General features: G+C 30.5%; 1 protein-coding gene and 1 long non-coding RNA gene across 3 annotated transcripts; one reads left to right on the forward strand and one right to left on the reverse strand.

Moving 5' to 3' along the window:
* Nucleotides 1–2697: 2697 nt before the first annotated feature.
* Nucleotides 2698–15459, forward strand: LOC133031676 (uncharacterized). Of its 2 annotated transcripts, none has more exons than XR_009684760.1 (3): nucleotides 2698–9628; nucleotides 9737–12686; nucleotides 13414–15459. It is a non-coding gene; the product is annotated as an uncharacterized LOC133031676 (long non-coding RNA). The 2 variants fall into 2 exon arrangements; XR_009684761.1 differs by having other exon boundaries at nucleotides 9737–11809; nucleotides 11899–15459.
* An 811-nt stretch (nucleotides 15460–16270) lies between these two features.
* Nucleotides 16271–20271, reverse strand: LOC115710554 (receptor protein-tyrosine kinase CEPR1). The gene is made up of 2 exons (XM_030638917.2): nucleotides 17431–20271; nucleotides 16271–16879 (listed from the first exon to the last, which is right to left on the reverse strand). Exons 1-2 carry the CDS (start codon nucleotides 19961–19963, stop codon nucleotides 16455–16457), a joined length of 2958 nt encoding a protein of 985 aa, XP_030494777.1. The 5' UTR covers nucleotides 19964–20271; the 3' UTR covers nucleotides 16271–16454.
* Nucleotides 20272–72089: the final 51818 nt, after the last annotated feature.

Raw genomic sequence — 72089 nt, forward strand, 5'->3', positions numbered from 1 at the left:
AGATTTTTGGTTCCCAGCAGTAGAACCGGAATTCCGGTTCTGGAAGGCCAATACCAACCGGTCGACCGGTTGGTGACCCAGAACCGGGATGCCGGTTGGGAACCGGTCTGCCTGTTGGGGGAATTTCCTGAACCCTAGTTTTGGCCAATTTTGAGATATTTAGGGTATTTCCATGAGGTTTATTGATAGGGAAACTTTTAGTTTCAAGTTTAAAGTCCCGGAAAGTGATTTAGCGAGTCACTCATCTGTATTACTATTATTGTGATTAGGGCATCCATCTAGCACGTGAATTCCGTTCGCTCGGCCGGCCAAAGACACTTGAATTCAGAAAACAGGTAAGAACTGTGTATAATGTATGATGTGATTGTCTGAATGTGTGTATATGTGTTTATATATGCATGCTTGAATTATGTTAAGCACTACCAACACTTGTATGAATAAGTTATAGAGTGCATTGTTATAGTGATTATTGTGGCTGTGGGTACGATACAGTGATACCAACACGGGCACGAGGGAATGCTAAGGTGTGTGGTACACACTCAGTATTACTCAGTGTTCGGGGTAAACCCTACCAACACTCGTACAGTGAGGTACGATGTGCATATGGTATAGTGGTTGTACCCTGGTATTGAACGTTCATACTCATCTGTTAAGCTCTGTAAATAGGTGTATGGGCGCCTATTTACAGGTCGGAAATTATATGGTATGTTATATGCATTTCTTACTGAGTCTGTTAACTCACAGTTTCTGCTTCCATGTGTAGGTAAAGGAAAGGCGAAGGCTGAACAAGAGTGAACCTGAGCTCGGGTGAGGTTGTACATGTCAAGCGGCACGACCTGGAGTGTTCGGTCTCGGGACATCTGGGAGTTATATTTTGAAAGTCGTTGTGCGACTTGAAAATTATGTATTTTGAAATGTAAAGTTTAAACAGTGAATTTTACAAAGTTTGGAATCGGGATCCCGGAATTTGTAAATATTATATTATATTATAAAGTTTAATAATTAAAGTAAAAGTTTTAATTTTACACGTTTTTTGAGAAATTTCTTTGATTAGCAAAGATTGCACAATAATTGAAAAAGCACTGTAGCGTGCCTTAGCATTAGGGCGTTACACACTCTCTCTCTCTCTCTCTCTCTCTCTCTCTCTCTCTCTCTCTCTCTCTCTCTCTCTCTCTCTCTCTCTCTCTCTCTCTCTCTCTCTCTCTCTCTCTCTCTCTCTCTCTCTCTCTCTCTCTCTCTCTCTCTCTCTCTCTCTCTCTCTCGAATAAAAGAAAACCCTAATATTGTGTCGTCTCATTCTCGCCTCTCTCTCTCTCTCTCTCTCTCTCTCTCTCTCTCTCTCTCTCTCTCTCTCTCTCTCTCTCTCTCTCTCTCTCTCTCTCTCTCTCTCTCTCTCTCTCTCAATCAAAGCCTCTCTCTCTTTCTCTCAGTCGATGCCTCTTTCTCTTTCTCTCAATCGGAGCTACTGCTCCTCTTCTCCGATAACCAACAACACCCTTTCCCTCTCTCCCTCCTCAGTCCTCGAAGCCCCAATCTCTCCTCTCAGTTCAACGTCTTGCTGCCCCGAACAAAGCCCCAATCATTCCTCTTCTCAGCGCAACACCACATTTCTCTTCCCCCTCTTTATTTTTCCTTCTCGTGGAGCTCTTGCTCAGGCTAGATGGCCATGCTTCGGTGATTTGGGGCAGGTGGACTGAGGCGATTTATGGTTTGATCCATCTACTCCTCTACCACCATCTTGGTTAACTGAAGGAGACCTCTCAGTCTATGCATCCCTGTATGAAAAATCGGGATTTCGTTATGCTTTACAGATTCCATGTAGGCAAGAAAATTCTTCAAAACGACTCGTACATATTATTATATGTATGATTATTTGATCTTTTGTTTGTCTCTCTGTTTCTCTCTCTCTCTCTCTCTCTCTCTCTCTCTCTCTCTCTCTCTCTCTCTCTCTCTCTCTCTCTCTCTCTCTCTCTCTCTCTCTCTCTCTCTCTCTCTCTCTCTCTCTCTCTCTCTCTCTCTCTCTCTCTCTCTCTCTCTCTCTCTCTTTGCTGTGTAGGTGGACTGAGGCAATTCGGGGTTTTTCGCCAAGGATGGTAGTTTGGGTTAATGGCCGACGGTGGTTGTCCGAGATTTATGGCTGATTTGTTTTTAGTTTTTTAGGTTTTTTTTTTGTTCTAAACATGTTCTGATTTGTTTTGGATTTGTATTGCCTCTGATTTATTATTTTTTTTTTGTTAAAATTAATGTCATATACCTAATGTACATTTTTATATAAAGTATAATGTGTGTATTTTATAATTTGTTTAATAATTCAAATATTCTGTTAATTGCTATTTAAAAAATAATATATTATTAATTTTTTTTGAAACGAATATATTATTAATTTATTATATAAAATTAATATATTATTAATTTATATAAAAATTAGAATTATTTTAAAAAATAAAATATTATAAATTTATTAATAATATATATGTATATTAGTTTATTAGTAATTTTATAACTAAAATTAAAATATATTAATTTATAATTGATAAATATATAGTTAAATTAAATTGTGTCATTAATATAATTATTTTTATAAATTCATAATATATATTCTGAATTTTAAAAAAATAATATTAATATTTTTATATATAAAAAGCATATTAATATTAATAAAAAATTAAAAAAAAAAAAAGATATAGTGACACTTCATGTGTGTGGCTGTTACCGTTTTAGTCTGACAAAACCTGACTCTATACGCCTATAGTGACACGCAGAAAGTGAATGTAAAAAGGTTCAGTGACACGTGTGAAGTGTCACTAAAAATTGTCTTTCCAGTCACCCTCATTAGTGATGCGCGTTGAAGTGTCACTAAACAGTTTTAGAGTTACTCAATGTGTGTCACCAAAACCCGTTTTTCTAGGGAATTTTTACAAGATTATACTAAATTATATATTTTATTTACAAAAATACGATTAGACATATATTTAAACTTTTATACAGTTTATGCTTTGTATTTTTTCATTTATACTGTAATGTTTTGAGAAAGGAAGAAGAAGGAGAAGGGAAAAAATAAGAGAGAGAGGGGGTTGGAGGAGAACGTGGCTAGGATTTTCAGAGGTTGGATATTTCGGAGATGGGGTTCGCTTGAGCTCACGGCAGAGAGCGACGAGGGTAGACCGTAAAGCTCTGAGAGAGAAACAAAAAGAGAGCTAGGGCCTCCATCGACAATCTGCCATTGTTACCGGTTGGAGAAATAGAGGTCCATTTGACTTGAATTTTTGCATCTTTACTTATGAAAAAATATAATATATGTTGAATGAGTTATTTATTCTTTCTCTGATAATAGTATGAATGAACAAAGGGATTGACTTATTCATGTGTGTCTACAAACACATATTATTGACTCTTTTACATGTATCTACAAAGACATACATATATAATTTTTTTGAAATTTTAGATCCAAAAGATGAATGGGTCTTTTTGTTTGCCCTTTAAATTATCTTTGTTTTTATAATTTTTTATCTGTTACTTCAATTGGGTGATTAAAATTATGTTTTAGTTATAGCTTAAAATATATTGGAATATGCTTGTATATAATGTGTTTGATAAAATGCTTGTTAGAACCAATTTAAAATTAACATGCCTATTAACAAATATACATATATATATATCATGCTAATTTGTTAAAAATATTTCAGAGTTGCCAAGAAAAAAATAATCATATATGCTTATTATTAGATCCATGTGTTTTGGGGTTGATTTCTAGTTGAGTAATTTTTGTAATACAATTGGTTGATATGTAGGTGATTAATAGTTTTTTTTTTTTTTTTAATTTTATGGTGATTGTATCAATGTTGTTTTTAAGTTGCTTTTGGCTTGGGTACTAATGTATTGATGTTTGGTTGATTTGTATATTAAAATAGAGTTGTATTTTAATTATTTATTCGTTCATATTTAGTTGTACAATTGTTAGAATATCAAATCAAATTATCCTAAATGAGTATATGTTTATTTTTTTTTTTTTGGTACATATATTTTTAAGTTGAATTACAAGTGATATTTAGTTGTTTCTAAGTTTATTTTATTTTTCAACAAAAGAAAAAGTTTGTTTGTTTTTCCTGAGGTTATTATTTAGTTGTTTGTTTGTTATTATTTAGTTGTTTAAAAAAAATAACTTTCTATTTATTTTTTATGGATACATATATTTTTGAGTTGGTGTACAAGCATTTTGTAGTTCCTTTTAATGTTTTTTTTTTTTAAGACTATTGATATTTTTTTTTTGAGTTAATGCAACGTGTCATCCTATTTAAAGTGTGTATTAAAGTGAGGTTATTTTTTAGTTGTTTTTTTACTGTTATTAAGTTGTTTAACTAAGTTAAAAATGATTGTGTATTTAGTACTTTATGGACGTGTATATTTATCAGTTGGTGTTGAAGTGTTTTGTAATGAGTAAATGCTTTTAAATTTAGTTTATAAATTACAAGTGTTTTTTTTTTCTTGGAGTTGATTATGCAATCTCTGAAATTATTTCATGATGCCTATTTATTTTGCATATTACAGTATAATTGTTATATAATTTTTTTTTTGTTATCTAGTCGTGTTCAAAAAAAAAAAATGAATGTCTAAACATATTTAATTTATCATGGACACATATTAAGAATGTTGTTTTATTATTTTTTTTAAGATTATTTGTTTTTTTTTTAATTTAACACAGTGTGTTGGTGCCCAATAACTTTTTATTAAGAATGTTGTTTTATTATTTTTTTTAAGATTATTTGTGTTTTTTTTTCAATTTAACACATTGTGTTGGTGCCTAATAACTTTTTATTAAAATAGAGTTGTTATCTAATTATTTGTGCGTTGTTATTTAATTGTTCAACCAAGTAAAAACTAACTGAGTATATGTTTTATTTTTGATAGATGCATATTTTTTTGAGTTAATGTACTAGTATTTTGTAGTTTTTTTTTTCGAGATGATTTATGTGTTGTTTTTGAGTTTCTTTTGAGTTGATGAAATTTGTTGTTGCCTAATTAATTTACATCTTAATATGAAATTGTTATTTATTTATATTAAAGTGAGGTTGTTATCAAATTATTTATTTTACATATTTTTTTGTTATATAGTCTATGTTTTAGTTTTTATGTTACATATTTTTTGAGTTTATATACAAGTATTTTGTAGTTACTTTTTTTTCAAGTTAATTTTGGGTTTTTGTGTCTTTATTTTTATGTATTATTATTTTTAATTTTAAGTTTATGTGTCGTTATTTTTATGTATAATTATTTTTAAATTGATTTGGGTTTAAGTACATTTATTTTTATATGTAATTATTTTTAAAAAAAAATTCAAAAAATTTTAAAGTTAGTTTTGGTTGTTTTCAAGTTGTTATTTTGTTGCTAATTAGTTGTTGTATTGAGAAAAGAAGTCCAACACGCTCAAGTGCACTTTGTCCAAAGTTGACACGTGGCAGCCACTGGCACGTTCTGACGCTGTAATATTGCGTGCGTCAGCGAACTTTGATGGTTTTGTCCCCTCACTCGCGTGTGAGCCTCACTCGCCTGCATAGTCTACTTGTGTATTTTACTTTCTCCTTTCACAAGTGGGTTTTATCTCCAACCGTATATTTGTAAATAAAAAACTTTGTAAATTGTATTTTTGAAATCAACAAATAGCATAAATATTTATTTTCTCCTTATAATTGTATTAATGTTTATTTTGGGTAGTATTAGCTTAAAATTAAAAACATCCCTTTTTCTAGTAGCAATTTTAAATATAAATTAATCTTAAATTACAAAATTATTCTTTTTTAAAATACAACTCATTGGGCACCACAAGGTCGTGCCTAATAGTATGGTTGATAGTATTAACCATCTCAAATGGGCAATACATGTGTCATGCCATTAGATCAGTCAGTTGGCACGATATTATTTGTTGTGCCCGTTAAAGTTTTTAGACACGAACCTATTGATACAACCAAAAGGGCAGGACAAATCATGCCTTCGTATCTATGGGCACTAAAAATTGAATTTGTTGACACTAATTTTGTCATACGAATACCATTTTTTGCTTGTAATTAAATGGAAAAGATAGCTCTTGTGACAAGGACTACGTTTGTACTTATCTTGGCGGGCGGTAAGCTTTGACAGTAATGAAAAATGGCCATAAATTTTGGTAGAGCCAAGAATTTCCAAACATTATCTCTTGACGGAAAATAGTGTGATCAGGAACGAAGTAACTCCAAGATTGAGCTCCTTTGTTGACAATAATCGGCTGGTAGTGCTTATGAGGGCTTGCCGACATTAATGGTGTAGGGTGGAGGGCTGGCCAAGCATTTTGGGGACTCGTGCAAAATTTTAAAATTGGACTCTTTAAAAAGAAAAACCGTATACATTAAAACTACAATTCTATTACTAACTTTTTTTAAAAAAAAAATACTAAAATTTGGGTTAATTTTTACAAAAATACTGTCACACGGAAAAGTTTTCAAAACTACTGTGTTTTTATAAAATACTAGTAGAACACAGAACAGAATAACTCAAAAACAACAGTAGAACAACTAAAAAATACCAGTAGAACACCAGTGAAAACTCAACACAGTATACTGCAGTATGAAACTAATAAAAAAATACAGTAAAAAAGTAAAAAATACCGCCTGACAGTATTTTTGTAAAAAAATGACAAAAGTTAGTATACCATGTAAATTTCCCAAAAGAAATGTAGAACTTACATGGAGTATGGGTTTTTTTAAACATTTTATGATAAATATGACATATTTAACTATGGACCTTTTATATGACTTTTTTAAACTTCGGGCATAGTCTATGGGATTTTAAAGCCCATACGGCTGGCATGATTTTGTTAAAAGCCCATATTGTGTGTATTGTAGTTTCTTTAGGTCATTTTAGTAATTTTAAGTGTTTAAATTTTTTGGTTCAATTTTTTGAACATAACCGTTTATTTTTAGAGGGGTTTTGCATGTAATCATCACGATTTGATGGTTGCTTCCCTATTTTAACTTACTTTTTCAGTTTTCAATTCATGCCTATAAACTCTAAACCGCCTATACTATTATATCTCTCCCTCTCTTTTTTCATTTCAACATTTATTCATTTTCCTCTTTCCTTTTCCTCTCTCGTTTCGTCTCTGTGTTCTTTCTTTCTTTTTTTTTTTTTTTTTGCTCTCGATTTTTGGAGGGCATTGCAGCCATTGTTCTTCGGGTAAGAGCTTAGGGTTGGAGCATCCATTGTTCGTGTGTTCTTCAAGGTAAGCATGTGTTTTTTACTTTTTTTTCTCTGATTTTAGGTTTTTTAAACTGTTTATTTTTTGTGGGTTTGTTGAAGTTGCATTGGTTCTTAATCCTTATTACATTCTTAGATTTTCGTTTTTATTTTTTTATTTTGAATTTTCTACTTGAGTGATGCTTAATCCGAAGAGAGAGTGAGAAAAATGAGAATATAAGAGAGTAGTTCATTGAGAGAAAAATATGAGGATTAAGATAGAAATTAGGAGATTCGTTGGAAAATTATCTCAACCCATTTTATGTTTTAACATTATTAGTGTGTTGTTGTTCTTGTTTTTTTAAAAAAATTTAATCCGAATTTATTTTTGTGTTGTTGTATTTATTCATATTGGATTAGTTGAGTATTTTGTGTTTTTGGTTTTGTTTTATGGTTTAGAATTTTGTTGTTTAGTTTTATTTTTTTTAATTTTTGTTGATATTCGGTGTTGTTGTTGTGTTTTTTTTTTTTTTTAAATTTGGTTGGTTTTTGTGAAGGAAGTTGCTAGTGTTTTCTTCAGTGGTGCGTTGAAAGATGACGAAGATTATGTGAAGATAACTCTTGTATACTTCTTTGCTGGGTATTTGTATGGTTATCCCCAAGGCAAAAAGATTGACAACTTTATATTTACTATGGTTAATGGGGATGATTACATTGAAGTGTTTAACCGGTTTTGGATGGGGAAAATTATTGTGGGAAAAGACTTTTTATCACTTGAAGATTGCATTGAAAGATGGAAACGATACCTTTGAACAGCTTGCTAAGAAAAAGATGATTGAGAAGGGTTACAAGCTTAAAGGATTTCCTCTTGCGTTTCTTATTTGGCTATACGAGATCATTCCGTCTTTGTCACCTCGATTTTGCAAAAGAATCAACAACAAGATTCCTCGTGTTCTGAATTGGGAGAATAGCCCTACATCAGAATTTAGTGAGTTGATTCAGGGTGTGTTTAACTATCCAAAAGTAATTTTTTTATTCAAATTTCATTTTTTTGGTTATTGTTTGTTTAATTTTTCTTTGGTTTTTTTAAATTGTTTTGTGTTTTTATCTTTCCAGATTGTTATAAAGGATTTTGTTGCTTTGAGTAGTGAAAAGTCTCAAAGTCTTTTTTCTAAATTTAAGTTTGATCCTAAATATGTATTGAAGAGGATTGGTGGTGTTGTGTCCTCTGATGAAGTTAATGATGAGGTCAAGGTATTAAAAACCGATTTCTATGTGTATTTCTTTTGTGTATTTTGGTAATTATATGTTTATCATTACTTACTTTCATGTTTTTTATGTATAATATTCAGGTTTCTCGTGGAAAGTTGGACCAAATTTGTGTTGAACTGAATTCTATAAAAGAGTGTGAACAACAAATTAAGGATGGTATTTCTAGTTTGAGGATTGAGTTTTTGAGTGAGTTTGCTAAATTAGCAGAAATTATCAATGGATTGAAGAAGAAGAAGGAGAATGATGGCAGTTCTAAGAATTCTGAATTTTTTTCATCCCCTATAAGAGAGGTAACTAGTTTCTTTGTTTCGTGTTATTTGATTATAGGTTTGTTATTTTTTGTTTTATTATAGTTTTTTTATCATCTTGTTGAAACTAGTTTCTGTATTGGATGTTTTGTTATATGATTTCCCTAGTTAGTTGAAACAGGTTTCTGTATTGGGTTGGGTTGAGATACGTTTTTTCAATTTCTTGAAACTGGTTTCTGGTCTGTGTTTAGGTCTCTGTTGCTGTGTTTTTTTCTATAGGAAACCAGTTTCTGTATTTATGTTTGAAATCTGGTTTTCAATTAATTTATTGTTCAGGCATACTATCAGGATATATCGGATGATGGTGGTGAGTTACAGTTGTCCGTTCATTCTGTTCAAGTTAAGGTACAAGCTTTTTACATTTATATTTTGCTTGTTTGAATTTTATTGTTTGTTCTAAATATTTTTTCTTCAATTTTGTAGGAGGAAAAGGACACTTTGAATTTTAAAAATGTGTTTATCGATCCTGATTTTCTTAAGGGTGTGGTTGATAGCACTGTTAAGAGTGCTTTGAAGACAGATGATGTTTCATTTCATGATGATAGTGATAAGTTGAGTTTGGTTTTGTACGATAAATCATATTTGTCTCCGGAGATTCAGAAGAGGCAGCCAAAACCAAGCTCTATTGTTCTGTCGCCATATGTTGTGGACTTTGGGTCTTCTTCATCTTCAAAGGAAGACTTAATGAGGATTGTGCAAGATGATAAATTTATTGTGCAAGATGATAAATTTATTGTGCATGGAATCAATCCTTTTAAAGATAAAATTAGTTATAATACTGGTCCTGAGCAGTGCGTTAAGTTTTCCAATTTTATTGATGAGAACATAGTCATGAATAGGGGGTTAGTATTTTTTGTATGTATATTTATATTTTTTACATTTCTTTTTATGTCTTTATTTTATATGTAATTGACTTTTTTTTTGTGTTTGTTGTTTTTTGTGTTGGTCAGTGTGAAGAAGTACTCCGATGCGGACAACATCTTATCTCCACCGATGGATTTTTCTTTCATTGAAATTTTCGAGAAGATGTGGTTCTACCAGCTCCATGCTTGTGGTGAATTTTTGTGTGACAGTGTAAGAAACTAGTTTTTTTTTATTAATTTTTATGTGTTTGATATTTGTGTAGTTTATAATTCTGTTATCGGTTCTTTCAAAAACTGGTTTCTCATACATGTTTTTATTGCTGTTTTGTAGCATTTAGATGTGGTATTCTATCCTTAGGAAGAAGATTAAGCAAGATGATACTTTGAACCAAAGGATTACCACTACTGATTGTTTGTTTGATCAAGTCATATGGAATTCATACAATCAGTTCTTGAAATCGGGTTCTAATCCTTCTAAGATTGACTTTGATAATGTCATTCCTAGATACATTGTTGGTGAGTATTTGTTTTGCAATACTCCTTGGGTGCTTACTGACCATGTTCTTATATATGTCTATATTCAAAAGCAAAAACATTGGATTTTGGTCCATTTTGATATCAAGGAGAGGATGTTGAGCGTATATAACTCCATTTCTGGTGCTCTCAACAAGAAACGCGCCTTGGATCATGTCAAAGCTTATTCTACTATGCTGCCGTTTTATTTGGAGTATCTTGATGTTTATTCTTCTAGGTCGGATCTTAATTTGGTTCAAGGTCCATATTATGTTGGGAAAAGAGAACCTTTGAATTTCAAGTTCATAGATGGGCTTCCAAGTCAGGTCAATAGGTAATTCTTCCTCTTTTCATCATATATTTTTTTAATTGAAACTAGTTTTATGTTTTGTTCTGTTTATATTTTTTGTCAGTTTTTGTTTTGTTTGCACAAAAACCGGTTTTTTTATTTGAATTCATTTTTTTGTTTTATTGCAGTGACTGTGGATTGTTTGTCATCAAGTTTGCTGAATTTTTCATTCGTGGAAAAATTGATGACATTCCAGTTAAGATGTCTGATTTGGTAGCAGTATATAGAGATGATCTTGCTATCAGTTTGTTTATTCATGCTAGGAGGAAACAAATTGGTGGTTATATAACTGATGATGAAGTGTTGAAAAAGATGAAGAAATCAAAGGATAATGCAAGTGATAAGGCAAAGGTCAAAGGGAAGGATATTGCAAAGGGAAAGGGCAAAGCGAAATGATTTCAGATGACTGGATAGATGTTTATAATAATTACATTTTTTTTTTGGATTTATGTTCTTATGTTTACAAGAAACTGGTTTTGTTTGGTTTTTTTTTTTTTTTTTTTTGTATTTGGTATTTAAAGACGATGTTATATAGTTTTTTAGTGTTTTTTTTAAAAGACTTGTTACTTAGTTAAAGTGTTTGTATTTTTTTTTTTGTAAGACTGGAAGTTTGAATGAATCAGCAACACTTTGTATTATAAGTTTTTAGTTGATGGCTTAATTTTTATTTTTTTTTGAAACTGGTTTTTGTTTTACTATTAATTTCGTTTTGGTTTCTTTTGAATGTACAGTTAACTGATTTTTGTTTTTGTTTTGTTTTCTTTTTGTAGGTGATAACAATGGCAATATGTGTTTTTATTTATTGGTAAGTGGCAATTGTTTTTTTAGTATACTTTTGTCAATAACTGGTTTCTTGTTTAGTAAAATTTATTCTTTTTCATGTACCTTTTTGAAATGATCTATGATATTAAGAGAAAATCTTTAAAACAATGATTATTTAAATAGATAAAAATTCAAAAGCCTAAAAATGTTTGTTGTATGTATCTTATTGAAAAAATTGTATTTTGTCCAACTTTATTCAATGCTGAGAAACCAGTTTTTATAAAACTGTCAATCAATATCTATTTATCTTGTAGCTGATCAATCATTCTTCTTTGACTCGTTGCTTTTGTTATTCTGTTTTGGAGGTTTGTAAAACTGTGAATTATTGCACGTTCTTCGGTTGTGGCCAACTTTTTCGCACCTTGTGCATTTCAAGACAACTTTTGGTTCTCCTTTTGATCTTCTTCTTTTCTTTCTAGGCCTCCCAGCTGGTTTTCTTGATTTTGGTGGCCACACTATTCTTTCCATGCTCTCAGGTATAGTCCATTCTCATTCATCATTGTTGCTGTTTTGTAATACTCGACATCATAGTCATAAGCTCTTAATCCTCTTTTTGCAAATACAGCTATTGCATGTGAGCATGGTATCTCATCTAGTTGGAACCTTCTGCAGCTGCATGTTCTTTCCAGTATGTTGATTGTGAAATCCCCTTTTTCTTGCACCTTTACTTGGTATTGGATTGTTGTGATTGCAATGACCTGTTTTTTTTTTTTTTGAAATATAAAATAAGTGTTAGAAACTGGTTTTTCATCATGATCAAGAAACATGTTTTTTAATAACTGTTATTTTCTATGATTTAGTTATTGTACCTGGTATTTCATTGCTTTAAGCAGATTGTCTCTCAGTAGTTTTTTAGCATCTGATGCTACTTCAGTAAATATTCCATGTGCTTCATTGCCATTTTTCCACATTCATTTTTGTACAAGGCTTCTAAAGCACTCAATGATTGTTGTAATAGGTAATGATCTTGCTGCTAGGATCGCCAAATTTATTGATTCTGCTATGTTTGAAGTCATCATTGTGTACCTTCTTGTAGGGTAGTGGCTCTTGGTCCAAACCTCATGTCCAATTTTCTCAAGGTATGGTCTTATTCGTTTGTCGATTCTATCTATCTCTGCCATGTATCGCTCGAATGATGTCAGCTTGTACGTCTTTGCTGCCTTTACAAAGTTTATGGTCATATCGTCTCCATGCACTCCAAAGTTTGTTTTGATGTTGTTTAGTAGGTGGAAGATGCATGCTCCGTGGAAGTGGTTTGGGTAGACATTGCTCACTGCCTTCTCTATACTTTTATGCCTGTCTGATATTATTGTCAAACCTGTTCACGGAAACCAGTTTTTACAAGATCAGTAGGTATGTGTTGGAAGCCTAATCATTTTTTTTTTGTTTCTTTTTTTAGAATCGTAATCATTTTTTTTTATTGTGGAAACCAGTTTCTAGATTTTTTTTTATTTTTTAATGTTATGGCATAACAAGTATTTAATATCTTTTCTGTTTGTAATTTGTATGTAAATGAAGTAAAATTTTTAGATTGAATTTACATTTAAGGAAACTAGTTTTTTCGATAGCATACCTTCTCTATCTTCGAATGTTTCCCTTAGTTTTGTGAAGAACCATTCCCAAGAGCAGTCATTTTCTGAGTCTCCTATCCCAAATGCTAGAATGAATATGTTGTTGTTTGCATCCATTGTAGAAGTTGTGAATAGGGTTCCTCCAAATGATGTTTTTAAAAAATGTTCCGTCAGTTACAATGACTGGCCTGCAATGTTTCCAACCTTCTATGGAGTTTGCAAATGCTAGATACAAATATTTGAAATGATCCTTCTTATCAGTTTCCAATTGTGCAATTGTTCCAGGATTTACTACTTTTAGCATGTGCAGGTATTTTGGTAGTTGTTGATAAGATTCATCTTGCCTTCCTCTTGCCAACTCCAAAGCTTTCTCTCTTGCTCTCCATGCTTTTTGGTAGCTCATTGACACTTCAAAATCATCAATCATGTCTATCATAATGTCATTTGGTCTGTGATTTCTTTTGATTGACAGAAATTTCTTTTTTATCATTTCTGCAATCATGTTGCAGTTTGCCTGCTTGTGGTCGCCCATTACAATATCCAGTGAGCAGTTGTGATCTTGGACATATTTTCTTACTTTGAATGTTGAGGTACTCTTGAACTTTGAAGCTCTCAAAAACCAGTTACAGTTATCCACACAAGTCACCACATACTCTCTTAGTTCAGATCTTTTGGTTTTAAATTGGAAATTGTTGATCATAGCAAAAAAAACCCACTGCAATCTTCAATATCTTCCTGTCCTGGTAAATCTGTCCTTTTTCAATGTTGAAAACCTTATGATCTGTTATTATTTCTCTTTCTTCTTCATGTCTTTTTCCTCTTGTGTTCTTGTGTTTTCTCAATGATACAATCAGCAACACTATCAGCTACTTGAAATATGTTTGGTAATGCAAGTACCTCACTTATTTCTGAAGTTTCATCATCGTATTCCATACAGTCGTAAGTTGGCTAGTTTGTTATTTGTAAAACCAGTTTCTGAACATCTGTATCTTGTCTTACGGCTTCAGTTTCTGGTTTTTGTTGAGCAATGATCTGGAGTCTTGTCTCGTCTACTGTTGTGATGCAGAGTGGAGACTCACTAACTGCATTCTGTGTCTTTCTCAGTTGTAAGTAGAACATCAGTGAGTTGTCACTTATTATTTTTATTGGTGGTGAGTCTGGGAATAACTGGTAATGCATTTCTATTGTTGTGTTGCATTTGATTTCATTTCTTACCAATTCCAACAAACTTTTTAGATCACAGTTTGTTGGTATTAGTAGTCCAGTCATTATGTAGTCTTCATACTTTTTATCCTCTTTCCATTGCCCTCCATATTTGACCACACATTATTGAGTCCATTCCTGTACAATATTTTGATAACTGTTAGTTTTAAAAATCTTAATGTATTAAGAAACCTAGCTTTTTTTTTTTTTTTTGTTTTTATTTTGTATTCAAATTATAAGTGATTTTTTCACCATATATTTGAGAAACCAGTTTCCAACATTAATTTATATTTGTTTATGTTTAACAGATAATATCATTTTGAAAACTGTTAGTTAAAATTTATAATGTATTTAGAAACTGGTTTTATATTCATAATTTTCAGGAATCTTTTCATAAAACTAAATTTTTCATAATATTTAATTTTCAGTTTCTTTTGTCTTTTGTTTGTGAAACTTCATAGTCTCAATCTAGATTGAGTATATATGAACATTTCATTATGAAGCAATGCAAGATCATATAGTTTTGGTATGAAATTTATTTCAATCTAGATTTTTTTTTTCTTTTAAGTTTAAATTGCAAATGCACATATTCGGTGTATTTCTCAATTTATATATATATACATATAATATTCATAGCATAATTTATATAATTGTACCTGTATTTCTTTTGATCGCTGTTGACGGGGACGATCGGAGTTAACTTGATTGTTGATTGAATTTTGTGTGTGCAGGTTGATCGGTGCTTTGAGCTTAAGATTTCATTTTCTGCTCTAAGGTGAGAGCTTCATTGCTTTTCAGGTGTCGATGTTGATGGTTGCTTCTGTCGGTATGGCCATGGTTGAATTTTATATTTTCTGAGTTTTTCAGGTCAGTGTTGGTTGAATCAGAGGAAGAATTTGCGCATGGAGAAGAGAGAAAGTGAATTGGAGAAGATGGAGAAGAAGAATCGCATGCCAGAGAGAATCGTAGAAGAGAGAGAGAGAATCGCAGGAAAGAGAGAGAGAGAATCGCAGGAGAGAGACAGAATCGGTGTAGAGAGAGAGAGAGAATTTTGTTTATATATGGTTAAAAATAATAAATTTCCTTGATTTCAAATTAGATTCAGTTTTTAAGGTATTTTATGGTTTTTTTTAAAAAAAAAAATCCCATATTTGTAGTTTGATTGGTTAGTTAATGTCATATTGTGTGGCATTTAGTTTTCTTGCCATATTTATTATAACATGGTTCATTTTTCCCATATTTTTGAAAATATCCCAAAAAAAATTCGTCATAAATTTTCAATTATAAATTTTTTATTTATGTATATATGAGAAAAAAAAAAGAAATAAATAAGCCTTTTCTTTAAAAAATAAAAATGGGCCTTAAAAAAATAAGAGCTGCTCAAGCTGCCCAATGCTTGGGCCGGCGTGGCTCACATGATGTGTGAAGAAGGAATAAAGGAATGAAAGAGGAAAGATGAAAGAGGAAAGAGGAAAGAGGAGGGTATATTATTGTTCTTTTAAGTCCTTCCTTTTTCTTTTAAAGAATTTGAACCGTTACATTATTTCAAAAGCTGGGTATAAATTAAGAAACATAAAATGAAAAAAAAAATTACTTCATAATCTCCTCCGTCGTAAAATTCTGAAAATAGACAGAAGATGCTAATGATCAATCGAAAGATTATTCTCATATAGATAGGATATTGCTCTCAAGTGGTCCTTCCACAGACGAATCATGCCATCTAAATTTTTAAAATTAAGAATCAGAAACCCACTTCAATGCAAAAAGAAAGACAAGGAATAACCCCTTGCAATATATATCTCAACTCTCATGTGCATTTTTTATTTTATTTGTTATTCTTTCTTTCTTTTTTCTGATATGAATATGATAAAAAAGAAAAAGAAGAACATGTACAAGAGGTTAAAAAAAACGCACAAAATCTGACACTGATTCTTCATTAGTGGGACTAGAGAAATAGAAACCTTATATTGTTTTCTAAATTATATATCATTTATCATAATTAAGCCATAAAATTAAATGTTAATGCAAGCACGTATAATTGAAGTATACACACACAGAGACTATAATTTTTTTTTTTTGAAAGGCACAGAGACTATAATTTGATTATTACATGCATGCATGTTATTTCTCAACAGTAAATAACAATAATAATAATAATAATAATAAGGTTAAAAGAGGCCCCTACAGAATCTACAAGCCCAATTTTCCATTAATAATAATAATAAGTATGTAATATTCTATATATATACTATATATTTATATTTATATTTATATTTGTAGTACATAACCTTGAATGATGAAGTTGGCATCACCCAAACAAACAAGTGTCACGAAGACTGAGTAGAATTCATAATTCATCAAACTGGTCACCTTTTACCTTAATGGTATTTAATGGGTACTCTTTAGTAATAGTAGAAGTAGTATTAGAATTGGTTTTATAGTTGGAGGAATCAAACTTGCATGGATCAGCCTCCAACAGCAACTGAACGACCTCCTTCATAGTTGGTCGGAGAGCCGGGTTCTTGTAGGTGCACCGAACCGCAACTCGGAGGACTTGGATCATCTCATCCTTATAGGAATCGGATAGAGTTTGGTCAAGTACCTCCATGGCTCCTTCTCGGGTATCCACCTTGTTAGAAACCCAATATATGATGTTCTTGTTTTCTCCAAACTCAGCTTCCACTGGCTTTTTCCCTGTTATCAGCTCCATTAGGACAACTCCAAAACTGTACACGTCACACTTTGTAGTTGCTTTCGATGAATATGCGTATTCTGAGTAATATAATTAAATTAGTGATCATCATCAGCATACCACTTCTTTTCTTTTTGGAACGAAATCATTATAAAATATCACGGCTTAAATTTAAACAACTAGGCATATAACAATAACAATAAAAAAATAAAAGATACATAAAAATTTAATGTAATTATTATACGTATATTTTTTAATGTAATTAATTATTATTATTATAAAAAATAATTACAAGTATAACAATAAAATAAATAAAAATGATTTGTGAAAATCGAATTGTGAATTAAAAAAATATATTTCATATTAAAATAATTTGTTAACTTTACCTATAAAATTAATTTATATGTGCGTATATGATCACTATATATGATCATAAAAGGATATTAACGTAACAAGTTTGAAACATAAAATAAGAACAAAGTTTTTTGAATAAAACATCCATTTTTTCAGTGTTTCTAAGTTCATTAATAAAAATAAAAGAGTATATCTTCAAATTAAATAAATGTTAAAATTATTATTTTTTTTAACACTATGATAAAAGCTGGAAGGTAAGAAAAAAACATTAATTTACCAGGAGCCAAGTAACCATAGGTGCCGGCAATAACAGTGGTTGTAGAATCTTTGCCTCCTCTAGCTTGCAAAACCTTGGCTATACCAAAATCAGCCACCTTTGGATGATAATTCACATCAAGAAGAATATTAGTAGATTTAATGTCTCTATGAATAATGGGACGAGGAAGATCATGGTGGAGATAAGCCAAGCCTTGAGCTACCCCTAGAGCAATCTGGTGCCTAGTTGGCCACTCCAAATGGAAGTTATTCCACCCTCTGTGGAGAGCATCCCAAAGATTTCCATTAGGCATGTACTCATACACCAAAAGATTACAATCCAAGCTGGAGAAATAACAAAACAACTTGACTATATTCTTATGCCTTATGCTCCCCAAAGTCTCCACCTCTGTTTTGAGCTCCTTGTTCAGTATCAATTGATCATCATCTTCCGAAGTCCATTTCTGCTCTGTTCTACTCCATAGTCGTTTGACTGCCACGACTTCTTTGTTGCTCAACTCAATCTTGTACACTGTGCCAGACCCACCACGACCCACTATGTTCTTATCAACCATAGCTTCCATGATTTCACGTTGGTCAAACGTTATGCGGTGGAAGCTCTTGACTTCGTAGGAGAAGTACGAGGATAGGGTCTCGTCGTTTTCCACTGAGGCTCTTTCTTTGCCAAAACGACGCTTAATGAGCAAAACGACCCCGATTATGAGGATGACGATTGATATTGATATTGCCCAGATGGAGTTCAATTTCTTTTGGTTGTATGATCGTGATGGACAAAGAGGGAAAGTTACGTTCTTATGGGAAGTAGAGGATTTGGCCAGAACTGACGAGTCAATGCATAGACCCGGGTTACCTGAAAAGCTTTCTACTAATCCTCCTTTGATTAATGAGGGTGGGATTGGACCTGAGAGGTTGTTGTTGGAGAAATTGATTGAGTTTGGTAAAAGTTCACAGAGACTCTCTGGTATATTACCAGTCAAAAGATTGTTGGAGAGGTCAAGAACGTTGAGATATTTAAGGGAAGAGAGTGAGTCAGCTGGGATTGAAGAATTCAACTTGTTGCCTTGTAAAAGAAGCAAATTCAATTTTTTCAAGCCTCCAATATGGGATGGGATTGGACCGGAAAGAAGATTGTTACTAAGATCAATTTTGACCAAATTTGTAGCTCTAGAAATCTCAAGGGGAAGCACCCCTGAAATTTTGTTATTCTGTAGGAACAACTCAGACAAGTTTCGAGCTCTTCCAATGGAATCAGTTATAGGGCCACTGAAATTATTGTAACCAAGATCAACAATTGAAACATGAGGAAGAGCCAGCAGGCCCTCAGGGATTGATCCCACTAAATTATTAGCACTCACTCTAAACCTCAGTAATGAATAGCAATTTCCATAGCTCTGAGGTAACTCCCCTGAGAACTTATTATCAAGTACCAAAAAATATTGTAACTTACCAGCTTGACAAACGTGAGCAGGGAGTGGTCCTGTCAAGTTATTTTCTGACAAATCAAGCACTTCCATAGGCGACGACTGTCCAAGATTCCAAGGTACTTGGCCAGTCAAGTAATTGTCGTAAAGCGACAAGATCTTTAGTGTGGTTGATTCAGCGATCACACTTGGGATTTCTCCTGTGAGGCTATTGTTGTAGAGCTGCAATACATGAAGATTGGGCAAACGACAAATCGAGGCTGGAATTTGACCAGTCAAACGGTTGACCGACATGTCAAAGTCATTTAGCTCCGTCAGGTTCCCTAGCTCCTCAGGTATTGGTCCCACTAGCTGGTTGTAGTATAGCTCCAACAATTTGATATTCTTTAACAACCCAATCTCAGCAGGGATTTTTCCCGATATGAAGTTCCCACTAAGCTCCAGATCAACTAGTGACGTCATGTTCCCGATGGACCGTGGGATTTCTCCGTACACCATGCAGGTGGTCAGCACCATTGACTTTAGCTTCTTTAAGTTTGCGATACTCTCCGGCAATCGCCATAATTCGAAGTTCCCATTCTCGTTGAAGTTGAGGACTTCTAGGTTGGTGAGGTTGACGACCGAAATCGGAAACTTTCCTTGGAAAAAGTTATAAGACAAGTTGAGAATCCTCAATTTTTTCATACCGGAAAAGTCCGGCAGAGTTCCAGTGAGGTAGAGATAACTCATGTCCAACTCTTCAAGCTGAGTACAGTTGACAATGGTAGTTGGAAACTCACCAGAGATTCGGTTCCGTCCGAGTCGAAGGACCCTTAATTTTGGAAGATAATAACATATGTTGGAGGGGAAGGTCCCAGAGAGTGACCAACCGTACATGTCGATTTTGATGACTTGGCCTCCACTATCGCATTCTATGCCGGAGAAGTTACATATTGGTTTTTTAGCCCCGGAACCAACATACCAATTGTCCAAGGTGGCACCGGAGAGAGATTTCTTCATGAGGACGAAAAAGTCTGTCTGGTTGTTGGCTCCAATGATGGTCGATTCATTTGAATAAAGCTGTGATATGAAGAACAAAAGACAGAGGAAGCATGCTATAGAGTTGGGCGCCATTTGATTTGAGTAGCTGAAAATCTAGATTGAGAGAGTTTTAATATTTATGCTTTGGTTGAGTAGGAGAAGAAGAAGAAGAGTATATAAGCATATAGCAGGCATAAGGTTTGTTTAGATAAAAGAAATACATTGGGAAAGAAAAAAGAATGAGTATTGTCATGACTCCTCTAATCAAGCACAAACGTACTTTACTTATTGCCACTATCAATTTGCTTTATATCACAAAATTTATGATTTATCATCTCCTTTTCCTCTCCTAATTCATTTTAGTACTTGTGGAGGAGATATTATATAAATATAAATATACATTTATATAAAGTAAGTGTGTGTGTATGTGTATATGATACCCTGTCTTTTCATGGAAGAACTATTCTCTTTATAATGAAAGGTTGGTGCTTTTGTTTTATGGAGCTTCCACCATGTCCAAAAGAAATATTTTATCTCCATGAATCTTATTCGTTTCTTTGAGGACCCCCCAAACCACTCAACAAAGATGGGCTACAAAGTACACTGTGCTTGATCCAAGTGTGTTATGCGTATCCAAATGTACAGCTCTCCAAAGATCTTCACTTGTTGCTGTGATTTATATATATATATTCTTCCCAATAGAGATCAGTGTTCTTTTTTTTTTTTGAAAGTTGAGATTTTTTAAAGTTTTATTTTTTTTTCCTTTTCCCTTCAAGGAAATATAATACAAGAATATAAAAGTAACATTATTATTATTAGAAAAGTAATTAGTAAAATGACTAGTTTTGGATAGTTTGTCTTTATCCATTTGAAATCCAAGCTTACTCTCTAATCTAATGTGAGCTTTATGGTCACGTGTGAATTACCGTGTTTAGAAATAGATAATTTCTTTTAAAGAGTGATATTAAAAGTGTCTATCTAACGGCAATTCTTGGTTTAACAGAATATACTGAATATTCTGTTAAATTTAACGATTAGGTTTGATCTCCCGTTAACAAATAAAGCCAATAATTAAACCAAAAAATTAAACAATCTTTTAAATATTAATAATCTCTTTTTAAATTTTTTCAAAAAATAAAAAAAAAATAATAATCTCTTTTTAAATTAAAAAAATCATCTTAGCCACATATCTCTCTAACAAACCTATCTTGGGAGAATATTAATATTTTTTTTTATTTATTTTCTAAAAAAGAAAAATCTTTATATATTAAAGTTAACCTCACGTTATCTAATGTTTTCTCTGGATAAGCATAGGAAGCAGAAATACCACTTCTATCTTTGTGTGATTGCAGATATACCACTTCTGTCATTGACCCACTTTTTAGCTTTATAAATGGAGATGTTCATATAATATTAACACTTTACAGAATATTTATAGATATAAACTTACATTACAATGCTATGTTAAAAAAAGAACTAAATAGATTAATCTACTACTCCAATAATAAATTTATTTACAATTTTATAATTACACTAATATTATTTTTAATATATTATTAAATAATATTTCAAATATAAATATTTAATTTTTTCAAACAAAAAATTTGTAATCTTTAAAAATAAAATGCATTCAAAATCTTAAAAAGACCAAAATCTTAAATGAAACTAGCAATACGTGGCTCGGCACGTACATTCACCTAGTATATATAATAAGTGTGGTAGATGTGTTTATAATGATATATCTTATTTTTATTATTTATATTTATACAATTAATAAAAAAAAATTATGTTTAAACAAGAGAATATAAATTCGCTTATAAAATTAAAATCATCAGTCCTCCTATCTAAATGTAAGCATATGTAATTTTTTCCATTATTATATATTAATAAGCAAAGTTTAAATGAAAAATAAAATAATAATTAACAAAAATTTATGAAAAAAAAAAATAAAATAACAACACAAAAAAAATATTAGTACTATATGTATGTTTGCATGGCGGATCTAGGGGTGTTGAGGGAGGGCTAAAGTCCACCCTGAAATTAAAAATATATTAATATACAATTTTTGTTTTTATATATACATAGTAGTCAAATAGCTAGAATAATTGGTTAAGATGCTTTAAATTGACATGGGAGACCATATTTTGAATCTCATTGTCCATTTTTTCTATGTGTATTTACTTTTTATTTATTAGAAAAAACAAATGAAGTACAAGGTTCAAATTAAGTCCAAACTTATGACCACTATAATAGGAGGATGTTGCTAAATCATATTCTATTTAAATTTAGCTAGTTATTTATTATTTTGGATTATATTAAATGTATAATTAAGCCCACTCTAAAATTTAATCTTGGGTCCGCCAATGTATGTTTGTATAGTATTCTACACTACTATACTAAAAAAATTTAAAAAAAGTTAAATAAGCAAAAAATTAAAGAAAAAAATAGGAAAAAAAGATAGAAAGAAAATGTAGAAAAGACTCACAAAAGTATTAATAATTGGTCCAAATATGAAAAAAAAAAAAAAATCACAAACACACAAAAATTGCTAATATGACCTTATCCAGCTTGAGAAAATACAAAAAAGTAAAGACAATAGGAAATCTTTACCTATACGGTGTGCAACAAGTAAAAAAAATTACAAAATTACGTATAATTAGACAAAAAGTTAAATTCTAATAAATATGTACATATTAATAAAGAAAATGTTAAGGGATGGGCTAAATACCATAAATAGGAGCATATAGTTATTGGTACATTTTAATATCGAGTCTCACAAATTTTAATCTATTAAATAATATAAGAAACTGCTAACCAATTATTTAATGTTATATTCTTATAGTATTGTATTAGGCATCTTAATGTGTCAAATAATAATATTTTATTAATAATAATAATAAATAAATAAATAAATAAGCAAAACAAAGTTGTACAAAAGATTATTCATTAAAAAAAATCATTCATAATAAACAAAAAGAAAAAAAAAAATATGATCATAAAAAAACAACCACATAAATCTATTTATATATGACAGATTTAATAGAACATTTATTATGATAAAAAATTTATATTATTATAAATGCACAATTTTACGGAATATATAGTGTAATTCGGAGCAATTTAAATCACAACTCAATTCAGACTCCAATCCACATCGCAACCCACACAGCAACTGAGATATCAACCAATGAAACAACCTAAATCGTAAAAATAAAAAAAAGAAAAACAAAAACAAAAACAAAAAATCACAAAAATAGAAAGAAAAAAAGGTTAAAATTTGGTATATAGGGTGGTTCCCCATAAAGTATTTACTTTTATGCTACTTTTATTATTTTATTAGTATATTTAATTACAGTATAATTATGAACTATTATATTCTATTTTTATTGTTTATATTCAAAAATTAATGACAAGGTTATTTTTTTTTTTATATACTTAGTAATAAAAATATTAAATTTTGCACTAATTTTTACAATTGTGCATTGAAGTACAATGCTAAAAATTGATGCATAATGTCACAAAATATTTTTATTTGTTAAATCTAGTACAATTCTTACATCTCCTATTGGAAATGCTCTTAAACTTATGAGTAACTGATAAAAAAATAAAATTATAAACGATGCTAATAAAGATATGTACGTATTAATAATGAAAATATTAAGTTTTAAACGATGTTAATAAAGATATGTACATATTAATAATGAGATTTACAACTTTTATGTTGAGCTCCAAATCTAGCTCCGCCTTTAAAGTCGTAGAAATGTACAATTAAGTTTTGCCTTGTAAAACCGAGCTTGCGGGCTTCCACTATTTTCTACCAAAATGTGCTAACATCCCTCCAAATAACTCTAAATGCATGATTAGTTTTTAAAATAACCTAATAAATTATAATTACACTAATTAATAATTTAAAGAATCAATTTAAGAATATTAATACATAAATTAGCTATATTTATAAGACAAAATATTGACTTATCAAATTCCCCTACACTTGACTCTTGGTCGTCCTCGAGTAAGTTAATGATAAAATGAATGATGCTTAAATAAATCGGTCTTTATGAAGAAAAAAAATAGTTTCAAAAATTATACATCCACTTATAATTTTAAGAAAATTTAAACTCTTCAATCATTAAAATTTTAACTCAAGATAATTACTTCTCAAACTCAATTTTTGTGTGTGTTGTTCAATCAACTCATCATATTACTAACATTCAAATTAATTCATGCATGCCAAAAATTAATTTTTATCTCAAAATAAATTTGTATTTCAATGAAAATTCACTCTGTAAGACCATGCATAAGGCATCAAAGTAAACACACATTAAACACGAGCAATCATTGTCAATAGAATTTCATTCAAACTATGATCACTAAAAAAACTAATATAAACTAAAAAAAAACGATAAAAAAATAAATAAATAACTAAGGAAAAAAATCTGGATACACACGACAGTTAATCTCTCTCCCACACTTAATATATGCATTGTCCTCAAGGCTCAATCAAATATAATCAATACAAAATAAAAAGAAAAGGGTAAAGAAAAACTCTCGTAATTTACTTTATTTAACGTCGTTAGCTCGACTTTGATAATACCTTTAGTGTTGATGCTGGATTATTAGATTTAAATACACTAAAATGTATTTGATCACCATCAAATTCCATCATTAATGTTCTTGACTTAACATCCAATATTATACTCGCCGTACTCATAAATGGTCTACCCAACAACACCAGTGTAGTGCATGGAATAGAGTCATCTTTCATGTCTAGGATATAAAAATTAACTGGGAAAACTAAGTTTTTACCTTAACGAGAACATCCTTCACTACTCCACGAGGATAGACATTAGATTGATTGGCTAATTGAATGACTATTCCTGTTTCTTTTAGTGGCCAAAGATTCAACGAAGCATAAATAGAATATAGCATGAGATTTATTGAAGCTCCCAAATCCAACATACATCGATCAATCAATTTATCCCCCATAATACAAGGGATCATAAAACTTCCTAGATCTTCACATTTAGGAGGAAGTTTTTTTTTTGGAGAATCACAGACACATTCTCCCCCACACTTACTTTTTCTTCCTCTTTCAACTTTTGCTTACTCGTACATAATTCTTTTAAAAATTTTGCATAGCGAGGTACTTGTCTAATAGAATCAAGTAATGATAGATTTACCTCAACTTTGCAAAATGTCTCAAGGATTGCTTTGTCAACTTCATCTTTCTTTGTCTTCCTCAATCTACTAGGGAATGAAGGAACAAGAACATAAGTAGGTAGAGGTGGTTTAGGCATTGGTGCATCCTTGGGAGGTTGAATCTCATCCTCTTGTGGTGATGGTGCAAGAGGAGATTGGATGGATGAGGAAGGTGGAGTTGATGGTGCATAAGTTGTGCCACTTCTCAACGTTATGGCGTTAGCATGAGCTCTTGGTTTTTCAATAGGTCAAGAAGGCAATCTTTTAGAAAGTTTGGCTTCTATCTTGGCCATAGATGTAGCCATTTGCCCATAGAATTTGCCAAACTCTTCAACGTGGCTTCAGTTGTTTGTGGAAACCGTAGTGCATTCGTGGCCAAGGGAGTAATCAAGTCTTGAATAGAGGGCTTGGAGTTTTATGGTGGTGCTTGTTATGCTTGAGGTCTTTGTTGATAGTTAAACTCAGGTGGTCTAGTTGGTGCAACTTGTTGTTGGTTTCCATAACTAAAATTTGGATGATCACGTCATTCCTCATTAAATGTGTTCGAACCAGGATTATATTGCTGCCTTGGTTGACCTGGGAAACTTTCAATAGCATTAACATCTTCTGTTGGCCCTTCAAATAGAGTAGGACAAGTATCAACAGTATGCCCCACAACCTGACATATCCCACAAGGTCGTGTCGGTTGGCCTAAAACAAGTTATTGTACTATAGACGTTAAGTGATCTAGATGCAACCCAAATTGGTTATCAATAGGAGTGCTCACTGTTGGAAATATTTTACTAGGATCTAGATTTACTAACAAGTATGTTTCATTAACATCCTAATATGAATTTCTAAAACAATGAAATAAACACATAAGGGTTTAAGAAAACCTTACATTGGGTGTAACTGAATATAATTACTTCTTCCGTTTAGATCTCTAGCCCTTGATTCCTTTCTGAAGCAGAGCATTATCAAGATCTGAACCTGCATCTCTTTCTCTCCTTCTTGAGTCCGATTCTCCTTCTTGTTGATTGGATTCTTCACAGTCTTACACACTATGATTGAGATACCACTTGATGTGTGTGGGCACTCACTCTATCACTAAAGGCTGAATAATATGAAGAAGAAAAGAGAGGAAGAGGGTGGCGGCTAGGGTATAGGTAGAAGGCTTATGTTAGGTTATATTTAGCCTATGTTTCTGTTGGAAATTTATTTTACTTGGATCTTAGATCTACTCACAAGTATGTTGTTTAACACCCTAAATATGAACTTTCTAAAACGATAATTAAACAAATATAAAGTTAAGAAAACCTTACATTGATGCAGCAGAATAATGTCTCCTTCCACTCAGATCTCTAACCCTTGTATCCTTTCTGTCGCAGAGTATTATCAAGATTTGAGCCTGAATGTCCTTCTCTTTGTGTGTGATCCTTCACAATCTTCCAATCTATGATTGAGGTACCACTTGCTGTGTGTGGGCACTACTCTATCACTAAGGTTTCGAAATTAAGAAGAGGAAAAGAGAGAGGGATAGGGTCGGCTATAGAGAGAGAAGTGGAAGGCTCAGTTTTTCTCAAAAAGTAATTTTCTGACAGAACGCTTGAAAACTTGTTGAAAACTTGTTATTTGACTGAGCCATCACTTTCTATTTATAGCCAACTACTAGGTTTAGGTTAGTAATTATTTGGCATTAAAATAATGAAAATATCAATTTGAAAAACCAGCTTAAGTGGCCGGCCAAGGTGTTTATTGGGCCTCACTTGGTTTTTGCAGTTTTCACAATTTTTATTTCTATTTTCTCAAAAACGCCAATTTTCTAATTCTAACAATTTAAATGCCAAAACTAATTATTTAATAACTAAAATAGATTATTAAATAATATTGTCATTTAATTTAATTATTAATTAGACATATAGAGTCTCTTAATTAATAAATAAACCTAGAATCTCTTTTCTTTACAATTTCACCCCTGCTTAGTGAAAATTCACAAATTAGACATAGTCTAACTTTAGAATTATAATTGATTAATCACAAATCAATTATTGAGTCTTACAAGCAGTATAGTCTCAACTAGAATGGGGACCGTGGATTTATATGCTGAGCTTCCAATAAGTGAACCGAATTTACTAAGTAAATCCTTACTTATTAATTCCTCGTTGAATCCACTCTTAGAACTTAGAATTGCACTCTCAGACTTATATCGAGCATATTATATGTTCCACGATATAGATATGCTATCTCATTTAACCATTGTTATAATCTTATTGTGATCAAAGATCCTCTATACAGATGATTTACATCGAGATGGGATAATTTTACCGTTTTCACCCATCAACGTATTTTGCCCCTTATAACACTTAGCTACCTGTAAATGATGTTTAGTGATCTAAGAATTAGTCACTTAAACAAGAGCTCATCCATTTACTTCTATTTAGCTAAGCTCGAAGGGAATCATCACTTGACTTCTATACACCAGTAGAAGCTATAGATTCCATATTTATGTTCAGCACTCCCACTCAATTATACTATCATGTTCCCAAAATATACGTATCACCCTGACCCAAAAGTAGGCTTAACTAATAAATTAAAGAACATGAATAGTACTCCTGAGTTGAGCCTAAGCATATCAGGATTTACATTCTTTTAATCTTAAGATCAACTACTGATATTGACTTGGAAAGATATAACGGTAAGTTTATAACATCTTAACTAAGTTCAATATCGGTCCAGTCCAATGTGTACTCCATACATTCGAAACTAGTATACTTTACCAATGTCCTGGAAAGAACATAACACTTACTCCAAGTGTAAGTACACATCATCGCTGATTATCACATCAGTGTAAATCCAAAACACTGATGAAACAGGTACTTAGTCTTTTGATTCATATAATCACTTTGACAATACTGTAATTGTGAATAAACATATGATCTGGACTTATAAGATTTTGTGTGTAAATGTAATAAACATATTAAACCATTAGCATGTAAAATTCATGCAAACATAAATCACTTCAAATTTCTTATATTGATAACTAATCAGATTGTAAAGGGTTTTATTTAGGGCACAAAACCCAAAAAACTCCCACTTGCACTAACATAAAACAAACTGTACAAATAAATCAATCTGATGTCTTGATCTTCAAATTAAGTGTAGTATATTTGAATCCACCCAAACCTCTGGAAACTAGTTCATAAAAATATTTATGAAACATCCTTTACTATATGCTTTACTCATCAAGGGATATTGAAATCCTTACTGTTTTAAAGTACATCTGAATAAACAGAAGACATATCTCTCATATTTTAAAATATGGAATTGAGATAATACAGCGTAGATTTTTCATCAGTAAAATAACTTTCTGGTAATTTCAAATTTACAAAGTTATAAATCTTCTCTGGTAGAGGAAGCTATCTTGAAGACCCGGAGCGATATCACCTTCTAGTTTCTTTCTTTTACCCTTATTTCTTTCTTTTATGTTTAGTTTTGTTTCAGATTTAATCATGGATGTTTTTATTGTTTTTATGAGCTAAATTTCTCATTAAGGGAGGATGATGAATGTTGTTTTAAGTTTATGCCTAGTTAATAAATAATTGCCATTCCTCCATCTTGATTGTGAATACTATCTATATTTGTGTTTAATTCCATGTGCAAGTTTGATCACCTTTTACATGTTTAATGATCTCAATTCGAAATCTGAAAAGTGAGAATTGAGAATGCTAAAATTGGATAGTCTAGGTTTTGATGTGAAACGAAAGTATTTACATAGCCTTAGTGACAAATAGATTATTGCTTAATGCTGATTTCATGTTGATTTAATTAAGAAGTTAATTAGAGAACATGAGATTTAGAACCTAAAAGATCTGAAAAGAGTTAGGTTAATTCATAATTTGTCATTCACATTGAGAAAAGGATAGCAATTAGGTATTAACATTGGTAACTTAACAACAGGATTCACCTCCCTAATGTCTCATCTTTATTAATCTTCATTTATTCTTTTAATTTTTTGAATTGTTTTCTTTTATTCACAAAAAGTATTGTTTTACCAGATAGAATCATAAGTGTAATTTAGTAGTACTTAGTCCAATTCCCTGTGGTTCGACCTCACTTGCGTGAGATACTACTTGATTGCGTATACTTGCGTAGTAACCATAATTTTCGTAATAGCTTAGAATTTTTCTCTGAAGGAATGAGATGCATCATCTTTTTCCTGAAGCCATCACTACCTATTTATAGGTAACCACCCAGGTTTAGGTTAGATTTATTTGGCATTAAAATAATAGAAAAATAAATGGTAAATTCCTTAGTGTGGCTGGCCATAGGATGTTATTAGGCCTCAGTTTGCAATTTTGCTATTTTGTCATTTTCCCATCTCATTTTCTCAAAAACGCCAATTTTCCAATTTAACCACTTAAATGTCAATTCCAATTATTTAATAACTAAAAAATAATTATTAAATAATATTGTCATTTAATAATTAATTAGACATATAAAGTCTCTTAATTAATAACTAAAACCTAGAATCTCTTTTCTTCACAATTTAGCCCTTGCTTAGTGAAAAATTCATAAACTAGACATAGTCTAATATTAGAATTATAATTGATTAATTAAAATCAATTATCTAAGTCTTACAAGCAGTATGGTCTCAACTAGTATGGGGACCATGGGCCTATATAACCGAGCTTCCAATAAGCAGACCCAGAACTTACCAAGTAAATCCACTGACTTATTAATTCCTTGTTGCATCCACGCATAGAACTTAGAATTGCACTCTCGGTCATATAGAACGCTCTATATGTTCCACGATATAGATACGCTATACATTATCCATTATTATAATCCCAATAATCAATGATCCTCTATAGATGATCTACATTGCATAGGGATAAAATTACCGTTACACCCTTTCAATGTATTTTATCCTTAAAACACTTGCCACCTATAAATGATATTTTAGTGAACTATAGTCACTAAAATAAACGTTCTATCATTTATCTCTATTTAGCAAGCTCGAAGAAAATCATCGTTTCACTTCTAAATACCTATAGAAGCTATAGATTCCATATCTATGTTTAACACTCCCACTCAATTGCACTATCATGTTCCCAAAATGTACGTATCACCCTGACCCAAAAGTAGGCTTAACTAACAAATCAAAGAACATGTATAATACTCTTGAGATCGAACCTAACCATATCAGGATTAAGATCATTTGATCTAGGATCAACTAGGTGATATTGAATTGAATATAAATTACGGTAAATTTATTATATCTAATCAAAGTTCAATATCGGTCCCTTCCAATGTATACTCCATACATCCGATACTGGTAAACTTTGTCAATGCCCTGGAAAGGACATAACACTTATTCAAGGTGTAAGCATACCTATCGCTGATTATCATGCCAGTCTAAATCCAGTGAACTGACAAATCAGGGGATTAAACTTTCGAACATATAATCAAGATTATATTCTACTGTGCTGACAACACTATAATCATAAACAAATACATATGTTCTGGACTTAATAGAATTTATACATTAAATATAATCATCAAATAAATCATGTGAACCATGCAACATCAAATGTTATTTCTGATCTTTATTAATTAGTAAATCTGATTATATTGAAATGGGTTTTATTTAGGGCACAAAACCCAACAAACTCCCACTTGCACTAATATAAAACAAAAAGTGCATTTCAAATAATCTCAACACCTTGATATACAAATCAAGTGTAGTATGTAGTGTACTCTCCATAATAGGATCTGACAGGTTGTATTCAACGCAACCTTTTCTCCACCATTACATTTCTTTAATCACAAAATTCTTGATATTGTGAAATTCTTCTCTATATGTCTACTCTCTTGGGATATTGGATTCTTTACTTTTGGCAACTACTTTTGCGTTAGTCAGGAAGTAACACTTGTAGTTAATAAATGTTGGAACAAATGCCAAAAATGTATAGAACTTTCCTTAGACTGAATAAGTACCTTTTCTGCAACTTTAACATTCAGTCTCTCTCTGGTAGACTTAGAGACTTCAGATAGGTTTTTACACTTCTCCAAAATCTTTAGTCCACCCCCAGAGTAACCACCATCTCATCAGCAGACTTTCTAGCACTAAGGCAAGTCTAGAAATCTGATTTGGTGTAGTCTAAGAGTATTAAATACACCCTTATCGACTAACGTATAGTTCCTCTTCTTAATCTTAAGATTTACTTGATTGTCTTCCAAGTTCCTTTCCTGGATTAATCTGATACCTACTCATTACTCCCACTCAAAAGCAGGTGTTTGGTCTAAGGTATACTAAAGCATATCTGAGACCTCTCACTGTTGATTTAAGGAATTCTTTCATGGCTTTATCTTTTCTGGAATAGTTGTGACTTTTCCTTAGATAAATAAAATTTATGTCTAGAAGTCGAGAAGCTTCTATATATTGCCATTAGAAAAGAAAATGCTTCAGCATCTTACTAAAGTAAGTTGCTTGCACTAGAGTAAGTAATTAACCAGGTATACCACAAGCCATAGATTTAGATAAACTCCAACCTATAATACTAGGAACAGGAAATTTTGTTAACCATAGTTCACTTGGCTTTACTTCTTAGTTTCTTATTCTGACAATCCATTACTCGTTTAAACTCACAATGGATTTTTATCATAAGTGTCTTCCAAGTCATAATAGGGTGAGTTCCTAGAAACCCTCCAACTACGACAAAGTACCGTGAATTTTGTCTAAGAATACTAAATGGTATTAACCTCTTCGGTTGTGTTAAGACAACAGAGGCAGTGCGACCATCTTATACAGAATAAGATGATAGAACACTTATTGAATAAAAAAAAAATATCTCCTTTATTTGCTACTTTATTTTCAGACTTAGTCATTTTTCTTAGAAAAGTAGTATTTGTTGAAACAAACACTTTCTTATCTAATGACTATGGAATGGTCCACCCCTAATCACTTAGGATAGGAAACAAACATGTAAAACTTGGTTAACAGTTCTAGCTTTTCTTAAGATTTCGATTAGGTCATCCATGAAACTAGTAATGGTTTACACTAAGTACACAACCATTCCATCATTCTGAAATTTTTGTTTCACTAGGGTATTTCCCTAGAAGGACTTAGGCAACGACTAGTAACTAATCATCAATATGCAAATCGAATCTCTGGGGAGGTAAGTTTGGATATAATTCAAAAAATCAACTTAATGATCTTTGAACTGCATGTGTACTAAATATTTCTCCACCCCTATCAGTTCGCAAGATCTTTAGCCACTTACCTTAATGGTTTTCACCATTCTTAGAAATTCATAAAATTTGTCAAACATTTCAAATTTCTTTTGCATAAGGTAAAATCTAGAGTGATCGTCTTAAGAACATAACAAAAACTCATATCCACCCCTGAATGTACATCCATCTTCGAATGAGATGATTATACTTCCAGTGGATATAGGCATATTGACTCTTTGCAGAGAATGATCTTGTCAAAACCACTATGAACAAGATACAAATGCCATAGATTTATAAAATATGTGGTTGTGATTTTTTTTTTTTGGTGACTTAGGTTTAGTTACATCAAAGAGTTCTTAAAATAGTCCAAGTGGATCCTGGTCACAGAATACTAAACTCATATTCCATACTTTAATATACAGTTTGAATCCATTGACAAAAAATGGATATTAAACACTTGTGAAAATGTAACTGTATTGTATTCTGGAATCTAAAATTCAAAGTCAAAGACTTAAATTTATACCAAATATACATGAGTATTCTTCTTTCTTGGACCACCACTACTAATTTAACTCTAAGTCTAATTTTCCTAAAGTAAGCATATACAAGTAGGAGATTCTAAGATTGAGGATTTATATCATTTCGGGATAGAATGTCGGGAATATAATCATATGCGTTATTCAATTTCTTAAGAGAAAATAGAATGACTTTATATGATTAATAAACCATTCATCCAATGATATATTATTTAAGCTAATTCAAAATGAATAAGCTAAGAGGAATAAAGGATAATTTTGAATTTAAAATAAGAATCCAACGATGCTCCGATTAGCGAGAGTCAAAGTTATTCTTACTTTTATAAACTTCTTGTTTCATATTGTAAATACTTGTCTAAGGTGTCATCAATTGATGAACAGCTAGATGTTGCATTTACAATATTTATCTATCGAGGTCTAGCATTATTATGTTTGTCTAATGGATGACAATCCATTAGGGATTTGTCCCATTAAAACAACAAGCCAAGTTAGACCAGCAATGAAGATTCGAAATTTAAACAACAATTAATAACAGAAAATATGGTTCAATATAAACTCACACACAATTCAGAAATTATTAAACATATAGCAAATAGGAATGACAAGCGAAAATACTAAAACATACAATCCTAAATAATTTCCAAGGTCTTCAACAAAACTGATATCACTGTCCCGTTTAGGCGAGAGTCAAAGATACCATCCATTGAATAGAGTTGTCAGCTCATCTAAAATGATAAACATTCTAGCAACCTTTTATTCGATCAAGATAAGAATATAGCGTTGTCCCGTTTAGGCGAGAGTCAAGGCGATTCTATCTTATGAGCTTCCACCATCGTTTTATACTTTTGCAAGCCCTATTAAAGTCGCCACCATTAGAGTGATCCATACTAAAATAAATACTTACAAATAGTACTTATCTTTCGAGATTCTACGGCGTTAAATTACTAATGAATGTTCCTCCATTAGGGAGGATTACACACTAAAACAATAACTATGTAGAACCAACAATGGAGATCGAATGTCCAAATAATAATAAAGCTCATTATTTAAAATGTATTTTCTTCTAATATTTATTTTAATCAATTTATTTTAAATATATATATTTATTTAATTAAAATTTTCAATTTAGAATAAAATTCTAAATATAAATTTTAATTTAATATTTATAAAATTATACTTAGATGGATATGAAAATAAAATGAATTATTTTCATCTTAGTAATAATTTCCAATAAATATTTAGAAAATTATTCAATTTAAGTTGTATCAAAATTAATTTAAATTAATTTACAACTCAAATTTAATTTTCTATAAATATATATTGCATTTCAAAAAATTAAAGTATATAAGAATACAATTTTTGAAATTGCTCTAAAATAAAATAAAATAAATCCTGAAAAAATTATTCTAATTTTTATGTTGGTCCAAAATTAATTTTCAACAAAAAATATAATTTTCCTATTTAGTTAAATATTAAGAAAAATTGCAAATATTTAAGTATCATGATGAAAATCAACTTAAATATTAATTTTTTTATTTAATTAATTATTAATAGAAAAATACTTCAAGCAAAACAGATAATAACTATCTAGACTTTCATTGACTAATTAATTCATTTTTTAATTATAATATATTTTAGTTCATTTATTTTAATTAATCATTAAATGAAAAATATATTGATTTAAGTTGGTCCAAAATTAAATAAATAATTTTCAACTTGAATCTATTTTGTAAATAAAATTCAAAATTTTCGGCATTTAAAAAAAATGCAATTTCGAAATAGATAAAAAAAAAATGAGTAATAAAATAAAATAAAATATATTTTGAAAATTATTCAAATTTAAGATGCTTGAAATTAAAATTTCTAACTTAAAATAATTTTCTATTTAATTAAATATCATGATAATAATAATATTTAAGTATCAAGAATGAAATCAACTTAAACATTTAATTTTCAATTTAATTAAATGTATTAAATACAAGAATTAAATAATCAAGTATAAAAGAAACTTAATTATTAATTCTAATTTAATACTAGGAAAAATATTCTATATTTAAGTTGGTTCAAAATTAATTAAAATAAATAATTAATTTTTAACTTAAAATATTTTCCTAATTAAATATTAGAAAATATAACTAGTGCTAGAAATAACTATCTAGAATATATTTCAATTAATTAAGTGTTTTTCTAACATTAACTTTAAAATATTAAATGAAAAAAATTTCATATATTTTAAAAGTTAATTATTGCTAATTCAATTTTAGTTAGGTTATACTAATATAATTAACCTAAGACAATTATTTAAATAAGGCAAATGGGCCTTCACAATTGGGGTAGTTCATGTGAGGGAGCGCTGGGTTCAGTATGTCGTACCTACTGCTATTGGCCCCCTAGCTCTCACACAAGGCCCAAAGGAGAGGAATTTAACTTTTAAATAAACAATTGTTATTCATTGAATAAACCCAATACTAATTGGGCCTACATAAAATTACTTATGTCAAATTTTATTTTAGCAACCTAGTCCATTTACTTAGTAAAACTTAAATGGGTTTTCTATATGCATCTAAGCCCAAAAGCAAACATATAGGCTAACACAGGTCAAATGATTTGGATGGGCCCTATCTTGTTACTAGGTTTCACAGATGAAAGAACTACAAAATTTACTTGTTACAAATTATTTATAGGATCTATTGACAATTGGACTATGATTAAAATCAAATCATTGGATCTGTCAACAAGTTAATCATAGCAATTTAGATCAAATAAATAAGAGGTTTGTTAAAAAAAATTTGAATAAACAATAAAATAAACAAACAATGTCCATGTAACAGATGTGAAATAAGATATTAATATAATTAAATTATTATTTTAAACTAACCAACTAAATTTTGAAAAATTAGGGTTGTTAAAACCAACCCTTAAAAATCTCAAAATTTAAAATTCAAAATTGAAAAACTAATTTAAAATATCAAGGTTTATTTTGAATTATTTTTATCAAATTAAATTAAATGTCAAATAAGATAAATGATTTGAAAAAAAAAATATCTTCAAAATCATCTTCTAATCTTATAATTTAATAAAATTAAAATAATAAAATAAACTAATTTTAGAATAGATATGGTTAGATAATTATTATTTTAAGAATAAAATAATAAATAAATAATAACTTTCCTAATTATATGTCAAAATATCTTAAATTAAACAATATTCAAATTTCTACAGAAATATCTAAGTTATTTAAATATTTAAAATATAATTTATAAATTTCTAATAACTAAAATGATATAAAATAGTAAAATATCATTTTTTTTAACTTATAATTTATAAATAATTAAATATTTAACAAAATAACAAATTTTTGAATTTAAAAATATTATGGTTAGAATATTTATAAAAATATCTAGGTTAATTTTAAATTTATTAATTATTTAATTTGTCATATAAGATAATTTTAATATAACATTTCAAATAAAAAAGATAAAGTTATCTTTTAATTTAAAATATGTTAAGTATCAAAATATCTCATCTTATAATTAAATAATATATAAATATTAAAGAAATTAACAAATTTTTTAAATCTGACCATAATTTAAAAAAATAAAATAATCAATTTTTAAATTTAAACCTCAAAATATCAAAATTAATAATAATCTATTGAAAAAAAAAATATTATTAAATTAAAAAAATGATATTTAAGTTCAAATATATTAAAAAATAAAAATTTATTTTAAATTTGGGGTTTGAAAATTAGAAAAATCTGAAATTGGGAAAAAATCCTGCAAAAATCGGAAATTAGGGTGAAGATGGCAGTAGGTTGCACGTTGTAGCCCCAGGAGGCTGCAAACAGAGGCTTACGCGCGCGCAGGAAGGAGACACGCCAAGAAACCTCGGCGGATGCAGCATCCCTGACCGAGAAACCTCGGTCAGCTGCAGCATCCGTGACCGAGGCTTTAGACAAAAAAATTGTATAAATACGCACGCGGATGGAGTGTTGTCCGAGTGCCTGGTGCACTCGATGCACCCACTCGACACCCCTTCAACCCGATTTTTCCAAAATTCATAACTTTTGCAATTTTTATCGGAATCGAGTTCCGTAAAAACCAAAATTGCTTAATTTTTCACAAGGAATCCAAATAAAATATTTTGAGAAACAGAAAAAATATTTTCTATGGAAAAAATTCGTACAACACATACATTCATCTCATAAGCACATAAACCAACATGAAACCATCCAAATCAACACAAATCATCGTTTTAATTCATACTTCATGAAAGTAAATCATTACCATGGCTTTGAGGCCAGTTGTTAGAAATATTTTACCAGGATCTAGACTTACTAACAAGTATGTTTCATTAACATCCTAATATGAATTTCTAAAACAATGAAATAAACACATAAGGGTTTAAGAAAACCTTACATTGGGTGCAGCGAAATATAATGACTCCTTCCGTTCAGATCTCTAGCCCATTGATTCCTTTCTGTAGCAGAGCATTATCAAGATCTGAACCTGGACCTCTTTCTCTCCTTCTTGAGTCTGATTCTCCTTCTTGTTGATTGGATTCTTCACAGTCTTACACACTATGATTGAGATACCACTTGATGTGTGTGGGCACTCACTCTATCACTAAAGGCTGAATAATATGAAGAAGAAAAGAGAGGAAGAGGGTGGCGGCTAGGGTATAGGTAGAAGGCTTAGAATTTTTCTCTAAAGGAATGAGATGCATCATCTTTTTCCTGAAGCCATCACTACCTATTTATAGGTAACCACCTAGGTTTAGGTTAGATTTATTTGGCATTAAAATAATAGAAAAATAAATGGTAAATTCCTTAGTGTGGTCGGCCATAGGATGTTATTGTGCCCCACTTTGCAATTTTGCCATTTTGTCATTTTCCCATCTCATTTTCTCAAAAACGTCAATTTTCCAATTTAACCACTTAAATGCCAATTCCAATTATTTAATAACCAAAGATTAATTATTAAATAATATTGTCATTTAATATATTTATTAATTAGACATATAATGTCTCTTAATTAATAAATAAAACCTAGAATCTCTTTTCTTCACAATTTAGCCCTTGCTTAGTGAAAAATTCATAAACTAGACATAGTCTAATTTAAAATTATAATTGATTAATTAAAATCAATTATTTGAGTCTTACAAGCAGTATGGTCTCAACTAGTATGGGGACCATGGGCCTATATAACCGAGCTTCCAATAAGCAGACCCAGAACTTACCAAGTAAATCCACTGACTTATAATTCTTTGTTGCATCCACTCATAGAACTTAGAATTGCACTCTCAGTCATATAAAACGCTCTATATGTTCTACGATATAGATACGCTATAAATTATCCATTATTATAATCCCAATAATCAATGATCCTCTATAGATGATCTACATTGCATAGGGATAAAATTATCGTTACACCCTTTCAATGTATTTTATCCTTACAACACTTGCCACCTATAAATGATATTTTAGTGAACTAATATAGTCACTAAAATGAACGTTCTATCATTTATCTCTATTTAGCAAGCTCGAAGGAAATCATTGTTTCACTTCTAAATACCTATAGAAGCTATAGATTCCATATCTATGTTTAGCGCCCCCACTCAATTGCACTATCATGTTCTCAAAATGTACGTATCACCCTGACCCAAAAGTAGGCTTAACTAACAAATCAAAGAACATGTATAATACTCTTGAGATCGAACCTAACCATATCAGGATTAAGATCATTTGATGTAGGATCAACTAGGTGATATTGAATTGAATAGAAATTACGGTAAATTTAACATATTTAATCAAAGTTCAATATTGGTCCCTTCCAATGTATACTCCGTACATCCGATACTGGTAAACTTTTCCAATACCCTGGAAAGGACATAACACTTATCCAAGGTGTAAGCATACCTATCGCTGATTATCATGCCAGTCTAAATCCAGTAAACTGACAAATCAGGGAATTATACTTTCGAACATATAATCAAGATTATATTCCACTGTACTGACAACACTATAATAATAAACAAATACATATGTTCTAGACTTAATAGAATTTATACATTAAATATAATCATGAAATAAATCATGTGAACCATGCAACATAAAATATTATTTCTGTTCTTTATTAATTAGTAAATCTGATTATATTGAAATGAGTTTTATTTAGGGTACAAAACCCAACACTCACTTCATTAACTTTCTTTGGTGGCATAACATCTTGGTGAATGCCAAATTGTTGTGAGTTGGCAGCCATATTAGCAATTAAGCTGCTGGCTACTCCAGGAGTCTTGTCAACTAGTGCTCTTCCACTGGCTACATCTATCATACTCCTATCAAATGGTAAGAGACCTTCATAAAAGTATTAAATTAGGAGTCGTTCGCTAATCTGATGATGAGGGCAACTAGCACACAACCTCTGGAAACGCTCCTAATATTCATACAAGGACTCCCGTGAAACTGGTCTGATGTCGCATATTTCTTTTCGGATACTTCCAACTTTAGATTCAAGAAAGTAACGCTCTAAGAATACAGTTTTCATGTCATTCCATGTTATCGTACCAGGTGGGAGATAGTAAACCACTCTTTAACTTCATCCTTCAACGCATCTTAATTTGTTCTTCAGTCACTGAAGGAGGTTTCATACTAGAGCAGACAATATGTAACTCATTTAAATGCTTGTTAGTGTCTTCACCAGGCAACCCACGAAAAGCTAGCAGAGAATGGATGAATCCCAATTTCAGTTCAAAGTTGACATCCAAAGGTGGATAATGGATGCACAGTGGTTGTTGGTCAAGATCTAATGCGACCAACTCCTTTAATGTCCTATTTTGAGCCACGGTCCTGTGAGAATTAACCGAGTCGTCCGAATCAGACTCGGGGTCAGTTGATTGTGGCTCTTTCATAGGACCAAGAGGTTGAAAGAGTCGATTATCGATGATATTCTTCAATGACCGAGAAGCAGACAATGACTCAAGATATTGTTTTACCCTTGATAGTCTCTCTTGAGTATCGTCTACACTAGACATGTACACCTAAGATTGCCAAAGTAAAAATAAGTTAGTAAGACAAAAATTAAATATGAATAATAAAATAAAACAATAGTTTCCGGCAACGGTGCCAAAAATTTGATGTGCATCATTTACCACAACAAATTTACTATTATTTATTTATATAATACCAATTACTTATGTATAACGGTAAATGCGTATCAAGTATTATTGTAAGTCTTTTATTCTTAGTAGTGTCCACCCCAATAGTGGCTGCTAAGAGTAGGGCTTACAAAGTACGAAATAATGATGGAAGCTCAGAAGATAGAATAGCCTTGACTCTCGCTTAAATGGGACAACATCGGATTCTCATCCTAGTCGAATAAAAGGTTGTTAGAATGGTGTCTATTTCAGATGAGCTGACTACTCTATTCAATGAATGATATCTTTGACTCTCGCCTAAATAGTACACTATATTAGTTTGTTGGAAACCTTAGAAATTATTTAGGATTGTTTTGTTTTTGTATTTTCACATGTCATTTCTACTTGCTAAATGATTAATAATTTCTGAATATGTATGATTTTGTATGGAACCTTATTTGATTTCTATTTATTGATATTTATAGTTTCCAATATGTCTATGAACAACCCAATTGTGTCACTGTTGACTGATAACAAGCTCTATGGAGCTAACTTTGTCAAATGAAAAAAGAACATTAATATTGCTCTCATAGGCGAAAACTCCCTGTTTGTGTTAACTGAAGATGCTCCTAAGCAACCAGGCGAGAATGCAACCAAGATAGTTGAGGTTAAGTTTGAGAGTTGGCAGAATGCTAACAATAAAGCTTGATACTTTATGATGTCTAGCATGGTTGATACCTTGAAAATAAGGCTTGCCAACACTCTCACGGCTGCAGAAATCATGAATCAGTTGACTGGACTGTTTGGTATGGCATCAAATAAGGCTCGCTTTGAGGTGACCAAGAATTTTATCAATGCACGGATGAAGCCTCATCAGAACATGTGTGATCACCTACTTCAAATGGCAAGTTATTTCCAGGAAGCTAAGAATCATGGAGCTATTATAGATCAAGAAACTCAAGTGAGTTTAATCTTAAATAGTTTGACTCCAGCTTTTTTTCCCTTTACATCAAATTATGTCATGAAAAAGTTGACTTTTGACTTTCACGAGTTAATCAACAACCTTCAGACATTTAAAAATTTGATTGGAGGACCGCAGAAACGAGGAAACAAAGATCCTAGTTCTAGTACTGCTACTAATGGTACGACCAAGCCTGAGGTAAACATTGCCTCTACTTCGAAACCCGGAAAGAAGAAGAAATGGAAGAATAGCAAGAAGCCTCTTAAAGTTGTTAACACAGCAAATAAGAATAAGAAGGTTGCTAATCCAAAACCAAAGAAAAAAGGAAAGTAATTCTATTGCAACAAAAAGGGTCACTGGAAACCCCCAATGTCCTAACTTCTTAGCAAAGAAATAAGGTATTTTTAACATTGTTATTGTTATACCCAAAATTCGGCTAGAGGACACGTGTCAAGGTAAAGGGAATGTTAATCGGTGCCATATCTTTTTATGGAATAACTCATTAATTGCGTAAGTATCAGAGTATATTTGTAACCCGCTGATTGTAAGGTCTTAGGCGAGGAATCAATGTACGAACTGGTACTTAGTGTATTAATGAGAAATCATATGTCGCTAAAGGAAAATAGTGAGGCACCAGAGAAGAGTAACACATACATTAGCTTATAATAAGCAAACTAAGTGTAAAAATTGGATCGGCTCAAAGAACAAGAATGTGAGATGACCATCTCGCTACGAGGAAAATTCCTATAGTTCCATCCAACTAACGGAAGCGAGTGTTGCGAAAATTATTAATTACTACGCAAGTGCACGCAATCAAGTAGTATACTCACGCAAGTGACGTCAAACCACAGGGAATTGGATTAATTACTACTAAACTATACTTATAATTCTATTTGGCAAATCGAAAGTATTTATGATTGAAAAAGGAAGATAGAAATTCAAGAAACTTAAAGAAACAAGTGAATATTAATCAAGATGAGAGAATAGGGAGACGAATCATGTTGTTAAGTTACCAATGTTAATGTCTAATTGCTATCCTTCTCTTGAAGTGAATGACAGATTATAAATTAACCTAGCTCTTTTCAGATCTTCTAGGTTCTAAATCTCATGCTCTCTAATTAATCTCTTAATTAAACTAACATGAAAACAACATTAAGCAATAATCTAAATGTCACAAAGGCTATGTAAATACTTTCGTTTCACATCAAAACCTAGACTATCCAATGTTAGCATTCTCAATTCTCATTTTTCAGATTTCGAATTGAGATCATAAAACATGTAAAAGGTGATCAATCTTGGACATGGAAATTAAACACAAATATGAATAGTGTTCACAATCAAGATGGAGGAATGGCAATTATTCATTAACTAGGAAAAAATTAAACAACATTCATCATTCTCCCTAAATAGGAGTTTAGTTCAAAACATCCATAATCAAATCCATAATTAACATTGAAACAGAAAATAGCATAGAAAAATTAAAGAGAAGAGAAAGAACTAGTTGAAGCAATTGATCCGGGTCGCCACAAGCCGCTCTTCTAGCCTCCTCCTTTGTTTCTAGGGCTCCCATTCTGAATCATCCCTAATTTTCACGAACTCTCTCTATTTAAACCAAATCTCATCTTTAAAATTCGTGAAATTACGAAACTGCCCAAAAATCCCGTCATTGGGGTCCCCGTCGCGACGGGGTTAAGCTTCGACTTCTTGAAAATCTCTCTGCCAGTTCCCGTCGCGACTGGCAAATTCCCCGTCGCGACTGGAACAGGCAGCGACACAATATTTGGTTTTTCTTCTCGATTCTTTCACCACGCGTCCTCAATTCTTGTACATACTTTCTTTAAACACCCAAGGACCTGAAACAAAAGAATCAAGCGTAAAATAGCCCTAAAACTAGAAACAAAGAGTGAAAACTAACCGAAAATATAACCCGAAACTTAGACTAATTTTGGCCTAACAGCGAGACTCATAACCTTAGCAAGTCAGAAGATTTTCGTGTACCTGCAATTGACGTAAAACATATCTTGTCGACCTCAGAAAGAAGAATGGTTCCAGCTCGCCATTGGGATCACTACAATCAAGTTTCTGTCAAGACATCTCCAGATTCAAGACGTGTTTAGTACACGATATTTTTGACCCAGTAAAAGTAAGACAATCACAGCTAAATGATTTTCAAAATCATACACCGCATTTACATTTCATGATATGTAATCAGATCCCACGATTTAAGGGATAATGACTGTAATCATATTTTGGTTAGCTTTGTAATTAACTACCACTATGCAATTATAAATAGGGGCAAACAATCTCAAAAAGGGGACGAAAAAAATCTTATGCAGGAGGTCCTGAAAAAATACTCAGAAATCAGAATAAGATTGACTCGTGGACTATGCATAATTTTAACTGTAAAATCACGTAAAAAACTCGGTGTTCATATTTTATTTTTCTATAGCTTTTATTATTTCGGTGTTGAATTATCATTGTGAGGCTCAAATTTGGTTAACAAAAATCTGCTTTAACAGTTATAAATTCATATGTTTTAGAGAATTATCATCCCTTTGGGTTATTAATTCTAGATCTACTAACCATGTTTATTTTATTCTTATTTTAGCTCCAGCTACTTAAACATGGGATGATATCCTAGCGAGTTGAGTCAGATGGTTGGACAGAAGGGTGGAGATTGTCCAAGTTGAAGATGAAGCTCGTTTTTCTTCTTTAATTTTTGAATTAATTGTTTTAATTATCGAATAATTTAGTTTCAATTATTACTATAGAATTTTACTCCCTATTTCATATTTTGTAGACAATTTATTATGACATTTTCGAGAGTATCAATAAAAAAATTTCTTTAAGAGGTTTTCATTATGAATTGCTTTTATAAAATTGAGCTTCATATTCTTTTACTTGTATGCCAATACCGTATTATATTTATATGTTTATCATATTTTTTTATGTGTTTTGTATTTATTAATGATATAAAATCTATGGTATAATAATCTCTGGAAAGAGATAATACCACATAAACATTTAGAATTTAAATTCAATATTTATGAATAATTATCATTTCTTCAATAATTATTAAGATTTTGTTTAATAAAAAGATCTTTTGATCTGATAGGGGTGGAAGAAGTTAAGAAGTAATATATGCAGTTCAAATATCTTTTATATCTATTAAACTCTAGATTATATTCGAAACTCCACAGAATCTCTATAACACTTAAGGGTGGAAGAAGTTATTGATATATGTAGTTCAAACACTTTTAATTTTGAACTTTAGACTATACTCAATACACCCCAGAATCTCTATGACACACATATTTTGATTAGACATGGATATAATATAATAAACGAACTAGCAAACTAATAGAACTTATTCTTGATCTTGTAAGTGTTCTAATTAACATGTTACTATCGTAATAGTAACTTGATACCAGTAAAAGTCCTTGGACATAGAATCACAGTACCTCATCTTAGTAGGAGGATTTTAAAATTTCAGCCCATTATTATTTGGATGACACTAGTGATAGCCTACTATGATATGTTCAAAAAAAAAAAAACTTTAGAATAAAACTAAGAAAGTAAATCTAGCCATCCATGTGGATAGTAATGACTTATCTTTATTATAAGGATAAGATAGGAAATTATGCTCAGATCTTGATAATACTCTGCGACAGAAAGGAATAAGGATTAGATATCTGAGTGGAAGGAGACATTTAATTCCGCTGCAATCAATGTAAGGTTTCTTGAACTTTATATGTGTTTAAATTCCGTTATTTTAGAAATTCATATTTAGGATGTTAAACAACATACATGATAGTAAATCTAGATCCTAGTAAAATAATCCCCAACACATCGAAGATCCAGAGTGATGTGCGACTTCTCAGTCGACTGTGAGGAGTGGAACGAGAGAGAGGTTGTTCAGTCGAGGGTGCCAAAATGTGTGTGGATAAAAAAAAAAAACTCATAGGCCTCATATTCTTTATTTTGAAAAGACTATTTCCATAATATTTTTTTGGTTACTGTTATAGGTGGGTATTATAGAAAGTCCATTTTCTTGTGTCTTAGAACTTGGTAGCATCGTCGGGAGAGGTGTCGGTGCTAGAACTGGAACCGAAGTCGGTGGGAGGTCAAGGTAATTGGGAGAGAGTTTGACTGGAGCAACGTCCCAAATGTGTTGGAGGTCAAAGCAGCTATGGTATTCACTTGTTTGTGCAAGAACATAATAGGAGAGAGAGAGAGAGAGAGAGAGAGAGAGAGAGAGAGAGAGAGAGAGAGAGAGAGAGAGAGAGATGCTAAAAAAAATAAATTAATTAATTGAAGGATGTTAGAATATATTAGTAATCTATTTAAATAATTATTATTTAATTCAAGAATATTATTTAAAAATAAATTTATGAATAATTTAATACATTCTCAATATTAATCATTTATATACACTCATTAATTTATCACCATTAGATTAAATATCTATGACTATAAATGCCTACTATAGTGACAAAACTAATCTGCTTACCATAAACATATTCTATATATATAATCAAACTCATTTTATAATATTTAAAAAACTATTTTGTTTTAAAAATTTATTAAAATAATTCGATAAAATTAACTTATTTACAATACTATGATAATTAAAAAAAAAAAAATAAGAACAAAATACATTATAGTAACTTATTAGACTCGAGTGACATATTTAATTTTGTTGATTTTAAAATTTAATTAATTAAATAGAAAAGGAAAAAGACATTAAAAAGTTTATTTCGGTCATCTTTTCCGGTGAAATTATTTTTTTCAAAATGTCGTGGTTTAATGTAATTTTCTCTAATAATAACCTAAATTTTGGAAAGGGTTTTTTTTATAAATCTGGATTTTTATAAAGTCAATTAGAAAAATATGGATATTTAAGGAAATAACTTAAAAGCTGGAAAAAAGAATAAAAAACTTAAAAAATGGAAATAATAATATACTTTTTCCATATTTAGATTCAACAATCTAAGTTAACCCTAACAGTTCCCAATTTTCTCTCTTCTTCTTGTTTTCTCACTTCTCCTCTATTTTCTTTTGGTGGGATTGGCATTCTCGTCAAATTTCTTTGGTACGATTATCATTCTCCTCTAATTTTCTTTGGTGTTGTTGTACATTCTTCTTCCTCATCTTCATATTCTAAGCAAATTAATAAATATTTATTTGATTTGATTGAAAAATAGAGAAAGGTAATTTATTGATTGATTTTTTCAACCAATTGTAATTTTAAATTCTATTGTTATTTCCACTATTGACACTCATACATATATTTTGATTATATCCTTGACTTAATTAACATGTTATTCGGAAAAAATGACAAGGTATTTTAATTTTAAGCTTTTGTTTTGCTTTTTAAAGTAATCTAGTACCTTCACATGAGTATGTTGAGTTATGATTGTATTTTTTTAATGAAGAACCTTCATATCTTGAAAAAGTCACCTGATAGTTCAATTTTAGACTTTTATTTTACTTCTAAAAATAATCTGATACTTTCACTTTTGAATAAGGTTGAGTGTATTGAGTTGTGATTGTATTTTTTAATGAAGAACACCTCATATCTTGAAAAAATCACTTAGTAGTCCAATTGTAGGCATTTATTGTGCTTCTAAAAAAGTAACATGGTACCTTCACTTTTTTTTTTTTGAAAAGTGGTACCTTCACTTTTTTAATGAAGAACCATCATATTTTGAAAAAGTCACCTGATAGTTCAATTTTAGGCTTTTCTTATGCTTCTGAAAGTAACTTGGTACTTTCATTTTTAAATAAAGCTGAATATGTTGAGTTGTGATTGCATTTTTTAATGAAGAACCTTCATATTTTGAAAAAGTTACATAGTAGTTCAATTTTAGGCTTTTATTGTACTTCTAAAAGTAACTTCACTTTTGGATAAGGTTGAGTGTAGTGTTGTGACATCAATTTTTAACAAAGAAATCCTGCTATTTTTTTTTTTCTTGAAGTAACTTGTTAAATGATTTTATTCTTTCTTTTTGCTTCAGGAAGCAACTTGGGACCTGTAATTTTCTTGAAGAATGAGCTTCATTAAAGCATTAATTCATTATAGAGGAGAGATTTGAATGAAAATAACAGTAACTCAAATTACAAAGTGATTGGTGTACATGTTCTAACTACATAATCTTAAGAATTTGATAAAAAAAAAAAGTAACTTGCTATGTTTGTTATGCTTTATAAAGTAGTATGGTTATGTAGAAAAGTAACCTAATGTATGATTGGTGTACATGTTCTAACTACATAATCTTAAGAATTTGATAAAAAAAAAAAAAAGTAACCTGCTATGTTTGTTATGCTTTATAAAGTAGTATGGTTATGTAGAAAAGTAACCTAATGTATGTATGTTGGCATTAATTCCACTTTATAAAGTAACCTGGTACAATCAAAATTGAATTTGTGTAGAAATAACTTAATATGAGTTGTTACCTTGTAAAATTGAATTTGGTTGAGAATGTTGGCTTTATGAAGCATAATAAAAATGCTAAATACAATTATCTACTTACTTTTAAAGTAAACGAGTTAAGTTGTAAATAATAGAAGTAACTTGCTACCTTGCAAATTGAATTTTGTTGAATTTGTTGAGTTATGATAGAGTTTTATGAAGAAAGTAATCTATTTATTTACAATATAAATCATGATATGTGTTTTAGTAATATACCTAGTTGAGTAACGTGTTAATTTGAAAAGTAACCTAGCTGTTAAATTTTAGACTTTATTTTTATTCAGGAAGTAACCTGATACTTTTACTTTTGATTTTGGTATACTTTATTAAGTTTTAATTGCATTTTTGCACAAAGTAACGTAGTTGTTAAATTTTAGACTTTGTTTTTGCTTCAAATTGTAACTCGGTACTTTTACCTATAATCTTTGTATAGTTTGTTAATTTTGATTTTATTTTTGCATAAAGTAACATATAAGTTTGTAAGTCATCTAATACATGTATCATAAAATATGGTTGAGTGTGTTGAGTTGTGACTGTAGTTTTAAAAAATAAATTAATCATTTTGAAAAAGTAAAGTAGTAGTTGAATTTTTAGCTTTAATTTTTCTTCTAAAAATAACCTGGTACATATATTGTGCGTTATGCTATGGTTTTATAAAGTAAAATATTAATTGAAAAAAGTAACCTGATTGTTAAACTTTAGACATTGTTTTTACTTTATAGAGTAAACAGATACTTTTACTTTTGATTTTAATAGTAATACTTAATTCATATGAAGAACTATCATTTACAAGTATAACATGAAAATATTTTTTCTTTCTATCATTTTTTTTGGTAAGGTCTGTATCAAAAAGTTAAAGTACAATAAAACAATTTAAATAATAAATTAAATATTTATTTTTCTCAAACTAAAAAAAACTAACATGAAAATATTGTGAAACACAAATATATATATATTAAATTACAAATTCAATATTAATAATTAAAATAAAATAATAAATTTTTCTAAAGAATTAATACAAATCTCTACAGAATAAGTTAACAAATAAAATATGGCTTTATTTTATAAAAACTTAAAAATATGGAAATATAATTCCATATAACTAACCCAAATTAAAAAAAAGCCATAGATTAAATAAAATTATAATTTCTCCATATTTATCAAACTTTAGAAAAGAAATCCATATTCTACATAATTTCCTCTTTTGGAAAATGGGCATTGGCCCAAAGTTAGAAAAAGGACACAAATGGCATTGATTTTTGAAAATACCACCTTATGTCTTAGTTTCACTAATTGGTGAATATTAGTGGTTTTAACTTTTAAAGCTATAATTGGACATATCTCACCAATAAAATAATTAAATTAGTGTGTGTAATAAGTGGTATTTTTGCAAATAAAGCAACGAAATAGATGCTTGTGTCCTAAACAAATGAACGATCCTTCCTTCCAACACCGATGCTGAATAGCTACGTTGAAATTGTGATAAGACCCAATGCTAATCTTGGACTCCGCAGAGCCCTTAAGTTATCGTTTGTAATGAAACCAATTTTGTGGGCTACGTGTTATTATGAGATGTTAGGAAAGGAATTAGCTCAAGTTACACTTAAAAAACGAGGAAATTACATTGTATACCCACTTTACTTTACTTATTTTAATTTTTATCTCTATTTTTATATTCTTTAAGATATACCTACTTTTATAGATGATGTCTCCGTTAGAGTTCTTAAGTTAATGTAAATTATATGCTAGACTTAAGTAGAGAGTAGGGGTATATTAGGCAACTCACTCATAAAAGTGGGTATATTTTAATAAAATATAATATGAGGGTATTTTTGATTAATAGATATAAAAAATAGGCTATTTACAAAAATATGAGAAAATGAAGATATGTTTTGATATATATGGCATAAAAACTTAATTACCCTAAATATGGCATTTTAAAAAAAACTTACAAATATGGGAAAATGTCATGAGGAATGCCATAAAAAACTTTAAATTTGTGTTTCTTTTTATTTTTTTTTTAAAAAATAAAACACTAAAATAAATAAAAAAATAATCTCAACTGTAGATGTTGTTTTTTTTTTTACAGAAATTAAACTTGTTTTTTTTTATTTAAACTACTGTTTGTTTTTTTTCTTTATTTTTTTTGTTAAAAACTAATTATTTCATTAAAAGCAGCGGAAGAAAAAAATCCAGTTTCATCAACATCATCCTAAAAAAAAATAATAGAAAAAAAATATAATCTAAAAATAATACAAACTTTAAAAATCAGTTTCATCAACATTGAAAGAAACTAATAATTTCATTAAAAGAATAAAAAATTAATAGTTTCATTATGTTATTACAAATTTTTTATTTTAAGTTACTTTTTTATTATTTTGTTTTTAGGTTCGAAACTTACACTTATATTTTGTTTTTAATATTGGTATGCATGGTGTGTTGTTTTGATTATATTTGTGATTAGTATTTTTTTTTTTTTGTACTTTTGTGTGTGTGTATTTTTTTTATTTGATTGTCTGATGAAACTGGTTTTAGTTAACTTTATAATTAACATTTATATTTTGTTGTGATTTTTTATAGTGTCGAAACTGGTTTCACATGTTTTAACTGTTTTGTAATGGGGTTGCTCCATTTTTATGATATTATTGTATTTTTTTTTTTGTATAAAACCAGTTTTATTATTGTATGATATTTGAACAACAATTTTTATTTTATTTTAAATAATCAGTTTCTGACACACATATTATTTTATTATTTTCATAACTGGTTTTTTTAAGTAACTAGTTTTCATAACTGGTTTTTTTAATTGTTGTTCATAATTAAGTTTTAAGTTTCAATTTTTTATTTGATTATTTCAAGAAACTGGTTTTTATTTTAGTTGTTTTACTAACTAGTTTCTCACATTCCACTGTTTTTTTTGTTAATCTTTTATGGTTTTTATTGCATTTTTGTCTCTTTAATTTTCTTTGTTTCTTTTTTTCTCTTTAATTTTAATTTCTGTTTCTCTTTGTTATATTTGCTACATAATGTATGTTTAAATCAATTCTATTTTTTGAGCAAGCAAATAAAAATTAAATGCCAAAATAAAGAATGAAGTTAGAAGTTTGGTTACTATGTATTGATATAAAATTTATATGTTCAAAACTGGTTTTCAAATTTAGTATCGTTTGTAAAAGTTTAGTTATTAGGCATTGCGTATTTTTTCATTATGTTATTGATGAAACTATTTTTTTTTTTTTTTTGCCTCTTTTAATAAAATAATTAGTTTATTTTAATATTGATGAAACTAGTTTTTAAAGTTGGTATCGTTTTTAGATTGTAATTTTTTTTTCATTATCTTGTTAATGAAACAAATTTTTTTTTATCCTTTTAATGAAATTATTAGTTTTTTTCAATGTTGATGAAACTAGTTTTTAAAGTTTGTATTCTTTTTAAATTATGATTTTTTATATTGTTTTTCTTTTCATGATGATGTTGATGAAACTGGTTTTTTTTTTCTGCTGTTTTTTTATAAAATAATTAGTGTTTAACAAAAAAATAAAAAAAAAAACAAATAATAGTTTAATTAAAAAAGTAAGTTTAATTTTTGTAAAATAATGATATACAAAAACATACACTAATTATATATATTTATATATATACAAAGAGAAAAAAAATAGTTTGAGAAAAAAAATAAAAAAAAAAGACAAAGAGAAATTAGAAAAAAAAATAAAAAAGAAAATTAGAGAGAGAGAGAGAGAGAGAGAAGAGAAAGAAAGAAAAAAAAAATCAACAACTGACTTAAAAATGAAAAAAAAAAAAAAACTAAAATTGACTAAAAAATATAAAAAAAAGACAAAAAAAAAAGTTTTTTAAAACTTTAATAAGTAAAAAATAGTAAAAAAGAAAAAAAAAATAAGAAAAGTATAAATGTAAAAATTTCTTTGTCAAATTATAAATGTAATGTTTGAAAAAAAAGTTAGTATTTAGTGTAAATTTTTCAAATAGAAAGAAACCCTAAAATGTAAAAGTAAAATAAACTAAAAAAAATAAAACTAATTAAGTTAGAAACAAAAACATGAAATATGAGTTCGGATAATAGGTTTACAAAAATATGGCATATCAAATACCATAAAAAGTCTTAAATGTGAAAAACTGCCATAGAAGAGTGACAAACCTATAAATGCCATATTTTGGTAACTTTTTTACAAAATTCCATATTTCATGTAATTTTCACATAAAAAAGAGGTATTTTTCAAATTTATCAAAAAAAAAAAATTATACCACATATTAAAATTTTATATTTTTTTTTCTTTTTTTACTGTAGGGTAGAATTTTTTTTAAAAAATACTGTATACAGTAGAACCTCTATCCAAGAATACACTTGGGACCAAGTAAATTATATTCTAATTGAGAGGTTATAACTAAATAGAGTTACACTAGAAAAAAAAATTAAAAAACCAAAAAATATCAATGTTACAATAATAACAATAAATAATCATTAATACTATATCATAATAGAAATATTTTAGAGTAAATATAATTTCATATATGTATTATAATTTAAAATAAAATTATTAATTTTACATAAATAAATTTATAAAATACATGTATATTTTATTAAGATGTAATTATTCTTATATAGAGGTATACTTTGTTAATACGGGACTTAAAAAATGTATAACTAATTACAATTTAGAGGTTATTCTTATTTATAACTGGCCCAAATCGGGACTTGATTTTTTTATAACAAATTAGAGGTTATTCTTGAATAGAGTATTCTTAAATAGAGGTTCTACTGTATTTTTATACTGTGTACTGTGTTAAGTTTCCATTGTTGTTCTACTGTTATTTATTAGTTGTTCACTATTGTGTTTTAATTGTTCTGTTTTGTTGTTATACGGTTGTTTTATAAAAAAAAAAGTAGTATTTTTGTAAAAAAATTCTTGTGGCAGTAAAATTATAAATTTTTGTCAAAAATTTAATATTTTAATAAAAACCCCTTAAAAATGACCAATCTCAACATACTAATCTTGATGGTTCTTTATGTTTGGGAAATTTACATGGTATACTGATTTTTACTATTTTTTTTATATTTTTACTGTGTATTTTTATAAGTTTCATACTGCAGTATACTGTGTTTATTTTTAGTTTTTTTGTTTGTTTTAGTGTTGTTTTACGGTTATTTTTCATAATTTATTTTTTTAACGTTGATTTCACCGTTCTTGCTCCATCTTGCTGGAATTAATGATTGTTTTCTGGGTGTTCTCGTGGTGCTATGGTGGTTCTATCTGTAGGTGTGGAAGATGGAGGCTATAAAATACATTTCTTCTTCCTTCTCTATGGTTATTTTGTGGTTATTTTTTTATTTTAGTTCTCCTAAAAATACATTTGACGAGCTCACTAGAAAAAAAATTTTAAGGTGTGTGGTTCTTTTATGTTTTTAAGTGGTTATATCTGGTTATTGTTTTACATTTGTTTTTGTGTTGTTTTAGTAGTTTTTTTTTGTTCTGATTTTTTAAGATTGGGCTTGCAAATATAACTGTTATTGCATTGGGTATTGAGACTGTATAGAACAATTTTTAGTTTTTTTTTAATCATGTTTTCCTTTCTTTTGTTTGATTTGATTTAGTGTTGTTTTACAATTATTTTGCCATGATTATTTATTGGACGTCGATTTCACTTTTTTTTTTCTCAATCTCGCCGAATTAATGGTTGTTATTCCGATTGTTCTGGTGTTCTTGTGGTGGTCCTGTCCGTGAGTGTGGAAAAATGGAGGCCTCATTTTTTTTTGGTGTTTATAGTATAAAAGAAAAAAAAAATTAGCCAAGATAGTATAAAAGTAAATTCTACTGTATGATAGTATTTTTTTAAAAATTAGGCTAAAAGTCAATATGACCAATCTTTGCGGCTGATGTGTGCCCATCGAGATTGGTGCATATTTTTTAAAAAGGGAAATTTACGCCTGGTACTGTCTTTTCTACTTTTATTTCATTTTTACTGTTGAACGTTATTTATTACATTTTTACTGTATCTTAACTTTTTGCTAAACCAATTTGTTATTCCATTTTAACTGATACATGTCACACTATAGATTATTTATATTCATTTTTATTATTTTAATGAGTGTAAAAGTTATGATTAGATTGATTAAAGCTGAACAAACTTTCTTTTTCAAGTTTATTATCCCATGGATTATTTGTATTAATTTTTATTATTTTAATGAGTGTAAAAATTATGATGTGATTAATTTTGTGGCAGTTTTTTTATTTATTTATCAAAAATAATGATAAAAGTTGAACAAACCTTCTTTTACATGTTTATTTTTATTTTTATTAAATTAAAATTAAAGATGATAAAGATTTGAGTTAAAACGTGTCTTCATTTTACTTTTTGATGAAAGTGAGTCACACTCCATAAAAGTGACAACACACCAGCTCCTATCCCAAATATCTACAAATATTTTATCAAACACCTTTCCTTCTAAAATTTTTGCAGAACAAGAACAACATGAAGTACTTGTTCTTTTTAGAAGATGGGTGGACTCATCTAAGGTGTCATGTAATAGTAATTGCTCCTCTTCTGTTCTTCTTCTTCTTCATGGGTCTCTTTCTTTCTTTTGTTTTTTTTTTCAAAATCCATACACTTATCATCTTTTTTCTAACTATCTTCCTTCTTAAGTTCTCTTACTCTCTCCATTAACATATAAATTTTTTATTTTATTTCTTGTTCAGTTCTTCTTCTTCATCTTCTTCTCATTTTTTTAGTTTTTCTAATTTTTAGTCACACTTTTGGGGGGAAATAAAAGGGTGGTTTTTTTATTTTGATTTTCTAGATCTGTTCTTGTAAATATAGGTTCTGGTACTTCAAAGAACACTAAATCAAAAATACCCTCAATCTGTGTTGGAGAACTCCGACTCTGATTTTGAGTTTGAGCCAAAGTTCCAAAGTCTCCCAAATCTGATAAGGTTTTTTTTTTTATTGATCTTGTGTTGTTTTAGGGTTTTTTTCAAGTTGATTATATTTCCTTTTTTTTTTTGCATGTTTTTTTTTTGTTTAGTCCTATTTTATAGTTTTCTGTTTGTTTGACTTTGTGTCTTGTTTTGGTTTTATTTTGTTAACTCTTAGGAAAAGGGTTGTTGAGGTTTGTCATTTCATTATTTTAGTTTTAATGTTTTTTTATGCTTGTTTTTTATGTTCTTTATTTTTTTTTTTTGTTGTTTTAGTTTTGTTTTAGTAGTGTTTTCTTATGTTTTTTTATAGGATTGGGAATCCAAGTACACCCAATTGGAATACTACCATTCTAGAGTTTTTTTACGCTTGTTTTTTATGTTCTTTATTTTTTTTGTGTTGTTTTAGTAGTGTTTTCTTATGTTTTTTTATAGGATTGGGAATCCAAGTACACCCGATCAGAATACTACCATTCTAGAGTTTTTTTATGCTTGTTTTTTATGTTCTTTATTTTTTTTTTTTGTTGTTTTAGTAGTGTTTTCTTATATTTTTTTATAGGATTGTCACATTCTCTTGAAATAATTATGTTCTTTTTCCTATTGTCCATTGCTCTTTATGAGAACTGGTATAGATTCCATGTCCTGTCATGTTTTACAATATTTCATTTATGTGGCTTTTTTTTTTATATTAAAACAACAGTAAAATAACACTACAAAACAGTAATTTATTGTTGATTTAGTAATTTTTTCTCTTTGCCAGATTTTATGGTTTTTTTCTGGTGTTTCTATGATTCCAGTGTTGATTTGTCTGTCCCTAACCACGAAGGACAGGTGCAGTTTGTGTTTTATTACTGTTTACAGTATAAAAGTAAATATATTAGGCCTGGGCAGTATAAAAGAAATAAAAATGGGTTTGGACAGTAAAATGTAAAGTTTGCCGTGTCCCAATATTTTTGAAAACATTTGGTAAAAAAATAGTATTTTTGTAAGTTTCCCTTCAAAATAAGGCATTCTCAATAAACCCATTTAGAACTACCAAGATTGGTAAAAGCCCAAATATGTCTCTCGCTTTACCACTCTCATCTCTTTCACTCTTATCTCAACCTCACACTCATTTCGCTCAACTGTCACTTTCTCTCTCTGCGCCGCACTCTTCACGATCCTCTCTCTTTGTTCCTCGGGTGATTTTCTTTTTTTTTTTTTTAAAATGTTTTCGTTGGCCAATGATTTATTTCCACCACATTTTTTTTTTGGTCATTTGATCATTTTGTGAGATAGTTTGTAAGGATTGAGATTTATTAATTGAAAACCCTAAACTTAATTTTTAGGATGTTTGATCTTCTCTGGATCTAGATTACAAATTGTAGAAACTATAATCGGGAAAATTACAAGAGTTTATTTTTTTATTACATAAATAAATAATGCCATGAGGATATAGTTTTTTTTGTTTTTTTTTTAAATTTTTGTACATTTATATGAGATTTTTTCTACCATATTTTTGTAAAAAAGGATGAAAATCCCATATTTTTAAAACAATAAAAAGTTTTGCCGAAAAAGTCACCGGTGCCAAAAAAGTCATTGGTGCAGAAAAAGTTATTGCCGCCAGAAAAATTACCGTCGTCGGAAAAGCCACCGGAAAAATTACTGGAAAAGTCACCAGAAGTAGATGTCTCAGATGTAAACAAAAATAACTGGTTCTATAACAATGAATAAAAATAAATAATACAAAATAACTCAAACTAGTTATAATTGAAATATAACCGGTTCTGTAACATAATGAATAAAAACAAATAACAATAAATAACTAAAACCAGTTATAATTAAATTCTAATCGGTTCTATAACAGTGTTATAATGAATAAAAATAAATAATACGAAATAACTCAAATCGGTTATAACTAAAATAAAACCAGTTATATAACATAATTAATGAGTATTTTTGAGGTAGATATGGTATGGGTGTAATTATTTAGTCGGTTAGAGCATGTTGAATGGATGTTTTCGTTTGAATTATTTTATTTAACTGATTTTTGTGTGTGAGTTTTTATCTTAGTTGCTTTACGGAACTAATTTTTTTTGTATCAAATTTTTAACTAGTTGATAAATATATTTAGTTTCTTTATATTATATTTGAGTTATTGTGTGTTATTATTTGTGTTTATTTATTTTGTTATGGAACCGATTCTTCTTCATATTTATGCCTCAATATTTTTTGGAATTGATCTCCATTTTTTTTTTTAAAAAAATTATAATCAGTTTTATGATGTATTATGTGTTATGAGGTATTTTGTTATGGAACTAGTTTTGTTTTTAATTTATGTTTCAGTATTTTAGGAACTGATTTCCTCTTTATTTTTTAATTGTAATCGGTTTGAGTTATTGTGTGTTACTTGTTTGTATTCATTATGTTATATAACCGGTTCTATTTTAGTTATAACTGGTTTAAGTTATTTCATGTTATTTATTTTTATTCTTTATAACACTGTTATAGAACCGGTTCTATTTTAATTATAACTGATTTAAGTTATAGTGTGTCATTTGTTTTTATTCATTATGTTACAGAATTGGTTATATTTCAATTATAACCAGTTTGAATTATTTATTTTTATTCATTATGTTATAAAACCAGTTCTATTTTTTGTTTATATCTGAGATATTTACTTCTGGTGACTTTTTCAGTGACTTTTTTTCGGCAACGGTGAATTTTCTGGCAACTTTTTCGGTGTGGATAAATTTTCCAGCAACTTTTCTGACGACTTTTCCGACAACACTAACTTTCCTGGTGACTTTTCCAGCACCGACGACTTTTCCGACGCCGGTGACTCTCCAGATGATTTTTCCGGCGAACCTTGTTATTAAAAGTTTTATCAAATTTATTTATTATTTTTTTCCTATATTTTAAACTTCAATTATTTTTTAATCCCATATTTTTTTACATTATTTATTTATGCCATAAAAAAGTAAAATCTACTATATTTTCCCATATTTATGAAAAAACACCTTAAAATTTAAGAAAGATAATTTTACATTAAAATGTTATTTTTCTAATTTATTTCAAATAAAAAATTTGATTTTTATGCATACATTGGGCTAAAATTTTGAACGTAAACCCAAGGAATCTTTCCTTTTGGCCTTGGTTATCTTTCAATGAATACCATTCCTTGTTTTGATAATTGTCTGTGCAACTATGTTTTTTGTATTTTTTTAGCCTATTATTTACTTTTACTAATGTTTTGTACGGGTATAGTTGCCCCTAAGTGACCGAGCAGACTTTGACTCTTGGTCACTTGCATTTCACAAGTATGGTTTTTGTCTGTTCGGTTCATTGGATTCGAGCAATCCTTTATACGCATTTAACGGTAAATTTATAACTTGCTAATGGAATTGACACAATCTGAATTTAAATAGACATCTTTATTCATTCATTGGTCGAAATATTTTTGTAACCGTAGTAACTTACATAAAAGCTACTTTATTGATCTAATCCGTTCTTTAGCTGAATTTAAACAAAACAAATTGCATTTAAAAGAAATTGTACTTTCAGAGGTGGTCATATGACCTGAGTACTTAGTTATTTCACTCGAACCTTTGGACGGGGTCCGCCCAAAATGCCATTTACTTAAGAGTAAATGTTCTTTAATTTTGTACTTAGAGTGGTCATTCGACCTGTTACTTTTACTAGTAGTATTTTCTTAAATGTTTCCCATTCCAATACCTTGGTACTAGAACGAGTTTCATATTTTCGTCATACCGCCCCAATTTGTATGCTCCCGATTCTAGAACTTCAACCCCTGATATGCCCCTTCCTAGTTTGGTCCGAGCACACTAGTCGTGCTATCTTTTGTGTTTAGAAATACTCTTTTGAGGACCATATCTCCCACAAAAAACTTTTGTGCCTTTACTTGATTATTGAAGTACCGAGCCACCTTTTGTTGATGGGCCACCAACTTTAGGATTGTTGCAGCTCGTCTTTCTTCGATTTCGTCAAGTGATTATAATAGGAGAGCATGGTTAGCCTCTTGATTATGGCTGTTCATAAAGTATCCGATCCGATCCAATCCGCACGATCCAATCCAATCCAATATGCAAAATGCAGATATCCACACTTGTGCGAATTGGATTGGATCGAAAAATTTGAAATCCGCACTTGTGCGGATTGGATTGGATTGAAAAATTTGAAATCCGCACTTGTGCGGATTGGATGTTGTTTGACCTCAAAAGGTAACCGATTCAATCCAATTCGCACTTAATTATATATCAAGAAAATTATAATATATAATATAATTATTATAATATTAATTTCTAGTAATAATATATAAAATAATCTGACCTAAAAAATTCTAAACCTAATAATCGTTTCACTTTCTTCTCTTTCTCCTACAGCCGTTTTCATCTCCTACCACCAGTCCTAACGACTGAGAAATCGACTGAGCCCTTGCCGACCAGTCTAGATCTGCAGTCGGCGGTCTACTTCAGTCACCTTAACAGCGGCCGTCTCTTCAGTCGCCTGAGAAATCGACACCATCTCTTCAGTTGACCATCTCTTTAACGGTATTTCTTCTCTCTCTCTCTCTCTCTCTCTCTAATATTTTAGTCAGTGTTGACATTTTTTCTGATGAACCGTAGTCCAAGCTTGTGTTTTCTCTGTTTTGCTAGTTTCCTAATGCTATTGTTTCAGGTGTTAAGTCATAGTTCTCTGTTTATTGAAAGAAATATTCTATTATGTGCTTGGTATATTGATTTATGATAATTTTATGCTTTTGATGTAAAAGAAATGATCTATCTACTATCTATCTTTTTTATTTTTATTAGATAATATAAATAATGAAATGCTTTTGATGTAAGTAACTACCCCTATCGCGTTCAAAAGCTCTGTTTATGCACACTGCAAGAGGTTGCTTGTTATTGTTTCATCAGCAAACACTCGTGTCTGAATTAACGTGATTTCAAATTTATCGTTCCTTGTTGCTTAAGTAGTGAAAGTTTTACCATGTTTAACTTGGCAATGTCTTTCTTCCTTTTCACTTTTTGATTTTGTTGTTTGAAATATGATAATGGTTCTATTCAAATAGCTAGGAGCTAGCTTGGAAAGTGAGCATGTGGGTTTGAAATTTTTTTATGTAGGTGTTGATTGTTGCTTTTGGTGCTTCATACTACCATCTATTCAAACACAATTTATCAAAATATTGATACTATTTATTAATGTTTGTTTCAACATGAAGTTCTTCTTGGAAAGCATTATTGCATTTACTTCGATCATGTCAATCTTTATTACATTATTAAATAAAAATAGTTAAGTTAATTTTGATATTTTATTATACTAACAATAAATAACACAATGTGTTGCTGTTGTGATAATATTTTGGATACTTTATGTTTGCCGGAAATTTTTGAAAAGATGAAAAGAGTGGAAGGAAAAAGAATGAGAGAAATGCCAAAATCACTTATTTAATTGCTCTTAAGTTTCCTGTTTTAATCATTTTGTTGATCGTGCATTTGACATTACTGTGATTAATTGAGTTTCTAGCTGTTGTGTTCTTGAATGAGGTGAATCCAATTCACCACACTTTGTGATAAATGGAAGAACTGATCAATTGAAAAAAGAAAAATAATTGTTATATAATATATGGACATAAACTGGCATTATGCTATACCACATTTTGAAACTTTATATGTTTGATTCGTAATAACTGTATTAAGATGTAACTTTCATTGTCTATTTCTTAATTTTTTCAGCGATTATGTTATTTTAGAGTTTAAGTTTTGTGTTCTTCATATTTGCATTTTATTGTTTATTGGTTTGCATATTGACATATATGTATATTAGTTTGTTATGTATGTAGATGTAGATGGAGAGAGATGATTGTGTAGAAGTATCAAAATAGATTGGAATTCCATCTCCAATTGAGTCCATCAATGAAAGTCAGCCTCAAGCAAATAGTTCTCAAATTAACAAAAGTGGAGCTGCAAATATAATGATGAGCTCTAATAGTTTTCCTATGGGACCATCAATTGATAAATTACCATCGCTAACATCTACAAATAACAACTTTAAGGTACCAACTAAACACAAACCTGTTAAACCTCCATCTCCTGCTTGGGATCATTTCACAAAAGATGTGAAGGATAAAGATAATATTAGAGCTATTTGTAATTATTGCAAGAAAGATTATGCATGTGGTCATAGAAAAAATAGGACATCAAATTTGTTGGCACACATAAGTGTTTGCAAATTCTTTCCTTCTAACATGGATAACAAGCATAAGACATTGAATTTTTGTGAAAAAAGAGAAGTGGGTGGGGTTGTAGAACTCACTGCACAAATATATAATGTAGAAAAAATTAGAGAAGTCATTGCTAGGATGATAATTATTAATGAGCTTCCATTTAGTCATGTCGAAAATGAGGGATTTAGGTATTTGATGAATTTGTTTGAGCCTAGATTTAAAGTTCCTTCCCGATCCACAGTTACTAGAGATTGCTTTAATCTCTATTTAACTGAGAAGAAAAGATTGAAAGATTTGTTAACTAAGTCTAGCCAACGTGTTTGCCTCACCACTGATACATGGACTTCATGTCAAAATCTCCATTATATGTGTTTGACTGCCTATTTTATTGATGAATCATGGAACTTACATAAGAGAATTCTCCATTTTTGTATTGCTCCGGACACTAAAGGAGAAACTCTTGGTAAGGCTATTGATCAATGTTTGCATGATTGGGACATAAGTAGAGTATTTATAATTACAGTTGATAATGCTTCTTCAAATGATATTAGTGTCGCTCACATGGTTAAGAAAGTTAATAATAGAAGTCATGCAATCTTAAAAGGTGATTATATGCATGTAAGATGTGCTGTCCATATTTTAAACTTAGTTGTGAGAGATGGATTAGCTGAATATGAAGGTTGTATAAGTAAGATTTGGGATGCTGTGAGATATGTGAGAGGGTCGTCTTTGAGCATGGCCAAGTTTAAGGCTGCTACAGAAAAAGAGAAGATTTCAACAAAAAACTCATTTTCTTAGATGTTCCAACTAGATGGAATTCAACATATTTAATGTTAGATGTTGCTAAGAAGTTTGAGAAGGCTTTTGACCAAATGGAGGATGATAATGTTGGGTATAGTCGTGAATTTTGTAGCGGCACAACTAAAAAGTGTCCTAATTTAGTTGATTGGGCTCATGCTAGGGTACTTACAAAGTTCTTGAGAATTTTTTATGATGCCACACTTAAATTTTCTAGTTCTTTGAATGTTACTGCCAATGCTTTTCTTGACCAAGTTTGTTTTATTAAGACACAATTAAACTTTTGGTTGGGAAGTGAAGATGAAAACTTATACTTTATGGCTTCTTCTATGATACATAAGTATAACAAGTATTAGGGTGGGGTAGAAAAAATTAATATCATGATGTTTAATTGCTGTGATACTTGATCCACGACACGAGGAAAGGTTTCTCAATTTTTCGATTAGATAATTGTGTAACAATGAAGAAGAAAAGATTGTTGAGATGAAAAAGAAGATTAGATTAGTTTTGGATAAGATGTTTGAAGAGTACTCTTTAATTTCCAACAAAAGTGTTCTAGACTCAAGTGTTACAAATTCATTACAAGCGACAACTATGAAAGTGGATGGTCATAGTGGTGATGTGGATGCTTACCAATTATACTCCTTACAGTATAAGAAACTTGTTAGAGAAGAAGAAAATACAGAGAAAGAAACTGAGGTTGGATAGATATTTGATGGAGCAATGTGTGGATGTTGATGATGTTGATTTTCATCTTTTAACTTGGTGGAAATTAAATGCATCAAGATTTAAAATTCTTTCCATGATTGCTCAAGATGTTTTAGCTATTTTGGTCTCTACTGTTTCCTCTGAATCTGCATTCTCTATTGGAGTACGTGTTGTTGATCCTTTTAGATCTTCATTGACACCAAAGACAGTGGAAACACTTATCGGCACTCAAAATTGGAATCATTCTAAACCAATAATAGACATTTGAAATTCATTAGAAGAATTGGAAAGTCTACAAGAAGGTAATATTTATAAATTATACTTATTTTTTGTATTAATCTCATAACAATTGAGTCTATTGTGATGGTATTTTATATATATATATATATATATGTAGCAATCTTGAAGGGTGCTGAAATTAAACTTGATTGAGTGAAAATGAATTCTTGGATACAAGAACATGAGGTAATATTTAAGGACTATTATGTTATTATACTTTTACTATTTTAGTAAGTTGATGATAGTAAAATTATTTGACTAATCATTTATTTATTTTTTTCTTGTTAGAAATATGGAGCATTGGATTTGGAACATGAAGCATTGGATTTGGATTTGAATTTGGAACATGTTTTTTTTTTTTTTGCTGAAATGGAATTGGAACATGTTATACTTTTGGATTTAGATTATAGAATTATCAATTATGGGCCTGATTGTGCTACTGGTACCTACTATTATGTGTAGGTTTTTTTTTTTTTTGCATTTAATTTTTTGATGAAATATTAAATAATTTTTAACATTAAAAAAAGTAACCGATCCAAAGTAACTGATCCAATCCGCACTATTGCGGACTGGATTGGATTGTATTTAAACTGTTATGCGGATTGGATTGGATCTAAAATTTAGGATCCGCACTTAGTGCAGATTGGATGTTGTTTGACCAGAAAAGTGCGGATTAGATTGGATGAACAACCCTACTCTTGATCATAGGTCAATATTCTGTGGGACAGAGGTTCTAATTCTACGGGTAGCATAGCTTCATAACCATAGGCCATAGCGAATGGAGTTTGTCCGATAACTGTTTTTTAAGTTGTGCGGTAAGGCCATAGTACTTCTAGTAGTTTCTCCGGCCAGTTCCCCTTTGCTTCCTCAAGTCATTTTTTCAAAGTATCTTTAAGTGTCTTATTGACTGCTTTGACTTGACCATTTGGTTAAAGGTGTGCCACTGTAGAGAAACTCTTCATGATTCCATGGTTTGCACAGAAATCGGTGAACAATTGGCTGTCAAACTGTGTACCATTGTCCGAGACTATCTTGTATGGGAGTTCGAACCGACATATTATGTTCTTCACCACAAAGTCTAACACTTTCTTAGATGTAATTATCACTAATGGCTCGACTTCTGTCCATTTAGTGAAATAATCCACTACAACCACTGCATACTGTACTCCCCCTTTGCCTTTAGGCAATTGTTCGATTAGGTCAATTCCCCAAATAGCAAAAGGTTAAGGACTTTGCATTTGAGTTAGTTTGTTGGGCAGTGCACGTGGTATCTTTGAAAATCTTTGGCATTTATCATATTTCTTAACATAGGCTTTTGAATCTTCACTCATGGTCGGCCAGAAATATCCTTGCCTTAGTATTTTCTTTGAAAGGCTTTCCTCGACTTTCCTCTTCTTGTGTAACACATCTAAGTAGTAGCATGGAGAATCCCCTTCTATACATGACTCCTTCTACGATGATATACCGTGCAACCTTTCTCCTCATCTTTCGAGCTTCATTTCTGTCATTTGGAAGTTTCCCCAGTATCGAGGTAGGCTGCTATTGGTGACATCCAGTTCGGAGCTGCGTCAATCATTTCAATTTCTTCTGTACAGGTGATTTGGGTTCTTTAAGGAATTGAATTGGGCTTAGATTAGCCTTATCAGCTATGTTGCTGCTTGCAAGTCAGGCTAAGGCATCAGCAGTTGTATTTTCTTCTCTTAGAATTTGCTTAAGAACGTAGCTCTTGAATTGTGCAAGCAGATCATGTATTTTGCTCAAATAGGCTATCATTTTTCCCCCCGGACCTCGTACTCTCTAGACACATGATTCACTATCAACTGTGAGTCACTACAGATTTTGATGTGCTCAACATGTAGTTCCCGAGCAAGTTTTAGACCGACAATGAGGCTTCGTATTCTGATTCATTATTGGAAGCTACGAATCCAAATTTGACTGCCCCGTGTAGGTGTTGCCCCCCAGGTGTGACAAGGGCAATCCCTACACCAGATAGTTGATCTGTAGCCGACCCATCCACGTGTAATTTCCAGGTAGGTTTGTCTTCATTGTTGTTCGGCTGAGGCTCTTGTACTGGCTCCGGGTTGCCTTTTGAAATGCTTTGTTATTTGTCGGTGCACTCAACTACAAAGTCTGCTAAAGCCTGTCCTTTGACTGCTGTTCGGGGTTGAAAGATTATTTCGTATTGACCCAATTTCACTGCCCATTTGAGTAACCGTCCAGAAGCATCGGGTTTTTGTAATATTTGGCGTAGTGATTGGTCAGTGTATACCCGAACAGGATGACCTTGAAAGTAAGGCCTTAGCTTCCTTGTTGCTAAGATTAGGCAGTAAGTAAGCTTTTCTATTAGCGAATATCGTCCTTCAGCTTCAACAAGTCTTTTGCTGATGTAATAGATCGGATGTTGGACGCTGTTTTCTTCTTTGATCAGCACGACACTCACAACATGTTCTGTAACAGCTAAGTATATTTCTAGTTCTTCTCCGTCCAAAGGTTTTGAGAGTACAGGAGGTGTTGCAAGTTGTCTGTTTAGTTCTTGAAAGGCATTCTCGCATTCCTCCATCCATTCAAATTTCTTATTTCCTCGAAGGATGTTGAAGAAAAAAACACACTTGTTTGTTGATTTTGAAACAAAAATCTACTAACTGCGGCTATCCGACCAGTTAAGCTTTGAACTTCTTTAGTTTTTATTGGCGATTTCATATCCAGGAGGGCTTGAATTTTCTCTGGATTGGCTTCAATACCTCAGGCATTGACAATGAAACCAAGAAACTTACCCAAGCCGACTCTAAAGGAGCACTTTAAGGAATTGAGTTTCATGTTGTACTTTATGAGGATCTTGAAGCATTCATCAAGGTCATCTATATGCCCCCAGCCTTCCTGGATTTGACGAGCATGTCATCCATGTATACTTCCATATTTTTCCGATCTGATCTTTGAACATTTTGTTTACCATTCTTTGGTAAGTAGCTCCAGCGTTCTTTAGACCAAATGGCATGACCTTACAACAGTACAGACCCATATCTGTTCAGAAACTTGTAAGTTCTTGGCCTGTTAGATGCATTTTGATTTGATTATACCCCGAATAGGCGTCCATAAAGCTTAGGATCTCGTGCCTGGCTATTGCATCCACGAGCTGATCTATTCTTAGAAGTGGAAAATAGTCTTTGGGGCCCGCCTTGTTAAGGTCGGTGAAATTAATACATACTCGCCATTTTTTGTTGGGCTTGGGTACCAGTACGGGGTTAGCTACTCAGGCCAGATAGAAAGCTTCAATGATAAAGTTGTTATTACGTAGCTTTTCTACCTCTTCTTTTAATGCTTGTGCCCGTTCTTTGTCTAATAATCTTCTTTTTTGCTGAATGGGACAGAAGTTTGGATCAATGTTTAGGGCATGGGATATTATAGAAGGATCGATACCGACCATGTCTTCATGTGACTATGCAAAAATGTCTAGGTTTTCTCTTAGAAATTTTATCAAAGCTGATTTTACCTCAAGCAGCAAACCTTTGCCAATTTTGAGTTTCCTTGTCGGGACATTTGGGACGATTTCTATCTCTTCCAATTCTTCCATTGGCCCAACATTTGTATTTGGTTCCCCAAGTCGGGGATCCACATCCTCGTCCCCGCCTTGGGCGGCTCCCTATTTGGTAATGCTTTTCCCCTTGTCCAAACTCTGGCCAGAGGAATCTTCCTTTTTGGCCTTGGTCAGGGCAAGGTTATAACATTCCTGTGCAACTTGTTGATTCCCTTTTAGGCACCCTACCCCATTCTTTGTTGGTAACTTGATGCACAAATGAAAAATTGATGTGACAGCCTTCAGGTCATATAAGACTGGTCGGCCTAACAAAACATTAAAGGCTTATGGAACATCAATTATCAGAAATTGTGCCATCACAGTTATGCTCCTCGGAGCTTGTCCAACTGTGAGGGGTAGGCGAATTTACCCCAAAGGTGTGACACTCTGATCGGAGAAACCATACACCGATTGGGTACATGGGATCAGATCTTTGAGTTAGAGTCCCATCTTTTCATATAGTGTCTTGAATAGAATATTTGCAGAAGCTCCATTATCTATCATGGTCCAGGCCACTATTTTGTTTGCTATCTGCACTTCTACGACCAAGGGATCGTTGTGCGGGAAGCAAACGTGGATAGCATCTTCTTTAGTGAAGGTTATAGTCGGTTCCCCAACCCATGGCAATTTTGGCTTTCTTTCTTCTACAACCAAAACTACTTCCTTTTGTTCGTGCTGTAAAGTTCGGGTTGTTGGAATTTATTCTACTAGGATCTTAGATCTACTCACAAGTATGTTGTTTAACATCCTAAATATGAAATTTCTAAAACGATAATAAACACATATAAAGTTTAGGAAACCTTACATTGGTTGCAGCGGAATAATATGTCTCCTTCCACTCAGATCTCTAACCCTTGTATCCTTTCTGTCGCAGAGTATTATCAAGATCTGAGTGCGAATGTCCTCTTTGATTTGGATTCTTTACGATCTTCCAGACTATGATTGAGGTACCACTTGCTGTGTGTGGGCACTACTCTATCACTAGGGTATTTCAAAATTTGGAAGAAGAAAAGAGAGAGAGAGAGAGGGGTCGGCTATAGAGAGAAGGTGGATGGCTCAATTTTCTGATAGGCAATCTCTTGAATTACTGGAAAAAAAACTCTTATTTTAGTGTGAGCCATCACTTTCTATTTATAGGTAACTACTAGGTTTAGGTTAGTAATTATTTGACATTAGAATAATGAAAGTAATAATTGGAAAAAAAATCTATTCAAGTGGTCGGCCATGGTGTTAATGGGCCCCACTTGGAATTTTGCAGTTTTAACAATTTTCATTTCTATTTTCTCAAAAACGCCAATTTTCCAATTCTAACCATTTAAATGCCAAAACTAATTATTTAATAACTAAAATAGATTATTAAATAATATTGTCATTTAACATAATTATTAATTAGACATATAGAGTCTCTTAATTAATAAATAAACCTAGAATCTCTTTTCTTTATAATTTCGCCCTTGCTTAGTGAAAATTCACAAACTAGACATACTCTAACTTTAGAATTATAATTGATTAATCATAAATCAATTATTGAGTCTTACAAGCAGTATGGTCTCAACTAGAATGGGGACCATGGACCTATATTACTGAGCTTCCAATAAGCCGAACCGAATTTACCAAGTAAATTCCGTAACTTATTAATTCCTTGTTCAATCAACTCTTAAAACTTGGAATTGCACTCTCAGATTTATATAGAGCGCTCTATATGTTCCACGATATAGATACACTATCACATTTAACCATCGTTATAATCTTAATTTGATCAAAGATCCTCTATATAGATGATTTACACCGAGAAGGGATAAATTTACCGTTTCATCCCTCAATGTATTTGGCCCCTTAAAACACTTAGCTACCTGTAAATGATGTTTTAGTGAACTAAGATATAATCACTGAAACAAGAGCTCATCCATTTACTTCTATTTAGCTAAGCTCGAAGGGAATCATCACTTGACTTCTATACACCAGTAGAAGCTATAGATTCCATATTTATGTTCAGCGCTCCCACTCAATCATACTATCATGTTCCCAAAATATACGTATCACCCTGACCCAAAAGTAGGCTTAACTAATAAATCAAAGAGCATGAATAGCACTCCTGAGATTGAGCCTAAGCATATCAGGATTTAGATTCTTTTGATCTAAGATCAACTAGTGATATTGACTTGGAAAGACACAACGGTAAGTTTATAATATCTTGACTAAGTTCAATATCGGTCCAGTCCAATGTATACTCCATACATTCGAAACTAGTATACTTTACTAATATTGTAGAAAGAACATAACACTTACTCCAAGTGTAAGCATACTTCATCGCTGATTATTGTTGGGTTTTATGCCCTAAATAAAACTCATTTCATATAATCAGATTTACTTATTAATAAAGATCAGAAATAACATTTTATGCTGCATGGTTCACATGATTTATTTCATGATTATATGTATATAATGTATGAATTCTTTTTAAGTCCAGAACATATGAGTTTGTTAAAGATTATAGTGTTGTCAGCACAGTGGAATATAATCTTCATTGTATGTTCAAAAGTTGATTCCCTGATTTGTCAGAACACTGGATTTAGACTGACATGGTATAATCAGCGATAGGTATTCTTACACCTTGGAAAAGTGTTATGTCTTTTCCAGGACATTGGCAAAGTTTACCAGTATCGGATGCATGGAGTATGCATTGGAATGGACTGATATTGAACTTTGAATTAGATTTTGAAACTTACCGTAAATATCTATTCAATTCAATATCATAAGTTGATCCTAGATCACATGATCGAAATCCTGATATGGTTAGGCTCAATTTCAAGAGTATTATTCGTGTTCTTTGATTTGTTAGTTAAGCCTAATCTTTAGTCTGGGCAATACGTACATTTTGGAAACACGGTAGTGCAATTGAGTGGGAGCGCTAACATAAATATGGAATCTATAGCTTCTATTTGGCAAATAGAAGTAAAGGATGATTTCCTTCGAGCTTAACCAAACAAAGATAAATGGTGGAGATCTCATTTCACTTAGGTGAAATATCATTTATACAGGGTTAAGTGTTTTAAGGATAAAATACATTGTAGGGTGTTACGGTAATTTAATCCTGTACAGTGTAAATCATCTATATAGAGGATCATTGATCACATTAGGGTTATAACAATGGATAACTAATGACGTGTCTATATCGTGGAACATATAGAGCGTTTCTATATGACTGAGAGTGCAATTCCAAGTTCTAAGTGTGGATTCAATGAGGAATTAATAAGTTAGGGAATTTACTTGGTAAATTCGGTTCGACTTATTGGAAGCTCGGTTATATAGATAGACCCATGGTCCCCATACTAGTTGAGGCCATACTTCTTGTAAGACTCAGTTAATTGATTTTAATTAATCAATTATAATTCTAAAAGTTAGACTATGTCTACTTTATGAATTCTCACAGTTTAAGGATAAAATCGTAAAGAAAAGGGTTTCTAGGTTTAATTATTAATTAAGAGACTTTGTATGTCTAATTAATAATTATTTTAAATGACAATATTATTTAATAATCTATTTTAGTTATTAAATAATTAGTTTTGGCATTTAAATGATTAGAATTGGAAAAATGACATTTTTGGAGAAATTGAAATAAAATTGAGGAAACTGCAAAATCCAAGTGAGGCCCATTTCCCTCTATGGCCGAGCACTCCCTTTGTGTTTCCCAATTATTATTTTTATTTTTTCATGGTCATGTAATTGCTAATCAAACCCTAGCTATAATAGGAAAGTGGTGAATCACACTAAATAAGACAGTTAATCAATTACACAGTAAAAGAGGAAACTGTTTATTTGGAAAGTTGTGCTCTCCCTTCTCCCTATATATAGCAGCCCTTGTTCTCTTCTCTTGTACATCATTGTAAGCCATGAGCCACGAAATTGAGAGAGAAAAATAGAGAGAAATTTCGAAATCCTTGTGAGATGAGTAGTGCCCACACACATCAAGTGGTATCTCAATCATAGTATGGAAGACTATGAAATTCTGCATTAAAGAAGGAGAAAAGAAGATCCAGGTTCAGATCTTGGTGATGCTCTGCTACAAAAAGGAATTAAGGGCTAGAGATCTGAACGGAAGGAGTCATATTATTCCGCTGCACCCACTGTAAGGTTTTCTAACTTTATATGTGTTTATTTTCATTGTTTTAGAATTCATATTAGGTTGTTAATCCAACATACTTGTTAGTAAATCTAGATCCTGGTAAAATAATTTCCAACAACTGGTATCAGAGCCATGGTAATGATTTACTTTCATGTAATATGAATTAAAACGATGATTGCATGTTTCTGTGTGGATTTAGATGGTTTCATGTTGGTTTATGTGCTTATGTGATGAATGTTTATGTTGTACGAAATTTTTCCATGAAATATATTTTTTCAATTTTTGAAAATATTTTATTTGGATTCCTTGTGAAAAATTGAGCAACTTTCGTTTTTACGGAACTCGATTCCGATAAAAATTGAGAAAGATATGAATTTTGGAAGATTGGAAATCATGGCCGTACGCATGCAAATTTATCCCCGACAGTTCCCCACAAATTGCGAATTTTTGAGGTTTTTTTCCCCAAAAATCCAATTTTTTCATGGGATTGTTTCCCAAAATCTATTTTTCCAATTTTAAATATTTCTAAATTGAAATGTTTCTATTTTTAAATATTTTCAATTTGGAATTTTTCCAATTTTAAATATTTCTATTTTGGATTGTTTCTAATTTTTAAATATTTCCTATTATGGTCAGATTTAAAAATTTGTTAAGTTCTTTAATATTTATTTATTATTTAATTATAAGATTAGATATTTTGATATTTAATATATTTTAAATTAAAAGATAACTTTGTCTTTTTATTTAAAATATTATATTAAAATTATCTTATATGACAAATTAAATAATTAATAAATTTGAAATTAACATAGATATTTTTATAGATATACTTACCATAATGTTTTTCAAATTCAAAAATTTGTTATTTTGTTAAATATTTAATTATTTATAAATTATAAGTATAAAAATGATATTTTTTTCTATATTTACATCATTTTTTTTCTTATTAGAAATTTATAAATCATATCTTAAATATTTAAATAACATAGATATTTTTGTAGAGATTTGAATATTGCTTAATTTGAGATATTTTGACATATAATTATGGTAATTATTATTTAACCAAATCTATTTTAAAATTGGTTTATTTTATTAAATTATAAGATCTGAAAGTGATATTGGAGATTCTTTCCTTTCAAATCATTGATCTTATTAGATATTTAATTTGATTCAAATAAACCTAGATATTTTAAAATTAGTTTCCTTTATTTGGTTAGTTTAAGAATAATAATTTAATTATATTAATATCTTGTTTCACATCTGTTACATGGACAATGTTTGTTTATATTGTTTATTCAAAATTTTTTACAAACCTATTGTTTATCTGATCTAAATTGCTATGATTAACTTGTTGACAGATCATGATCTAATGATCTGATTTTAATCATAGTCCAATTGACGATAGATCTTATAAATAATTTGTAACAGGTAAATTTTGTACTTCTTTCATTTGTGTAAACCTAGTAACATGATAGGGTCCATCCAAATCATTTGACCTGTGTGAGCCTATATGTTTGCTTTTGGGCTTAGATACATATAGGGAGCCCATTTAAGTTTTTACTAAGTAAATGGACTAGGTTGCTAAAATAAATTTTGACATAAGGAAATTTATTTAGGCCCAATTAGATTTGGGCTTATTCAATGAATAACAATTGTTTATTTTAAGGTTAAATTCCTCTCTTTTGGGCCTTGTGTGAGAGTTGGGGGCCATAAAAGTGGGTACGACATACTGAACCCAGCTCCCCCTCACATGAACTACCCCAATTGTGAAGGCCCATTTGCCTTATTTAAATAATTGTATTAGGTTAATTATATTAGTCTAACCTAATTAAAATTGAATTAGCAACATAATTAACTTTTAAAATATATGAAATTTATTTTTCATTGTAATATTTTAAAGTTAATTTTAGAAAAACACTTAGTCAATGATATATTCTAGACAGTTATTTCAAGTACTAGTTATTATTTCTAATATTAAATAGGAAAATATCATTGATTGTGAAATTAATTGTCTCTTAATTAATTTTGGTACAATCTAAGTTTAGTATATTTTCCTAGTATT

Source organism: Cannabis sativa, chromosome X (genome assembly GCF_029168945.1).
Source record: "Cannabis sativa cultivar Pink pepper isolate KNU-18-1 chromosome X, ASM2916894v1, whole genome shotgun sequence".
Taxonomy (NCBI): Eukaryota; Viridiplantae; Streptophyta; class Magnoliopsida; order Rosales; family Cannabaceae; genus Cannabis; species Cannabis sativa.

Coding starts and splice junctions, on each gene's coding strand:
- LOC115710554 (XM_030638917.2), bottom strand. CDS start 19,963: ATGGCGCCCAACTCTATAGCATGCTTCCTCTGTCTTTTGTTCTTCATA. Junction 16,880..17,430: donor CTATGGTTACTTGGCTCCTG/GTAAATTAATGT, acceptor TATATTACTCAG/AATACGCATATTCATCGAAA.